The sequence below is a fragment of the Vicugna pacos genome, chromosome 10, assembly GCF_048564905.1.
Source record: "Vicugna pacos chromosome 10, VicPac4, whole genome shotgun sequence".
In the NCBI taxonomy this organism is placed as follows: domain Eukaryota; kingdom Metazoa; phylum Chordata; class Mammalia; order Artiodactyla; family Camelidae; genus Vicugna; species Vicugna pacos.
This window is the reverse complement of record NC_132996.1, coordinates 47506027-47578115: the sequence shown is the minus strand read 5'-3', so window position 1 is coordinate 47578115 and position 72089 is coordinate 47506027. Positions and strand designations below refer to the sequence as shown.

Here is a 72089-nt window from a genome sequence, read left to right as displayed (position 1 = left end):
CTGAGAAACAGCCAGGCTCTTTGTGACAGGACATTTTCTTTATTGCTTCTGCTGCATGAAAAAGTGCAGCAGGGTGTAGGCCGGGGTGTAGCAGGGTGCACAGCAGGGTGTGGAGCTGGTCAGACCTGGAATGGAGTCGTACTTTGACATGTACTTGTTGACTGAAATACAGCAAGAAGAGATGTCAGACCAACGTCCTTCAGAGTTTGTTTCTTTTGATGAATTCCCTCAACCTGTTGATGGTAATTTATCTTCAGCTGAGACATGAAGAATTTTGCACTCAAGCTCTCCAAATGTTTGGGTTGAGGGCTCAGGATTTTTGTTATTTAGTGACAGTTTTGCTTTGGGTTAAATTATTAAGCTTGTCTAAGACTCAGGGACTTGGATGTAAGATGGAATGCAGTAGTGAGGATTCCATTACAAATGCCAGAAAACCTGGTCTAACCTGGGTTAAACTGAAAAGACTTGTTTTTTTTTCATAACTGAACAGATCAAAGATGAGCACTGACTTCAGATAAGGCTTGATCTAGGATTCAAACATTATCACCTGGATCCAATTTCTATCTCTATTTTTTTTCATAGATTCACCTTACTTTTTTCTTTCTCTATCTTAAGTTAAAATTTATTCTTTTAAAGAAAACAAAACGAGCAACTCCCAAGAATGTATCCCAGTCTGGGCTACGGGGGATAAGAATGTTTCTTTCTGAAACGTTCCAGGGAAAATGACATTGTTTTTCACATTGTGTATGAACTGCTGGTTGGCTCAAATTTGTCACATCCTTTACTTCTACTCCAATCCACAGGGATTTAATTAACAAAGTGGAGAAAAGATGGCTCCTCAGAAGGAAATTAAGGTTTATTAAACAGGGTTAGAATGAATGGTTATTAGCATGGAAACACAGCAACAATATCTTAAGAGTTCTGTAGAGCTTATGCAAGATAATGTATGTAGAATGTTCAGCACAGTGTGCGACAGATGGGGGGAACTGAGCCATTTCCATCACATCTTACCATTTTACAGGTGCATAATGTTTAAGTGCACCCTCATCAAGATTAAAGTCCTAATCATTCATATCAAAGATAAGAAGGTGTGCTAAAAGTATGTCACAAGGCTAAACATTCAGCCTTTCATATACAATATGAGGTGGGAAAAGGGAAAAAATTCTTGTGTGACATGAAGAATGGTTTGCTCATTCTTCCTTTTGAGACTTCTTGGACTGTCTTCTCTCCTGCTGCTGGTACAGTAAGAGAGCCCCGGAATCTCCCAGGCAGGGGGTTCAGTCTCCTAACCTATCTCGGAGTTCTGTCTTGGAAACTAGGGGGAAAGAGGTCTGGGCAGCCTGTTTGACCTGCCTGTTTAGTGAAAAATATTTTTGTGGCTTCCATGTTGTCTTTCCCAGTGGACTAGGAGACCATGCTAAGGCCAGTTGCCTAATTTTAGCTATAAACATGGAATTTTCATAGGCCTGACATACTATTTTGGTCTCTCCTTCTTTTAGATCTTCAGCATGTGAGACTATGGTCATAATTCAGAAATTTCAGATGACTGATATATCTCTTCTGGAGATCCAACTGCCCGAAGAGATGGTTCTTCCCTTTCCATAGATGGATTAGGGTTCTCACGCCAACCATGGAGGCAGAGCATGGCTCTTTTTTGTGTGTCTCTCAGGCTTTACTCAACTCTCCAGTTACTCTGGGGCCCCAGTGTTGAGCTAAGCAAAAAAGGGGGTTCTGTCTGACACCAGTCTGGGAAATGAAGCCGGAAGAGGAGCCCGGTCACACTGAATCGTTCTGTCTGAGAAGATGAGCTGATCAAGCAGTTTGCTCACTAAACCTGAGTTTTTGCTACCACAAAGATCTACTTATTAGTCAGATGGGGCTGCCATTACAGAATACTGCAGATTGAAGGTTTAAAGCAACAAAAATTAATGTTTGTGGTTTTGAAGGTTTGAAGTCTAAGGGTTGATCTCTGATGAGACCTCTGTTCTTGGCTTGCAGACAGCTGCCTTCTTCCTCTGTCTTTACATGGTTTTCCTCTGTGTGCTTGTGGGGAGAGAGTGGTCTCTGGTGTCTCTTTCTCTTCTTTTAAGGCCACCAATCCTATTAGATAAAGCCCCATGCTTATGACGTCATTGAACCTTAGTTACTTCCTTAAGGGCCCTATTTCCAAATACAGTCTCACTGGGAGTTAGAACTCCACGTTGGGGCAACATAATTCAGTCCATTATGGTAACCAACAAGCAAAACCCTGAGGCCACTCAAACTAGAAACTCCCCCTCTTCTTGTCTTTGTTTGGTGAAGTGGGACCACTGATCAAAATTTTACAGAAGCAGAAAAAATGACTTAAAGAAAATTATGATATTTCTGTGACGATTTGTGGCATCTGAAAATTTCCCAGGAAAGGAATCTTACAAAACATACATTGATGTTCTCTTCACAGCATAACTCCTCATCAGCAGCCCCTCCAGTCTTTCTTCACCACGAATCCAGGACTTCTGGAGGCAATGTCAGTATGGCCATGAGATGCTTTCTGTCTGGTCCTTTCTAGACCCGAGGCTCTCATTAAATAAATACATCCTCCCCTTCCCTATCCTGCCTCCTTTTCTCTCAACACCTGTTCCATAATATTACATTTTTTTCCTTCCTCCTCATTAGAAGTGAGCGCATTTTAAATTAAGTCTTCTCTTTTTCATCTTAATTGGATAATGACTTTTACTTTTGGATTAACCAGAGTGTTTACAGACACAATCTGTGTGCTTATGTTTAATTTACGGATGGGTACTTACTAGAAGGCTGGAAGGCAGTCCTGTCAGAGTCTAAACAACCTTCTTAATGTGGCATTAAGTTCCGGGAAATAGCAAGAAACAAATCCAGTGGAAAGACTCTTATTCTGAAAAACATGACCAAAAAGTCAACAGGTCCTGAGACACCATTTGAATTTATTTCTCAGGACTCATTTGTTAATATTTAAATGACAAAGAAGAGAATTAACTCAGACTTTATTGAGATCCTATTATGTGCCAAACAATGTGCCAGGTGCTAAAAACACAATAAAAAAGATACAGTCCCTGATAGAAAGGTTATCACAGTCTAGTAAAAAAGATAAACAGCAAAACCCTTGCTCCTCAGTATCAGATGGGGTGAAAACGCGGTCTGAGTCCTGGGGACCTGAGTGTGGGTATCTATGGAGTAGAAGGAACTTCCTGGAGAACACAAACATCTTCGGCTAATAATGTTCATGTAAACAAAGAATATGGTATAAATTCAATACATTTTTGTTGAGTTAATAAATTATAGTATGTTTATAAATTTCAGCAACTGTAACAGGGGTTTTAAAAATCATGTGTCAGGGAAGGAGATAGCTCAGTGGTAGAACACATGCCCAGCATGCATGAGGTCCTGGGTTCAATCCCCAGCCCCACCATTAAAATAAATACAAATAAATAAATAAAAATCATGTGTCGTCCTAAAACCCTAAGAGGTTAACATTTTGAAGTATTTATTTACATTTTTCCCAAATAATTCTGTGGGCATGCTTATTTACTTTTAAAATATCTATACATAAGTAGGCTATATTTATATATATGTACACACTTGCAATACACTTGTAATTACATATATATATATCTGTAAATACCATTCATTTAACATTTCATCCTGGGTCTCATCATTTTATTAAGTATTCTTCAAAAATATTATTGATGTTTGTTAAATATACCATCATATAAAATAGCTTATAACTAACGAAACAAGGCTGGAACATAGATTTCTGAGTATAATTTGTGGATGGAATATTACAAGCTGGTGAGTTTAGATGCCTTCCTTCACCTGAGTCAGTAAATGATATAGACAGGATTACCTGATGGCAAATCTGTGTGTGTTCTGTTTTGGGGTTTTTTTGGTACATGCCAGTTACTTTCCACTACACCCTTTTAAGTCTTTGTTTTTTAAATGAGTTTAAATATACTGGAAGGCTTTCTGACAACTTACGGTGAGTTTGGTCCTATTGCTTGGTAACTTTTACCTATTTTGCTCTGAGTTTAGAATTGAACAAGCTTAGTGGATAAGAACATAGGGTTCATTTTCCCCAGTTTTGAATCTTGGCTTTTCCACTTAACTACCTGTGTCCTTTGGACAAGTTACCGTAACTTTCTGTATCTCAGGTTCCTTGTCTTAAAAATAACAAAAACTGGGCTCTTTTTTTTTTTTACACTGCACACAAAAATTAACTAGAAATGGGTTAAAAATTTAAATGTAAGCCATGAAACCATAAAACCCCCAGAAGAAAACAAGGGAAATCTCTTTGACACTGGTCTTAACAATGATTTTTTTTTTTGGGGGTGGGACACCAAAAGCACAAGCAACAAAGAAAAAATAAAAGTAAAACTACATTGAACTAAAAAGCTGCTGCACAGCAATGAAAATAGTCAACACAGTGAAAAGGCAACATACAGTAAATATTTGCAAAACATACACCTGATAAAGAATTAATATCTGAAACATAAAGAACGCAAACAACTCAGTATGAAAAAACACAAATGACCCAATTAAAAAAATGGGCAAATAACCCTGAATAGACATTTTCCCAAAGAAGATGTGCAGATGGCCAATAGGTACATGAAAAGGTGCTCAACACCAACAATCATCAGGGAAATGCAAATCAAGCTACAGTGAGATGTCACCTCACACTGCTGGTGGGAATGTAAATTGGGACAGCCATTAGGGAAAACAGTATGGAGGGTATCTATCATATTAAAAATTACCCTACCATGTGATTGAGCAATCACACTTCTGGGGGTGTGTATCCAGAAGAATTGACATCAGTATCTTGTAGACGTATCTGCACTCCCATGTTTATTGCAGCATTACTCACAAGAGCCGAGATACAGAGACCATCTAAGTGGCTGTCAGTGGAGGTATGGATAGAGAAAATATGGTATATACATACAACGGACAATTATGTAGCCATCAAAAAAGAAGGAGATGCTACTACTTGCAACAACATGGATGAGCCTCGGGGACATTACACTAAGTGAAGTAAGCTGTAGGGAGAAAGACGAATATTGTATCTCACATACACGTAGAGTCCAGAAAAGTCAAACCTACAGAACCAGAGAGCAGAATGTGGTTGCCAGGGACTAGGGGTGAGGGAAATGTGGAGATGTTGCTTAAAGGGTACAAATTTTCACCTACAAGACAAATAAGTTCTGGAGAGCTAATGTACGGTGGCTGTAGTTAACACTATTGGACTGTATTCCCGAAGTTTTCTAAAAGGGTAGATCTTAAATGTTCTCATCACACAGAAAAAAATGAAAACTGTGAGATAATGGATATGTTAATTAGCTTGCTTGTAGTAACGATTTTACCACATACAAATACAGCAAATCATCATGCTGTACGCTTTTAATATATTCAACTTTTGTCAATTATACCTCCAGAAAGCTGGAAAAAAACAGAAATAAGGATATGAGTTGTTATTTTATATAGTTGGTGTGAGAATTAGATGAATTCATTGATCTCAGTTTTCTATTGCTGCATAACAAGTTGCTAAAAATTTAACACCTGTAAACAACATTTATTAGCTCGCAGCCTTTGTAGGTCAGAGGCATGGCATGGCCCGAGCTGGTTCTCTGCTCTGTGTATCACTAGGCTGAAATCAAAGTGTAGGCCAACCTAAGTTATTATCTAGAGACTCTGGAGAAAATTCCCCTTCCAAGCTCATTTTTGCTACTGGCAGAATTCAGCTCCTTGTGGGTGTAGTACTGCAGTCCCTCCTGCCTTGCTGGCCGTCCGCTGGGGCCCGCATACAGCTGCTGGAGGCCGCCTTCTGTCTTGGTGCATGACCCCCTCCATCTTTAAAACTGTAATGACACACCCAATACTTTTCATGCTTCAAATCTTTGACGTCTTTTAGTTACCAGCCGGAGAAAACTTACTGCCATTAAAGGGGGCTCAATGGCATTTGGTCCGTTTACCCAGAAAATCTCCCTATCTTAAGGTCAACTGTGCCATCTAGCATAATCTAATCACAAGAGTAAAATCCACCAGTTTTTCCAATCCATGGGATTCTCCATGCAGACTCAGGGGTGAAAAATCTTGGAGACTGTCTCAGAATTCTGCTTACCAGCTTATGCTTGTAAAGCATGTAGAAAGTTCACCATTCACATAAGCACTTAATACATGTTCGATATTGTTATTTTATAAAATTCAGTATCATAGCATCCCTCAAGACAGAGTCATCAGAATTTAGAATCATGACTACATAGTAAGACTGAAACCCATCTATATATTTTCATTATTTTGTTAGGAGAAATTCTGAATGAAGATTAGAACAATTTAGGTTCAGCAACGTGTAAGCAAAACACTGTTTAAAAGGCTAATTTATGTAACAGAATTCAGAGCTGTTGGATATTCTCAACCATGTGCATCTTCTGCCTTCTCCTGGTGCTTTGGAGCATGGCAGGAGACTATTTTTCCTTCATAAGGGAGAATATCACAGAATCTTTGTTGGTCTTAATTTTGGGGGTTTTAGTTTGTAATTTGCAACGTTACTAGCCATGTCAATCTTAGTTAATGTTTTTAACTAAATATAAAGAGAATGTTTATTATGCACATGTCATTGTTTCAAATGTCCTGTAGCTACAGGGCCCACCTAATTACAGAACTAATTCACAGCCACTGCTACGGTGTTTATTATAAGGCACATGGGTCGGGTCAGCAAACCAGCAAGGAACGGTTCAGTCAACACGGTGGTTCTATAAGAATGTAGGAAATTTCCAAAGAAGGTATAGAAAGTCAAATCTTTCCAGGAAGGTTCAGAAACTTCCTGTGATGAAAGAAGGTTTTATTCTCTCTACTCGTAACTACCCTTGCAGTCAGCCTGATGACTTTGTTGGATTTCAGTGGATTTAGACAGCTATTTGCATAACTGTCTCAGAATCACCCTCTTCTGACACTTCATCGCAATATATTCCTTTGTATTGTGGTCACTGAGTTATGTGTCTCATTACCTTTCCTGTTTTCCAACCTGAGATTCTTTAGGGCCAGCTAAATAACTCCATTTCCCCTAGCATAGTGACTGCCCAGACAGACACCAGGTTAATCGTCCTTAGACACGTTAACGCAATGTTCTGAACAGAGACAGAGAATAAATGGGCAGTTGTTGAGGTATTATAATCACAGAATGAAAAAGGAGGAAAAGAACTTCAGACTCTCAAGTTCTCATCAGAAATGAGAAAAACAAGTATCAAAATTACTATGCTGTACACCAGAAACTGACACATTGTAACTGACTATATACGTCAATAAAAACAAAAACAGAACTAGCATGCTGTGTCTCAGAGCACACAGCCAACTCCAGGATATCCCGGAGTTTTCTACTTATTTACTTTCTTAGCCTCCCTTGATTCTAGTGGACATTGTTTGTATTCTTGGTTTGTAGGCAACTGAGTTTATATACACTCTGGTGCTGTCTCTTTACAGATTCCTGTTCATTTGTACAGTTCTATTCATGTTTTGGAGCATTTGCTCTGAGGAGTCAAAGAAATTCAAGGCAGGTAATGACTGCTTGCTTACGAACCAGTTTGGTAGAAGAGCATCCTAACTGAAAAATTAACTCCTTGTACCAGGAGACCAGTAAGTGATTTGAAATCTTCAGAGAAAACAGGCATGGTTTGGAGGGGGCACAGCTGGGGAGGAGTCCCAAGATTGTCCCTTTCCTGGGAGCTGAGTCTCCTCTAAGCAACTGCTACATTATGAGACTTTTTTTCCCCTGTATTCTTTTGAGAAACCGGGCACTCCTTAAACAAACACCACTTTGTAACAGGTCTTCCCTTCTCAGTCACCAGATTGTCCCCCACCAGTAATGGATGTGTTAAACGAAACGGCCAATGAAAATCAGAGTGTAAGCAGTGTGTGTATTTCAGCTCCAGTCCCACGTTTTAAATATCAAGTGAGATTGGAGTGGTTGGCAGAATTTTGTCCCCCATGATGGTTTGCCCCCTGATCTTAAACCTATGAATATATTTTATTACATGTCAAAAGGAATTTGAAAGTTGCCAATCAGCTAATCTTAACATAGGGAGGTTATATTTTGTTATCCAGCTGGACCCAGTGCAATCAAATAGGCTTTTAAAAAGGGAGGAGGGAGGAAGAAGAATCGGTGGGAGAAAGACGACGGCTGAAGGAGGACTAAAGATTTGAAGCGTGAGAGGGACTCGAGCTAACGTTGCTGGCTCTGAAGACAAAGAGGCCAGAAGCCAAGGAAGGCAGGCAGATTCCAGAAGATAAGAATGACCCCCCCACCCCCCCCAGGTGACGGCCAGCAAGGAAGTGGGGCTCGCAGTTAGACAACTCCATAGGGCTGAATTCTTTCAGCGACTTAAATAATCATGGAAGTAGACTGGCCCCTAAAGCCTCCAGCAAGGAACAGAGCCCTGCAGACAGCTCGACTTCGGCTTTGTAAGACCTGAAGCAGAAAAACGAGCTGAGCTCAGCAGACTCTGACCTATAAAACTGCAGTGTTGTTAAATGGGTGTAGTTTTAAGCTGCTACATTTGTGGTAATTGGTTACACAGCCATAGAAAGCTAATGCAATGGGCTTTTAATGGCTTCTCGTAGGAGGACTGGTGGGTTGCTTTTGTTGAGTATCCCAGTCCCTCAATGCTTAGCCTTTCTTGATAAGAATCAGTACAACACACAGCCGGTTGTATAAAAAGCAAGCTTGGTGATTTGATCTCTGGGAGATAGACTAAAGCCATCCGACACAAACCTGGTCTCTGAATTTTCCTCTGCCTTCTGAGATCAAAGTACAGTTTCTGCCCCAAGCAGATGGGGATGAACCCAGTTTCTTAGGTCAGTATAACAAACCGCCTATTGGATTTCATCACACCCTTCCTCTGTTAAGTATAAGCTTACCTTTTCCTGTGTTGATTCTAAAACACCTCATTCTCAACCTTGACTAGGGATCTCGTTTTTCTCATAGCAGATCTCAAGTGGATGAGAGGAAACATTTGAGCTTAACCGTGTTACACTCAATCCCATGAGATTATGTCTTCGGGGAAAAGCCCAACTAGGCAGAGATTGAAAATACTGATTATAAAGTGAATCCAGAAAGTAGAAAACAAATTGTAAATGAGATGGATAGATTCAATGGGGCTGCTATGAATATTAATTATTACAGTATATACATATATATATAATACACTTTAGTTTAATCATTTGAGTAGCCATATACATTAGGTATTCATATCTTCATCTTTGTTTTTTAAGTATTATTTATTTTTGTTGAAATAATTAATAGACTGTGTTTCAGTACGGTTTTAGATTTATAGAGAAATTAAGCAGATAGTAGAGTTCCATATATCTACCCTACCCCCATTTCCAACCCCCCTTCCACACTCACACCCAGCTTCCTTTATTATTAAATTATTATCTTCTTGCATTGGTTACAATTAATGAACCAGTATCAACACATTGTCATTAACCAAAACCTATAATTTACATTAAGCTTTACTCTTGTGTTGCACAGGTCTGTGGGTTTTGGCAAATGCATAATGTCATGTATAGACCATTACAGTTTCATACAGAATAGTTTCACCACCCCAGTCATCTCCTGTGCTTCCTCCAACTGAAACCCCTGAGAACCATGGATCTTTTTATTTTCTCTGGAGTTATTTTTTTTTTTTTCCAAAATGCCATATAGTTGGAAAGATAGAGGATGTAGCCTTTACGGACTGGCTGTTTTCACTTAGCAATGTGCATTTAAGGTTCCTCCGTGTCTTTTGTGGCTGATTATTTATTATCACTGAGTACTATTCCATTGTATGGATGTACCACAATTTGCTTATCTACTCACCTGTGGAAGGAAAGCTTGGTATACCTCTACTTGGGGGCTAGCATGAACAAAGCCAACATAAACATTCATGTTCGGGTTTTTGTGTGGACATTTATCAGAGGTGGGCTTGTACTATCGGGGGAGGAATGATTCCTTTAGTTAATGAGAATTTCACTGGTGTGGCATTTCTTTTCACCACTTCCATCCCCCTTCCAAGCTTTCTGAAGAACAGACAGACTTACCTGATTGGTACAAATGTGGACACGATGGGCTCAGCTTCCCCTTTCTTCCTCTTTAGCAAGGACACATTCTGGATCATCAAGTCCGTTGGGATTAACCAACCTTCACTGGGTCCTAAAACCTGACCTCTGTTAGTAATAAAGGCCATATTATGGCTTCCATATTTATATTTAATTTTTTTAAACTTCCTCAAAACCTGAGCAGGAATACTATTTACCAGAAGCTACCTCGGAGATGCCAACAGAGACTAAAGCTCAGAAAGGTTAAGTAATTCATACAGAGTCAAGCGGTTAGAGAGTAGCAGAGCCAAAAATTCGATCTAAGTTGGTCGGACTCCAAAGTCTGTGTTCATTCCCCCTTACCATCAGTTTCCAAAGTACTTTCCACACTTAGTTCCTCTGGACATTTATCACTATGGTGTGAGGGGGAGGGACAAGGAATTTTTAGATTCTAGTAAACCTATGGAAATTGGATTCAATAAAGTTAATCGAGCTTATTTCTAGAATCTGGTTCACATTCTAAAACAGTAGATACAGTGCACAGTGTTGCTGAAATTTATCTGGCTGTGGAATCCCTTTAAAAAGTATCTTGTGTTACTAGAGTTCCATGAAATGCTTCAGCCATCGCTTCATTCAGACAAGGAGCTTGGGGTTCCTAGGTACCTAAAATGTGGTTTAAGAGGTGAGGGAAGCAGGCTTTTTGGCGGACATGTCCCCCGGGCTCTGTGGACCCCTGACATGTGTGAGGGTACAGTAGTCAAAGGTGGGACAGAATGAGGTCTCTACGCTGAGTTCAGAGCAGGGATCCCGCTTGCCTGGCCAAAGGGTACGTTTAACCCTTGTGAGTACTCCCACTGTTCCAGGCACACATCTTTTCACATCTTTTAAAATTCTCACAACCCTCTGAAATCATATATTCTGTTACTATGCCCACTCTATAAATAAGGACATTATCGGCATGAGTACGTAGAGTGATTGATCTAAGGTCATATTGGCCATGACTGGTAGAACCAGAATTGGAACCCAAGGCGTCTGGTTCCAGAGATTATGCTTTTAATCTTTATAAACTATCATTTTAAGAGAGGGTATACACCTTTCTACTGAATAAGAGGACCATATATGGTCAATAGACAACTAGAGATCCCATGTTGGATGCAGTTTCAAATCACTGTAAAATGGCACATTTGAGGAGTTTTGGTGTAAATACTGAGTCTTTACACAGAATTGGGTATGTTTTTAGGAATTTAAAAAAAAATGGTGAAGACAGATGACTTTGCTCTCAAGGAGCATTTAATCCACTCATCAGAATCTTATCTGAGCTAGTTTTGCTCTGTTCTTAAGACTCTTCTAGTTTCTGAATTTTCAGATCGATATTCCTTAGTCCCGTCTATGTCAGAAAGCATCGTGTTGTTCTCACCACCATTCCTGTGATGCTTAAGTCTCCTCATCTACAAAAATACTTCAGAGCAGTGTTTCACAGAGTGTGTGCCACAGAGCATCCTTCTACAGGATGGGAAGAGGCAATAGGCAGATAGTGGAATCAGTGGCCAAAACTACTGGGTTAAACAAAATTGAGGATGTTTCCTCATTGCAGGATTTCTCAGAGCCTTTACTATCCTACTGTGCTATTTCAATCTGCAGAAGGAGAACATAGGACAAAGCATTTCTCAACAGTGCTTTGAAACAAAACTATTTTTTTCCTTACTAAACTATCTCACATTCTGCCAAAAACAATTCAAAAAATGCTGCTTTATAAGAAAATGATCTTTTCTCCTAGTGGTACCCTTTATTTTCATCTCTTTGCAAAAGAGAAATGAATTGAAACTCTCAGTTATAGTGGCTTTTAAAAATGGACTGTAAGAGACAAGTTGACCTTGACTGCAGATGGTCCTGTGCTAAACTATTCCTCTAAGAGAACCACTTTGGACTTAGAAAGTTGTTCTGCCTCCAGGAATATGATGAAGTGAAAGTTGCAATGAAAGCTCTGTGTTGCCACATGCTGAGAGCAGCAATTTGGGAATGATGCTCTACCACAAACCCTCTTTTGAGGAGCCTTTGTAATTGAGAGGTCAGGAGTAAATGAAAGTAAAGGCAGCATTTTACAGCCCTACTGATGTATTCAAGTCTTGCTCTGTACTGTTTACATCCTAAGTGAATCGCAAATTTATTTATAGACGCTATTGAGCACTTTCCTGGGTATTTTACTCCTTGCCAATATCACTGTTCATTTTTTAGCATCTGGGAGCTGGGTTTAATAAAACCCAGCCTCAATTCTCTTTCAAGCTATTTCATTTAGGTCATATCTGAACTAGGCAAGAGTTTTTGGGCCTTGTAAAAAGTATTGTCCTCTTTCAAATAAAAATCATTCATAGCAATGTCAAGGGGGTTATTAAGTAGGAAGCCCAAGCTAAAGCAGCTAAGAGGTAGAAAAGGCATGCATTAGGACTTAGTCTTAAATATCTGTATTTAAACCCTTGCAGGCTTAAATAATCCTAAGTACCTTGCAGGCATCTTTATGATCAATATATAGTAGACCATAAGCATTTTTAGCATCAATTACTTGTGGCTGATGCCAAAGGTCCATGATGTCTGTATTCTGTAGTTTTGCTGAAGCCTTAGACTGAATTGCAGATGGAGAGAGGCTGGTGTGTGGAGACAAGTCGCGCAGGTAGTGAATGAGGAGGCCTGGTGTCTCCTGCCCATCAGTAACTAGCAGGGGGAGTGTGGGAGGCTGAAAAGCAGCCGCCATAATCTATGCACAGCTGATCCCTGGAACCTGTGAAAGTGACTTTATATGACAAAAGAGATTTTGCAGATGTGATTAAGTTAGGGTCCTGTGATGATGGGGAGATTAAGCTGGAGCACCTGGGTGGGTAAACAGAGTCAGCAGGGTCTATTTTAGAGGGGACACAGAGGAATCAGAGTCAGAGGGGAAACTGACATGACGATGGGAGCAGAGATTGGAGCGGTGCACTCTGGCGTCACAGCCACAGAATGCCAGTGGCCACCAGAAGCTGAAAAGGGCAAGACAATAAAATCTTCCCTCAGAGCCTTCAGAAGGAGCCCACTCTGTCTGCACCTTGACTGTAACCCAGTGAAACTGACTTGAGACTTCCAGCTTCCAGAACTGTAAGAGAATAAATCTGTATTATTTTAAGCCACTAAGTTTGTTTTGTTACTGCAGCCATAGGAAACGAATACAGGGAGGAAGATAACAAAGGAATTAGGTGGGCAGCCTCTGGGGTCGCAGCACAAGGGCCGAGATCCTGGTTTGAGCACAAAATCTGAGCAGGTTTGGCAACCACCTTCACTCTCATTTAAGCCACTGACTACACCATTTAAGGAAATGACAAGATGTAGCCTAATCAAAGGGCTGTTCTAAATTACAGGGTTATGAATGTAGGGTTTCGCCCAGAGCCTAGCCCTGGGTACGTACTCAAGCATTAACCTGTTGTCATTGTTAGGAAACTATACACAACATGATTTTGTTGTTCAATGCTTATTGAGAGAGCAGCATTTACCCAATACTTGCTTTTGCTAAGAGGATTTTTCCAGGAAAACAAGTTATTGCCAATGGCTGCATTCCATGAAGACCAACGGTGACCTGTTTCTCAGTGCCATGTTGGTATTTCTTTTCAATCTTAAAGGTACGATCCTGTCTAATTCACTGACTTGGTTTAAATTACCTGTCAAGCACTTCTGATGCTCCAGTAGACATGAAGTAAACTCACTGTCGTAAATAATGACATATCCCTGGCCTATTTAAGTGGCAGAAGACAATAAGTAAGTAAACAAATGGATAAACAAGGCCATTCAGAGCATGGTAAGTGCAGAGACAGGAACAAACTAGGGTAAGGTGATAGAAAGGGGCCACTGTCACTGTAGATGGTCTGGCTGAGTAAGACCTGGAGGATCTGAGATCTGAATGACGACAAGTACCAGCCCGGGGTGGACCAGGGGACAGAGCATTCTGGGCAGAAGGAAGAACTAATCCAAAGGTCTAAGGTAGGAGTGACTGACGGGTGTGTGTGTGTGTGTGTGTGTGTGTGTGTGTGTGAATCCGTGGGAGAAGCGTGGTACTGCTGGAGCACGGTGAGTGAGTGTGTAAGCTGTAAAAGGAGCAGGCAACTACTGGGTTATGGAGAGGTGCATAACTCATGTTACAGAGTAAGAAGGGCACTGATCCGTTCTGGGAGGGTTTTATATCAGAGAGTGGCATGATAGGTGTTACATTTTAAACCATCACCCTGGCTAATTAACGGAGCACAGATTGTAGGGTGACAAAAAGAGAAGAGTCCAGGTAGGTGGTTTTCGAAGTCATCCCTGTGAGACATGATGGTGGTCTGGACTGAAATGGTAGCAGCTGAAGCTAGAATTAAATGGAAACTATTACCATGTGTTTTGCAGGTGCAGTCAAAGCATTTCTAACGGATCAGATGCAGAATGGGGGCAGGGGAGAAAAACAAATTATGGCACCTAGATGTTTGAATTGAGCACTGAGGGCAATTGTGCTGTCAATTTTATGAGACTGCAAAAGCCTGGGACGAATCAGCTTTGGGGGAGTGACATTGAGTCCTGTGAAGTTCTTAGTAGACATCCAAATGGAATTATTGAGCAGGCCGTTGTATCTGTGTGCCTGGAGTCCACAGAATTAAGACATTTAATTTATAAGTGATAAAAATGTAGACACTGTGATAACGTATTTCATTGGGAAGCAGGTTAAATAAATTCTTGCCATCATTGGGCATTTTCCTTAGGTAACAATATGCTGATTTTAATGAGTGAGACGTTGTTTGTTTTACTTGTTTAATTATCGTGCACCTTGAACATTGTTCTGTTTTAGATTGTGTGCTTGTAGCGGTGGTGATGACGGTAATATTACCCTCCAAAGTGATTCCTACTCTCACAAAACAAATCCTTCTGAAAAACCAGAATACTAAGGCAACGACATTATTTAATTCCTGCTGCCACCTAGTGGCATGATTAAAAATTAAAAGGAGAGGTTAAGTATGAGTAGAACTTCAGAGAGCAGCTGCTTCCTGGAGCCTACCTCATCTGACAGGTGAGGAATACAAGACTTCAGGGAACGGAAGTGGCTTGTTGGCTTGTCCAAGATGGCACAGCTGCGAGCTTGGACCTTGTCACTGAAATCTCAGTTCACGAGGTTTTGCGTTACAGGGCTTCTCTCACCTGAGTGTTACCATACATCCTCCTTGTCTAGCTTCGAATTTTTTTTTTTTTTTCTTGTTCTCTTGCTCTGAAAAGGGTCTTATTTCTAATCTCTTTGACTTCTTGTTAATAGACTTAGCTGCTGGTGAATAAAGACTCCAAGAGCTTATCACCAAGCAGATTTCAACCAATGTTGAATTTTTATCACTTATGAAACTGGTTTCTTAAGAGCTAATGAATCAAATTGCCTTTTTATTTTTGCTTTAATGATTTCTACCCTGATCTTGAATGAGCTTTACCCAAATGAATTTACATTCATTTCAAAATCCCTTTCAAAATATACTCCTTTTTAGCAGTCATTTATAAATATGCAAACCATTCTGTAATGGGTCTTTTAAAGTTTTTCTTGCTTCCCCAACCCTGAAGCCCCCAAAGAAGTATATTTTGTTGATATTTGAGGGAGAAACATTGAGAAAAATAGGTACATGAAATTAAGATACAGATACCTTGAATCAATGTGTTAGCACTCAGGCAATTTCCCTGACTGATGGGGAGGACTTCAAGGCCATACAGAGTAGAGAACTCAGGATTTGGAGACAATAGACTTGGATTTGAATTATGGCCGTGGTCTAACAGTCACATGACCTTGAACAAATAACTTAACCTGCCGCTGTTCAGTTTTCTCATCCCTGTTAAAAACAACCACACATGACTACAGTAAGAATATTTAAGTCACTTAAAAAATTCAGTAAAGGGTCTGTTTCTAAATATAGGTTTCATCGTTATTCAGGTATACCAGGTATACCAGGTCCAACAGATGAGGAAACAACTACCATTGAAAAAATAGCTCGTTATATTCCCAGTTCCCATAACGAAGGGGAGCGCCATGCCGCAGGGCCGCACGAAGGAGCAGGATCAGTCAGGAGGCAGAGGGAGTGAGCAGAAATTGTAGGCAAGAGGCCTTATTGTGGTCTCCCTGAGAAGGAGTCGGCAAGGCAGCATGAGCAGTTCTCTGATTGGCCAGTTTGAGTAACTTCGGCAGACGTGGGCAGAGGGGCTGTCCGCCGGTGTCTGCAACCTGGCCCCGGGGTGATTGGGGCAGGGGATAGTGGCCTGGAGGATAGGAGCTTGATAAAGTAGGTGGTTTGCATTTGAAGGACCTGCTCACAGGTGATTCATTTACTATCTCTAGGAACTGACTAGCCCTGGGAGGGGCAGTCTCCCCAGGGTCTGCAAAGCCCTAGATGTCAAAGTGTCAGAAGCACATGGCTAACTCAAGGCTTATCTCATGGAAACCCAGAAAAAATAGAGGGATCAGTCATGAAAATGATGATCACGCGAAGATGAAATGGGCATGATGCTTGCTTTCAAAGATGCCACAGTCTCTTCTGAGCACACAAAAATAAACATAACTTTAGTACATTATGAGAAGGACTAGAGTGGTAATGCGTACAAGGTCTTGTGGGGGTACAGCTGCGAGAGAGGGAGAGATGGCTTTGGCTGAAGATAATGCATGAATTGGTCCCTAGAGGAAGGGTAAGAGTTAAGCCAGTGAACACAAATGAGCTGAGGATGAAGAAGGACATTATGGAAAAAGGGGAGAATGTGCAATGGTGAGTGTGCATGACTGTAGATGACGTGGGGCATGGCCTGGAATTTGTTATGGCTCAAAGAGAGTTTTGCAATTAAAATAATGATATCACTGATAATAATGTGGAAAGTGTAAAGGAAAACAGATCACATTTACCAATTATTTACCCTGCTCCATCTTTGACCTGCACCATCTCATTTAAACCTTACACAGACCTTAGTGAGGCAGATACTTTTGGGATCTCATTTCACAGAAGAGGAAGCTGTGCTTTGGTGAGTTTGTTCTTTTTCCAAAGTCAGATAACTGGTGAGTACTGAAGTCAGGCTTTGAACCTAGGTCAATCTGATTTCCCAATGTAAAACTCTGTTAAAATGTGACCCAGGAACCACTAGCAGGAGTGCTTATTAAAAATGTGAATGTGTAGTCTTACCCCAAACGTACCGGTAAGAGAGCTCAGGAATTCAGATGTTCAGCAGCTGTTAAGAATGTTTAAATTTGAGATCCAGCAAACTAGAGTCTGTGAGAGTGGCAGGCAAGGTGAGTATTAGCAATTGGGGGAAAAAAAAAAAAGATTGGAGAAATTATGAAGGCCGTATACATTTTTCAAAGAATTAGGACATTTTCTTATAAGCAAAAATAGTCATTGGAAGTTTTAAAGAAGCAGGTTTAAATGCTTTTCAAGTCTTTATGTTTTGTTGTTCTTATAAGGTACATCACCCTTGCTGTTGTATAAAATATTATTTCATGCTGTTATGCAAAATATAAAGATACAGAAATTCATGAGTAGAGTTCCACCATCCACATGTAAACCTATTAAGAATTTGATGTCTATTTTTGCAGTTTTAAAAATCTATATCTATATGGCTTTTTAAATCAATAATGAAAGCATGCAAAAGGGTCTGTGCTTTGGAAAGATTTTTGTGATTGATTCTAGAACAGGTATCTGCAAACTTTCTCAGAGGGCCAGATAGTAAATATTTGAGAATTCATGGGCCATATCATCTTTGTCACAATGACTCAGTTCCTCCATTAAAATGTAAAAGCAGCCTTAGACAATACATAAATACATGGGCAAGGCTGTGTTCCAATAAAACTGTTTTTGTTTTGTTTTATGTTTTACAAAAACAGATGGTTGGCCAAATTTGGCCTGTGTGGCATAATTTAACAACCCCTTCCCTGGAGCATTGCTTAAAATAAATGTGAATTAGAGGCAGAAGGGAAAATTAGGGTAAAATTATGCTAAACTTGGTGACAAATGAAGAGGTTTTGAACGAGAGCTTTCGTGCTGGGATGTGGATAAGGGAATGCGTTCTTAAAGTATTTCTGAGAAGGGAACAATAAGATAAGCGATCGGAGTTAGGAGGGCAGATGTAGGAAGGGATCAAGCATGACTCCAAATGCCCTCATCTGAGTTACTAGATAGATTGACATATTGTGAAACAAGATGTGGGAGGCAGGAAGAAGAATAAATTTTATTAGAATGTATATGTGTCAGTCAGTCATTGGACAAGATGATGTGTATTTACAGTAGTATGATAATGAATAATCTTAGTGGCTAGATCTGTAACGCCTCTTTAGGGAGAAATTGCTTTTGGTTAGGGAAAATATTTTGACAGGTTATTGGGAATAAAACTGAGACCTCAGATGATAGAACGTAAGGAAATCAAGAAGTAAAAACCATACTATACAAGCGAGGGTGTCCAATACAGGTATTTGGAAAGGAAGAGAACAGAAGAGGCAAGAGAGAAGAGAAGGAAGAGAGAAACAGTGAGAAAGAAAACAAAAGAATTTTAAGAAAAATAAAATCAAATATTTTACTGTTGTTTTTGTTGATACGAACTTAGTTCCCTATTCTCCAAATCTTCAGAAAAGACTGTCATGCATAGAAAACAAACTTCTTATGGTTACCAAGGGCGAAAGGAGGTGGGAAGGGATAAGTTGGGAGTTTGAGATTTGCAGATACTAACTACTATACATAAAACAGATAAACGAGTTTATACTGTACAGCACAGGGAACTATACACGATATCTTGTAGTAACTTACAATGAAAAAGAATATGAAAAGGAATAGATGTATGCATACGTATGACTGAAACATTGTGCTGTACACCAGAAATTGATACAACATTGTAAACTGACTATACTTCGATAAAAAAAATTAAATAAAAAAAAAATCCTCCCCCAAAGACTGTCATGTACATATACATACTTTGTTGCAATGTTTGTAGATGTATATGAGGTTGTGTAATTCAAAGGAATAACGTGAGTTCTATATATGGGTTAAACAATTAGTAGCATAAGGATAATTAATTACTTATTATTCTTTATATACATACATATATATATGTATAATTATACATATATAGTATATATGTATAGTCAGTCTACAATGTTGTGTCGACTTCTGGTATACAGCACAATGCTTCAGTCATACATGAACATACATATATTCCTTTTCACATTCTTTTTCACCATAAGTTACCGCAAGATATTGACTATAGCTCCCTGTGCTATACAGTATAAACTTGTTGTTTATTTTTTTATATATTAGTTAGTATCTGCAAATCTTGAACTCCCAATTTATAATTAATTATTTATTGATCCTTAAAATAACCCTGATTTTAAAGTTTCTCAAAATTCTTGAGTTGACTGGTTTGGCTTGAACACATCCATCTGATGGCATTTGACGCATGGTCAGCTGATTGGCAATGGGCTTAGCTGGGGTATCGGGGACGCCTGTGCCTTTCTCCCCATGTGATCTCCATTCAGGGCTTCTTTTTTTTGTAACAGCTTTATTGAGATATATTTTAAAAATCATAAAGTTTATGTGTAAAATTCAGTGACATTCAGTAACTTCATTGTGTGGTACAACCATTGCCATAAGTCAGACTTAGAACATTTCCACTGACACCAGGGCTTCTCCACAGCAGGCGCTCTCCGTGCATGTTCTGCAGGAACAGAGGTGGGAGCTACAAGACCCTGTGAGGCTTCGGCTCAGAAATCACACAGTGTCACTCCCATCACATTCTGTTGGTCAAAGGTGAGTCGCAAATCCATCCCAGATTCAAAAGATGTTAAAGTCTATATATTTTTTTAAAATTTACTACAAAAGTGAATATATCATCTTCACTCATTCCCTGAAAGCAGAATCTTAAAAATAAATGTAACAAAAAAACAGGTAAGCAACTTTTCTAGAATCCCTGATGGCAGAGAGAAGTATCTGGAGCCACCCACACACATGGGATCAAGTGTAATCCATCTGAATGGACGCCCAATGGAGAGAATGCCTCCTTTCTTTCACAAGTTTATCATCATAGTTAATCCTCATGATGACACTATAAAGTAGGCATTACATAAGAACATGTAGACTTGAACCGGTTTGATGTTTTTCTTAAAGTCACACAGCAGTCAAGTGGCTGAGTCAAGATGGAAAGCTCACATTACATGAATCTGTTGTCCCCCCACTTATTTATTGTCCCCCACGTGACAGCATGACTCAGTCAGGAGTGAGGCTGTGGGGAAGGTGTCTGGAAGAGTGTATACCAGCCTGGAGCACCGTGGGGCTGTTCTCTGGCAGTAGGAAATACGAATCTGGAAGCCATGGGTGAGTTTTGTGATATCTTTTTTAACACTGTCAGTGCAACAGCAATATTTAAATTGAGGGTGTATATAGGATTTCATGGGAAGGAGTATGGAGAGGAGGGGTGGAGAAAAGAGAAGATGAGAAAGTTAGAAGAGTAGAGGAGATCAGAGTCCAGAAAAGAAAGGAAAAGAGACCAGCAGAAATGAGGGAAAGGGAGGGAAGGGGGTGGACAAAGGCAGATTCCTGGGAAGCGGTGTGGGACAAACTGGGAAATTAACATTTCAAGGGCAGGCAGAGTTGGAGGGTCCTCAGTCCGGGGCTGTCAGAGACAAAAGTAAGGACCCCACAAGAGTACTGCTATGGTAAACAATAGCCGAGTGAGGGGAAAATGCCTTCACTGATTACTGCAGACAGAGCAGAAGGAGGAACTCGGTGAAGCTATTGTATTTTAGAAGTTTCTTAGAAGAGCGTTAACAGGTCTCTATTGCACTTAAATTCTTGTCTCTGGATTTTAGGAAATACCGTGGAATTGATCACTATATTCTCACAAGAAGTTTACAAATGAAGGCTCAAAGATGTCCATTAAACATTTCAGGACTTAAGTTGAGAGGAATCAAAGAGGAAAGAAAAAAGTCTGCTATGAGGTGTAAATAAAGAGTTTTAAAGGCTGTTCCTCCACCAGAGCCAGGAAGAAGGTAACACTTTTTCTCTTGAAAGAACACTTGCCACATTAACCCTAAACTATGAAATTACCTAGCATTTTATAGTTTAAACCATGCTTTCAAATATTAAACTTTTCATCTATTTTTTTTTTCCTGGTCCTATAGATCCTCATCTGTATCCTTCCTGAGAGCAAGAACTGTGTCACGGTTATAGTGCTGGCTTGTGGACAGCCTGAGCTAGATCTTTAATAAATATATGCTGAATAAATTAATAGGAACAAATAAGATTCATCTGAACATTCCACGTTGGTTTACATATGGTATGCCTAGGAAGGTCAAGTTCCCTAAACTGAGTCCTGGTGCCACCCAACATGCATGCCTTGTGAGCAAAACTGACACAGATTTACGCGAGGTTTAACTGTATTAATCTAGGGGTCACTCATGCCCCAGTCTTGTTACTGTCCCATTCAGAGAAGCAGTCCAGAGAAACAGGTAGTTGAGGGTTATTCTGTTTTTACCGTCATCAGTGATAGGTCTGTTAAGGGGCTCAATTCCTAGTCCACAGTAACATGTCGTAAAATTCTCCTCTCCCTTATAGTTTATCACTCTGATCCTTAATGCACAGCTGCTGGAAAACCTCTTTTTCTCTCTATCTTCACTCCATATGCCTTCCTGCTCTGAGACTCTCTGACACCCGATTAGGTGTCCCCTTTCCTCCTTTCTCCATCCACGGAACACCACCCCCACATATCCTTGCAAGCGATCCCTGGCAGGCAGCTGTGTTATACTTCTGTCTTCTGCGTCCCACCTACTTTGAGCTTTAGTTCTTTCACTCTGATAACCTTTCCTACATTAAATCCTTGTGGGTGACGTCCAGTGAATAAAAATTTTACTTTAGGTAAACAAGTTTAATTCATAAAGATGATCAACCAGTTTTATAGTGAGATTAAGAAGCACATTTTGCCACCCTCATATTCTGCCCTATTCACCAAGTTCAGTAGACTTTATTTCTAAGATAGAAATAGTATGTTTGAACGCTGATGTAATAAATCAGGAGAGTGGGGAATAATGACGACTTAGAAGAGAGGGGGGTCCATTTTTGAGTCAAGCACTTGAATGGGTAAAAGGACACTACGTAGTTCAGATATGGTGGCACTGGCATGAAAAAAGGAGTATGAGTAATCCCCACGTAGGAACAGGACAGAAGGTCAGGTGCATGGACACAGATGCTAGATGGTGAGGAGCTGTAGCAGGAGAAATCTGTGGAAGTTCTTCTCCGTAGCTTCAACTTTCCTAATGAAGTAGAAAGTAGAGTGAGAGTGGAGTTTGATGAGAGAGAGAAATGGGTGAAATAACCCTCTGGGCAAGTAATAAAATGAATGAACTCTGTATGATAGCACTTATATGTGGAATCTAAAACATACAATAAACTAGTGAATAAAGCTAGAAAGAAGCCGACTCACAAAAATAGAAAACAAATTAGTGGTTACCAGTGGGGAGAGGCAATATAGGGATAGGGGAATAAGAGGTACAAACTATCATGCATAAAATAAGCCACAAGGATATATTGTACAATATGGGGAATACGGCCAATATTTTATAATAACTATGAATGGAGCATAACCTTTAAAAATTGTCAATCACTATATTGTACACCTATAACTTAAATAATATCATACAGCAACTATACTTCAATTAAAAAATAAATTTAAAAAGTGAATGGACTAGGGAAATGTAGTTTGATTGCTGAGCAGTAAAGGGTGTGCTTGACATTTGTGGTCAGATTTTAACCTGTGTGGTTAAACATATTAATATGTGTTAAAATGATTTTCTCCAGCCACGTGTAGCTACACTGATGCAGATCTGAGTAGGGGAGGAGTGGTATTTAAGCAGGACTGGGATTTTGACAAGAGAACAGAATGACTAGGGAGAGAGGGACAAGGAGGCTGAAATGCATGCAAAGCAGTAATTATATTAATTGATTATGAAATTTAATGTGGTGTGAAGAAAAATAATCTAGATACTAGGAGAGTGAGAAAGAGTAGCAGTTTAGGTGATCCTACAAATGAGATTGTGATTATTATTCTCCCCTTGAGGTCACCAAAACCTCTAAAACATCTCTTTTGTGGTCTTCTAAAAAATTCTTTTTCTGTCTGAATGCCTGGAAGAGGAATCTGTCACTTTCAAGAGACCAGACTGTGGTGAAATAAGAGTATCCTTCTAGTTTCTAGGAGTCATGCTATGACAGGTCAAGCCTTCCTAGGAGAAGCATGGAAGCGTTTTGCAATCATGAGTGTTGCAATCATGAGCGTTTTGCAACCAGGCAGAATCCGAGAAAGCATTTCATTATGGATTCTCAAATATCTATTAGGGACACGGTCTTTTCCCAATCAAATTCATACCATGAAATAGATAAAAAACCTACCTCTTATCTGCAAGGTGTTAAGTGTCTCTGGATTTTGGGACATACCATGGAATTGATCACTATATTCTCACAAAAGTGGGAGAATACACTTTGAAAACTGGGGATAAAGAATGTATTCTACTAACAGAAGGGTTAGAGGATATAACTGCATATATTTTATTGCCAAGTAATTATTACTAGAATCGAGACCTCTGGTTTCCTACTCCCATTATCACTTCAGACTGTGCGTACTCCAATGCCTTTCTTCCTTGAGTTCACCTCTCCCTTCCTTCTTTCTCCCCTTCTTATGCTTTTCTTCCCTCTCTGTACAACTAAGACTGCCACTTAGTGGCAGGAAAGGAACAGGTTCACTGATGTCAGATTCCACAGTATCCACTGGTGAGAAACAAGAATAGAGAATGGAAGTTTATGGGGTACCCAATGGCTTGAAATGAGAGCCCACCAACTACCAAACAACCTTCCTGACATATAATAGCCCACAAGATGGGATTTAGGAAAAGGAATCGTAACCCCCGTCTGCAAGAACCCTGGTCTTCACCCTCTCACTTTTGAGTGTTCTTAAAAAGCACTGCCTTTATTTGTTTGCTCAAGAGGGTAGACTATATTTAGCAATTTGATTCCCACTATTTCTCTTTGTCGCTATTTCTGTAAAGTCAAGGCCTCCATATTTAGCACTTCTTCCTGCTCAGCACAGTAAAATCAATAAATGTTGCTGACTGGCTAACAGGTTGATCAGTGACAGTTAAAAAACGAGAAGTAAGTAGCTGTAGGCAGACGTTTCAAACAAAATTACTTCAGTCTCCATTTCATAAGCTTTTCACGGGCAGACACCCAAAGAAAAGGGACTTGCTATGTATAGACCAGAACGGTCTCAGTTTGTTGTTTTATGAGTAAGTGTTTAAAGATACATATATATAATATATGTCACATACATTCACAGCTCGCACACTGACTCAAGACTCAAACTCAACATACTTATGTTCACAAAACCTGACAGACTGGTCCTTAATAAAACAGACCCTCTCCCCTTACACGATCACAGACACGCGTCTCATCTCTCGGTTGGGGAGGCGGTTTGAGCAGCCAGTTCATTTTTCTACACCTCCTCCTCCCCCAATCTCTTTTCCCCATTCCCAGAGTGTAGCACGAGATAAAGTCAGGGCAGAGATTTCCAAAGGAGAGAAAACAGAAATGCTGGGGGGCAGATCGGGCAGGTATACAAGACCTCTTTAAGTCGGGTGAAGGAATTCTATTTCTGCTTGTTTGTTTGTTTGATTGTTTTACCTCAGGCAGGGAGGCTTCCTTAGTCCCTGATCTGGAGTCAGAACTGATTCTCCTTGAAGAGATCCTACATATGCATTTGGAGCCTTCTAGGTGAGCCAAGTCACGTTAGTAAAACCCCTTTAACTCATTCCCTTATGTGAAATTTAACAGAAATGCTTTTCATTCTGAAAAAAAAATTTTTTTTAAGTATAAACAAGATCTTCATGTTTTCTTAGGAGAAGAATTGATGTATAAGGCATCAGAGGACTAATTATTATACGCAAATGTTGCTATGAAATACTGATGAGCCTCACCCCCCATTAAACATCTCTCTAGGATGCACTTGCAAGACGCACTAGGTGAAGATTTCCAATTTCTGCCAATGCTTAAAAATAATAAAGTCACATTCCTTTGGAACCTTCTGAATTAAGATACTGCACTTCGGTGGATCCTCTCCAGGTAGGTCAATGAGAGTAGGTTAATCATTCATGACTGAAGGAGTCAGAGTCACCGACTGTCAGCTGTGGGAAGGAGCAGAGAGAAACACACTGCTTAATGTGGATTACAAAGTCTAACACGCACTGGTGCTGTCTCTACTGCAAATCTTGCCTCAGCCATTTTAAACTTTACTCATTGCTTTTCAACCAACAAAGCTCTCTTTTTCTGCTTTTCCAAGGTATCATTCTCATTGCCACCTCAGGGTATTTGTGCAAATAATCTTTGCGTGAAAAGTATTTTCCCATTCTTCACTCAGCTGATAAGTTATCCTTCGGATGTTGGCTCAAACGTCTCTACCAAAGTGAAGACCCACATACTTCCCGAATTGGGCAGGCCCCACAGAGTAACCTGTGCCACTGTTGATGGTCCTTGGTACTCCCACAGTCCAACCCTTCCTAAGAAAAATAATCCAACATTTACCTGCTTAAGTTCAATACTATCCTGTCTCTTAAAGAGAGTTCTCATTTTTGTCAGCTGAGTTTTGGACTAGGTCCAGACACACAACACTAAAGAGATGAAAATAAAAAGGGGGGAAGGAACAAAAGGACCAGAGGCAGGTAGGCTAGGTCTTTATAGGAAGTTTTTGGTAAAGTGGAATGTGTAGGTGGAATGTAGGAAGCCCTAGGGGAGTATGACAATATAAAGTCCAGAAATTTCTAAACGTAAACTTACATTTTTTGTAATGTTCTGAAAGAAATGTAAGTAAAGACTGCTGCCAATGTTTAACTACTTTTGAACACCATCGTTTCTTCTGAGATAGCAGCTTTTGGATTTGCTTGTAAGTGACACATTCTTTTTCTCTCACTGCTTTGAAGATGTTTCATATTTCATATTTCAAGATATTTTTGACTTCCAGCATGTTTCCTTAATGTGTCATTTTGAAGAAGGATTAATAAAATGGCCACACTTAGGCTAAGAGATTGCTTATTCTTACGCTTGCCCTTAAAACGGTCAACTGACCTGACTGACCCAGTTGCTACTCACAGTTCCAGGCCCATTGTTAAAACTAAAGCTGTTGATTTTACTGATTCTACTTTATTCCAGTCATTGAAAGTAATAATCAAGCTTGGTTTCTGAGTCCTTCTCCAAGGAGAAGGTCACAGGGCTGTAACTTACAAAATAGCCTGAATTACCAAGAAGAACACCTCTTGAGTGCTTAAGAGATAAAGAGATCTAATCACTGGCCTCAATAGAACTGGTCGCCTGGAGGCATCACGACGCCATTCTAAGGCTTCTGATGAGAAAATGATCCTGTTGATTGTTATCGATGCTTTATTGTTTGAGCTATGGCTAGACAACCACCCCACCCCATCCCCAGGTGGGTTCACAGTTTTGAAGGCACTAGCCTGCTGGGAGTCCCCTTTGCCTGGCAAAGCAGTAAAATTGCCTCTTTTCTTCTAAACTCCAAGACCTTGTCTCTGGGCTATTTGGCTCATCAGGAACGGGGGCTGATCTTTTGGCAACAATTTTGAGTCTCTTTCCTTTACCCTACTTGGTGTTTATTGAATTTTCAGGAAGTACCGGTTATTTGTTTTAAATAATTTAAGAGCTTTTCAGTCATATTTCTTGAGTGTTTTTTCTTTTCCTTTCTCTCTCCTCGCCTTCTGTTCTTTCTAGCGCCTGCATGTTGGTATGATTAATGGTGTCCTACAATTCTCCGTGGCTCCATTTGTTTTTATTCTTTTTCCCTCTGTTCTTTGGGCTGCATAATCTCAATCCATCTTCAAGTTTACTAATTTTTTTCTTTTATCAGATCAGTTCTAATGTTGAGACCCTCTAGAGTATTTTTACTTGAGTTATTGTGCTTTCCGAGACCAAAATTTACATTCAGTTCTTTTTTATGATTTCCATCTGTTTCTATTCTCGAGTTGTTATGACATTGTCATCACACCTTCATTTATTCTTTAATAATGCTTTCCTTTAGTTCTGTGAACATATTTTTAGAATGGCTACTTTGCAATCTCCTTGCTGTTAAATTTAACATTTGATAGATATCTGGTAGCTCTATTCCCTAAAGGAGGAAGAATATAAAGATAAGGGAGGAAGTAAATTACATAAAGAATAGAAAAACAATAGAATTACTGAAACCAAGTGTTAATTTCTTTGAAAAGATCAACAGAATTGACAAAACTTTAGCTAGACTGACCAAGAAAAAAGAGAAAAGACACAAATAACTAAATTCAGAAATGAAAGTGTGGACATTGCATTATAGCTGACCTTACAGAAATTAAAAGAATTATAAGAGAGTACTAAAAACAACTGTATGTCAACAAATTGGGTAATATGGATAAAATGATCATATTCCTAGAAAGACAAAAATTATAAAAAAGGACTCAAGAAAAAATAGAACATCTGAACAGACTTAAAAAAATTCAAAAATTGAATTAATAAGCAAGTCTTCCAACATAGAAAAGTCCAGGACCAGATGGCTTCTCTGGTGAATTCTACCAAATATTTTAAAAAGAAGTAACACTAAGTCCTACTCAAATGCTTCTAAAAATTACAAAAGGAGAGACCAATTCTTAGCACATTCTATGAAGCCAAATTTGCCTGAAACGAAAGACAGATGTACCAAGCCAAAAAAACTCCAGACCAATATTGTTGCCGAAAAATTGGCCCCGTCTCAGACGAGCCGAATAACCCAGAGACAAGGTCTTGGAGTTTAGAAGAAAAGAGGCAATTTTACTGCTTTGCCAGGCAAAGGGGACTCCCAGCAGGCTAGTGCCTTCAAAACTGTGAACCCACCTGGGGATGGGGTGGGGTGGTTGTCTAGCCATAGCTCAAACAATAAAGCATCCATAACAATCAACAGGATCATTTTCTCATCAGAAGCCTTAGAATGGCGTCGTGATGCCTCCAGGCGACCAGTTCTATTGAGGCCAGTGATTAGATCTCTTTATCTCTTAAGCACTCAAGGGGTGTTCTTCTTGGTAATTCAGGCTATTTTGTAAGTTACAGCCCTGTGACCTTCTCCTTGGAGAAGGACTCAGAGACCAAGCTTGATTATTACTTTCAATGACTGGAATAAAGTAGAATCAGTAAAATCAACAGCTTTAGTTTTAACAATGGGCCTGGAACTGTGAGTAGCAACCAAGTGAGCCAGGTCAGTTGATCATTTTAAGGGCAAGCATAAGAATAACCAATCTGTTAGCCTAAGTGCGGCCACTTGATTAATCCTCCTTCACTGTCTCTTACCAATGTAACCACAAAAATCCTCAAGAAGTATTAGCAAGCCAAATCAACAGCACATTCAAAAGAGTATACATTATGGGCAAGTAAGATTTATCCTGGCAATACAAAGGTGAATCAACACAGAAATTTAATCAATTTAGTGTACCAGATTAATAAAATGAAAGAAAAAAAAACATGACCATCTCAGTAATGTAAGCATTTGACAAAATTCAACACCATTTCATAATAAATACATTCAGAAATCTAAGACTGGAAAGGAAATTCCTTAACATAATATGATACTGTGATATCTATTAAGGAATATATACATTTGGTCTTTGTCTCTGTTTCTGGCACAGAGCTCTTAAAACCTTAGGGATTTCTTAAGTGGTATGAGCCACAAAGTTGTCTTTTGTTATGTTAATAAGGTGACTTTTAGAAAGCAGCTAAGGTTGGGGTGGAGCCAGCCAAGTGATTAGAGGCTTTGATCCAGCCATCCCACACCCTAGCCTGTGGGCAGGGGAGAGGGGCTGGAGCTTAATCAGTCACCAAAGGCCAGTGAGTTACTGAGTGAAGCCTCTATAAAAACCCAAAAGGATGGGGTTCGGAGAGCTTCCAGGTTGGTGAACGTGTGGAGACCTGGGGAGAATGGCACACTCCAAGATTGTATAGGACCTCTCTGCCCCGTTCCACATGTCATGCCCTATGCATCTCTTCCACCTGGCTGTCCCTGAATTATATCCTCTTATAATAAACTGGTGGTCTAGTAAGTAAAATGTTTCTCTGAGTTCTGTGAACCACTCTAGCAAATTAATTGAACCCCAAAAGGGGGTCAAGGGAACCTCTGATTTATAGCCAGTTGGTCAGAAGTACAGGTCAAGAGCCTGGACTTGTGACTGGTGTCAGAAGTGTGTGGGTGGGGGCAGCCTTGTAAGACTGAGCCCTTAACCTGTGGAATCTGATGTCATCTTCAGATAGTGTTAGAGTTGAGTTGAATTCTGGGTACCCTGCTGGTTTCCAAGGCATGGGGAAACCACTGCTCCCACCCTACCCCCCCAAGACCAACACACACATTGGAACTGAGTATAGGGACCCAAAAGACATGATAAAGGACATTTACCAAAACCTACAACTCATACTCAGTGTTGCAAGACTGAAAGTTTTCCCCCTAAAATCTGTGAACAAAAAATACTGCAACCACATCAGTAAACAAAGAATGCTGAAGCCATCAAGTCATCAGCGGCTGCCGCCACCCCCCAGTGAGGACAGGCCTGCAGCCCGGCCTCGGCAGCCACTCACAAAGGTGCACCCTGAGGGGACTCAGAATAAGAAAGGACAAGATACTGGCCCTAGATAGCTAGGTGCTTGTCAAAGGAATGAATTCAATCAGCCCAAATGTTTGCTTCCTCCCATGCATAGAAAAGCACTGAATTCTTTAACTTGAGATGCCTGGTTTTCTTCAGATAACAAATAATTTTTAGTGTTCCAACTCCCTGGTCTTTGTTGTAAAGCTCCTATCTATCCTAGCTCCTCTCCTACCTCTTCAGAGCAGTCCCTCAGAGCGATCTGAGAGGTTGTCATCCCGGCTCGAGTCCTCCCGCCAAATAAAACATAATTCTTAACTTTTAGGCTGCGTGTTTATTTCAGTCTACAGATCACAAACAAGACAAGGATGCCCACATTTACCACTGCTATTCAACATTGTACTGTAAGTCCTAGCCAGGGTAATTAGGCAAGGGAAAAAAAAATAAGGACATCCAAATTATAAAGGAAGAAGTAATGACACAGGAAAACGGATGTGGGGCATGAGGTCTCAGTTGAGCCCCTGGGACATGTCCCGCCAGGTGTGGGTCCTTGGCTTCATGCAGGAAAGAGTTCAAGTATGAGCCACATTCAAGTAAAGGTAGTTTATTTAGAGAGATGCACACTGCGTAGAGTGTAAGACAAGAGAAAGGCAAGGAAAGAGGTGTGGGATTTGGGTGCTCAGGTTACAGTAAAGCAGGTACACACTCCATAGACAGAGCACGGGCCGTCTCCAAGGAGGAGGGGGCAAGAAAGGGCGGTTAGGCGCGGTGTTGCCAGTTTGTATGGGCTCAGTAGTTTCACGTGCATACAGGTAGGACCATTTCCACTGCCCTGGGAAGGGGCTGGGATTCCCAGGAACTGGGCCATCACCCATTCTTTGGCCTTTTGCGGTTAGCCTTGAGGCTGTCATGGCGCCTGCAGGCATGTTATTTATCACACTATTACAATGAGCATATAATGAAGCTCAGGGTCTACTAAAAAGTCAAACCTCCTGCCAACTTAATCCTCCAGGCCAACTGGGAGGTGAATCTTCCACCATTTTGGGTTAAATTGCTGTCATTCCTTGTCTGGCTGTGCCCTGCCCCCTTCCCTCCTGTCTCGGTAAAACCATCTCTATTTAGACAAAATGATCTTACATATAGAAAACACTAAAGAACCCACCGAAAACTACTTGAGCTCATTATTTATTCACCAAATTCATCAAATTTGCAAATATCAGCATGCAAAAATCAGTTGTGTTTCTATATACCAGAAATAAACGACACATAAAGGAAGCTAAGAACACAATTCCATTTACAGTAGCATCCACATGAATAAAATACCTATGAATACGTTTAACCAAAAAGGTGAAAGACATGTACACCAACAGTCTGGAAAATCACTTCTTAATGTCTTACAAAGTTGAATAAATACCTACTCCATTACTAACGTCAGTATTTATTGAAGATAAGTAAAAATGTATTTCCAAAAAAGACATACAAAGGAATTTCATAAGAACTATACTCATAATAGAAGAAAAAGAGATGTTGGCAGGAATGGAAGAGTAAGGGCCTCTGAAAATCTTCTTCACTATAAAAGCAATAAGTTATTGTAGACATCCTTTTTATTGTTAATTTCTAGTAAGTTTATTGTGGTCAGAGAACACACCATCTATGATTTCTAGTCTCTTAAATTTGTTTTATGGGCAAGAATACAGATTATCCTGGTAAACACACACTTGAAAAGAATGTGTATTGTGCTCTTGGTGGTGAAATGTTCTCTAAATGTCAGTGATATCCCTTTAGTTCATGGGGTTCAGCTCTTTTGTGCCTTGATTTTCTGTTCACTTGTTCGGTCGATTACTGAGTGAGGAGTGGTGGAGTCTCCAAAGAAAACTCTGGATTTCTCTACTTTTCTGTATAGTTCTATCGGTTTTTGCTTCTTAGGTGCACATATATTTATTTTGTTTTTGTCCTTAGGTGCACATACAAGTAGGATTAACTTATCCTCTTGCTGAATTGATCCTTTATCATTATGTAATATTCCTGTTTATTCCAAGTGATTTTCTTCTGAAATCTACTTTGATATTACTATGGACATTCCTTCTGTGGTAGGAAGAGTTCTAAGATGACCCCGCATGACTCATACCCTCGAGTCATGGCCTCCCCTGGAGTTGACCAGCAAATATGCTGGAATTAGGTTATGTTGTATGGAAAAGGTGAAGAGATTTTGCATCTGGTATGAAGATCTGGTAGCTGATTTGGGTTAATCAAGGTGTGGGTGAATCATGTAAACCCTTAACAAAGGAGAAGGGCAGCAGCAGCAGATGCTCTGCTATTGGACTTGAAGGAAGTAAGCCGCCATGTTGTCCCGAAGGCCATATGGCAGGATTGGTGATTCGTTATGGTCTTGTAGAATCTGATGCACTAGTTTTCCTTGGTTCTGTGTTTTCATGGTATGTCTTTTTCTAGCTTTTTTGAGGCATACCTCATGTTACTGTGCTTGGTCTTTAGTGTGCTTTACAGATAACTGTGTTTTTCTACCAATTGAAGGTTGGTTTGTGGCAATCCTGTGTTGCCGGATAATGATATACTTACCAACATATTTACCTTTCCAGTGATTTTTATTTCTTCCAATAAATAAGAATTCCCACTCAGCCTTTTCTTTATTCTAAGACCTTCCACTTGTCATTATCTGTGTTTGGTCAGCTTCCAAAAAATGTCTGTTTTCTTTTTTAATCAAGAAATATCTTTATTTTGCTTTTATTTTTGAAAGTGATTTATTTTTACTGCATATAGAATTCTAGGTTGGTAATTTCCTTCTTTCAGTACGTTAGAGATGTTCTTTAAACAGTTTTGGTTACTTTGTTTTCCCCTCCTTATAAGATTTTAGTTGTCTTTCTAGTATGGCTTTCAGCTGTAGACCTAGGCGTGGTTTTCTTTGCGTTGACCCAGTTTGAGGCAATTGTTCTTCTAAGCTCTGAGATCTGGTTGCCGTAAGCCCCGCTCCCGTCTCCAAGGTGACGTTGGCCTGGCACATCCTGACTGGGAAGAGGTAGCCCAGAACATCACGGATAAGACTCAGTAGGAGTCCCTGAGCTTGCAGAAACTACCCTGTGAAGCAGGAATCACAAAGACTTTGAATCATCCCAACAATAAATTATTTGATGTGATCAAGACTGATTAATCCCTCTACCTCATAATGGAGTGTACTAGTGCAGGAGAAGTTTGATTACCTAGTAACTCATGGATTTATGATAGAAAAAGAAACCCAAACCAAAATCTGAAAGGCGGTGTCTCCTGTGGAATACCATCACCAGCAAGTTTATTGTTCATAGGGACTTGAAGGTGGAAAACCTGCACTTGGATGCTGGTGTGACCATCAAGATTGCCATCTTCAACTTAAGCAACAAATTCACCTTTAGCAGCAAGCTGGATACTTTGTGAGGCAGTCCCCCTGATGCTGCCTGGAACTCTTCAAGGGTCAAAGGTATGAAGGTCTCCCAGTGCATTCATGGGGCCTGGGAGTCATCCTGGATACCCTGGTCAGCAGCTCCCTGCCTTAGGATGCACAGAAATTCAAGAAGCTGTGGAAACAGTACTGAGACAATAGTACCATATCCTCTTCTCCGTGTCGACAGAGTGTGACCTGCTCAAGGAATTTGTCATTCACAGTCTGAGCAAGAGAAGCCCTTTAGAGTAAATCATGAGAGATTGATGGATGAAAGCTGGTCATGACGATAATGAACTGAAGACTTCCGTGTGGCCACCCCTGACTCCACAGACCCTCAGATGCTGTTGGTGGGCTCCATGTGGGAAGAGATCCATATCTCTGGATGGGCCAGAAATACCACAAAGTGATGGCCACCAATTTTCTCCAGGGCTACAAGGCATCCAAGCTGGAGGGTTACACCACCAGGCTGAAGGCCCAGCCTTCGACAGACCTGACCACTAGCAGCACCCCTTTTCCACCCCACAAGGTACACCATAGCCCCTCTGCTAACCTCAAGCAGCAAGGTTTCAGCAAGCCTGCCATTCCCAGCTTCAGTCCCACTCAGAGCAGCAGTGCAGAGAATCGGCAGCCTGAGGAAGACCAGGGGTGAGGACGGAAGGCCGGCAGCACCACCCGTGCCTGCCAGCCTCCCTCCTGCCTGGGGAGGGAAAAGAATTCCCTCTCCCCTCAGCAAACTTCAGCCTCACCACCAGCATCAACAAAGCAAGAAATCCCTGCTTTTGGAGAGGGAGGCGTCCACCTAGAATGGCAGTCATCCTAACTGTGCCGGGGAAGGTAGCGCCTCCTTGTCTTCTGTGTCCCCACCCACCTGTGCCAAGAATCTCAGACAAGCCTCAGTGCAGCCCCTCCAAGCTTGGCGGCTGTACCCTTAGCAGCTCAGCACCGCCCCCCAGCGCGTCCCCAGGACCTCGCCCTCTGCTCACAACATCAGCAGCAGTGGTGGTGCCCCAGACTCAACCAAGCCCTCAGGCCCGTCCAAAGGACACTGTCCATGTTGGGTGGCTCGACAGTTGTGACCAGCAGAATCTGCCCTGTGGTGGGACCCCAGCCTCTCCCTCTGGCAACAACCAGGACTGGCAGGGGGCCATTGGGAACTGCAGTGAATTCTCTTTCAGATTTATACACAGACATCTCTGTTGCAGGCTTGCCTGAAGCTTTCTGATTGAACCTGAAAGCAAAGACTGAGTGGAGATGCTCAAACTTGTGGTGGGCAGTGGAGGCAGTGATAAAGAAAAAGAATTTTGAGAGGCTAGCCTTGCACACCACACTTACTTGGGCTGTGAAGATCACCAGCTTGATGGAGTCTAAGATGCCGATGCAGGAGAAGGAAAGGGACAAGGGATGCAAGCAGCAGTGTGCGAGCCGCACCGGGAGTGCATGCTGCTCAGCACACAGAGCTCACTGGGCCAAGGGAACCCTGCGCAGTGGAAGACGGAGCTGTGCAAACGGCCCCAGTGATCTTTCAACAGGTTCAATGAAAGCAGCTGTCCAACACCATCCACCGCCCTGAAAAACACTGACTACACATTAACCAAGGGGCTTAAGCTTTAAAAGGCTACCAGGAGCCTCATGGGAGACCAGAGCAGAGGCCAGCTGGCCTCAGCTTCCAGATCAACCACGGTCCGCAACTGGGAGAAACTATGGAGGTGGACCCAGTGTGTTCTCTCCCAGGACGCTTCTCCCCTTGCTGCCCCTCTCCATCTTTCCCTTCATGCTTGTGGGGGGAAAGGAGACGGTTCGGTATAAATAAACACAGTGCACATGAAAACAGGCTAACTATTCGAAGCTTCCATTGACAAGGGATTCAGCCACCATCTCTTGCCCTTGGCAAAGACTCCAAAGCAGGCACGGGAGTGGGAAAGCTTTACAATGGGAGAGAGAGAGAGAGAGAGAAGGCTTCAGGAATGCCTGCCTGATTGAAGTTTGCTGGCATGAGGAAGGCAGAACCAGGCTAAGCTGATGCCAGGGTTCTCATGTGATTGTGCCAAAGCACATGTGGCTCTCTGTGGTTGGTCCTGAGTTTGAAGGGGGGGGTGAGGTGAGGGTCAAAAGAACAGAATAACCTTGACAGTGGCAACGGGATAGGAGGTGCCTGTGTAGGGTCAAGGACTGGAGTTCCTGTGTAACTTTTCTCACTGTCAGGGAAGCTACCTTGGAGATTATCTTCTTCACTCAACACCTGGGAAGAGAAACAGAATCTGTGGATGGCGATGGGGAAAATGGCATCCTTTCTATGAAGAATACTCTAGTGCTTTTCTCACAGAGAGCTCTGTTGGTTAAAAGTTATACACCCTACCCAGCCCCCTGGTTGAAGAGCTAGTCAGTCCGAATTGATTTTCTTTTTCTATTAATATACACATAACAGAAAACATGAACCCAGATAATCTGAAGGGACTTTTAATCAAATGCTTTAGCAACCAGGTCAGATTTAAATGTAAGTTAATCTACTGCACTCCTTTGTACTCCTGAAACAAGTTCCAGTTTCTCTCCGAGTAAAAGTCAAGGATTTTACGACGGCCACAAGGCTCTGCAGATGCCGCTGGGTCAGCTCACTGACCGCAGGTCTCACAGCTCTCCCACCTTCTCAGCCTCTTCCAGCTGTGCTGCCTCCGGCTGTTCCTTAACAGACCCCAGATCTTCCTGCCTCACAGCTCTTGCTCTGACTGTCCCCCCACCACCACCCTGTAGATACCCGCTCAGCCAGCTCCTTCAGTCTGGTTCCTGTGGCACATTCTCCATAAGCACTGTTTTAACTATTCTACTGGAAAATCCATTTACCCAAGACAATCCCCTCTTTTATAATCTCCCACATCACCTTTTCATACACTACATAATTTACTTATTCAATTTATTACTTATTTTCTGTCTCCCTAACTCCAACCAGTAATAAAAGCACCGCAAGGGCAGAAATCTAAGTTTATTTTATTCACAGACATATCCCAAGGGCTCAGCAGGGTGCCCAGCCAGAGCAGGCATTCAATAAACAGGCGTGGGAATGAACTGAGATTCCAGATCCGGGGTCTTTTCTATGACACCACGACTGCCTACAATAATGAAGATGATAGTAATATGAATCATTATAATACATGCATAATAACCTTAGTTTGCATCGCATCTTCACATAAATAGTCTAAGTAGGTCATAGAATGAAAAAGAATATGAAAAGGAATATATATACACACACACACACACATATATATATATATATATACCAGTGAATCACTATGCTGTACACCAGAAATTAACACAACATTGTAAATCAACTATACTTCAACTAAAAAAAATTTTTTAAATAGTCTAAGTAGGTCAGAAATTGGGCGGCTTTGCTCCGCCAGGTGTATTTTTAAAATGCAAGTTATCTAACTGGAACATCAAGTGTTAATGGCGCAGAAGCTGTTATAAACAGCAACAAGCTATAAACTGTGAAGCTACAAAATTAGTAGCAACACTTCTCTGGGAATTTTAGATACATTAGGAACCTGTAATTACTGGCTCCATCTGCCTACTCTGTCTTGAGCTTAATTATGTATTTCAGAAGGAACGTTTCTCATATTTTCATTTTTCATATATATAAATATTTAGCTACATCTCTTATCATTTTCTGCCTCCCTTTCCCTCTGCTTTTGCCATTTACAATCTCCTGGGCTATTTTTACTTCCAAATTGCAATGTCTTTCCCCAGAATCAACATGAGATTAGAGCCAAGAAATTTAGTTCTGCCTGTGTCTCCAGAGCATCTCTGAAGAAGGGTTATCAGGCCCCAAACGTGCATTTACAAATGGTGGGGAGGGGGCAAGGGCAGGCCTTGTATCTTTTCCAAGTCGAAATATTCAAAATATGAACACGATCTCTAAAATTAATAATGAATAGACTCTTCCTGAGGGGGGGTGGGGACATAAATGAAATTGGCAAACAATATTTAATAGGACTCTTTATCTTGAGATTTAGAATGGTCTTTAAAATATGAATGTGGCTCTCTAAGAGACACTGTTTCCTAGAAATATTTTCTATTGGGTTATAATTAACATACAATATTATATTCGTTTCAGATATACAACCTAGTGATTCCATATTTTTATACATTATGAAATGATCATGGCAAGAAGACCAGTACCATCTGTCACCACACAAAGTTGCTACAATATTATTGACTATATTTCCTATGTGTACATTATATTTCTGTAACTTACTTATTTCATAGCTGGAAGCTTGTACATCTTAATTCCCTTCACCCATTCCGTCCATCCTCTCACCCCCCTGTTCTCTGAACACTAAAACCAAACACTTTGGGGGGACGAGACACCTCCCATACTCTCCCCAAAAGTATTTTGAAAACTGGTGATCTAGAGAAAATATTTTTCCCTGATGACCTACGTATATGAGAGTATTGGTAGGTGATAGCTGGATCTTCAGTCAATTCAATATTCCTTCCACCTTGATGAAACACTGGTGAGAACTACAAATATAAGATCACGTGTGGCAAGAAAATATACAGTGCAATGAACGTCTATCTCATTCTCCTCTCTAGAAGAGACAGAAAAGACATGAAAAGGTGATGTTATTTTTCATTCCCTCCCACTTTTGCCCTCCAGGTCAGCTAAGCCTTTGTGCCCTACAGCTTTCAGTTCTTCTTTGCACACCCCTCGCCAGCCTCCGTGCATGTTCTGAAGAAAACCCCACCCACGTCTGTGTTTAGAAATTTAGCACCAAAAGACAGAGTTATCTCTAAAGGCAGAAGACTGGGTCAGAGCTTGGACCTGAAAAGGAACGGTTTAACCCAGGAGGAGAGAGTGACTGCTGGAGCCTGGAGAAGGCTGGACTGTTGATTGTTTAGTTCTGTGCTGGGAGGGAAGTGTGTTCAGCTGGTGATGGAGATGGGCACCTGCTTACAGTCCCTGCCCCTGGGTGAAGGCACAGCTGTGTCACGTCCAGGTGAGGACAGAGGGGACAGGGAGTTGTCTCTATCTTATGTAGCATGAAGGAAATAAGCCTTACCTTCCCCTGTGGGTCAGGGTTATCAAGAAGCAGCATTATACCTGGCTCAGGCAAAGAAACAGCTCTAGGTCTACCTTCAGGACTAGAAAATTGATATTTGACCTGACTAATACACCATTCATTTCTTTTTAACTTTTAATGTGAATAAGTTATGTCACTACCAGCAATGACCCTTCAAATCCTATGTCTTATTAGTAATATCACTTGTAAGAAGAGACTAATTTCGAATCCCAGGACGGGGTGATAAAGGTTCTACCAGCAACAGGGATGGGATTCCTCAGGGCTCCCACTGTGGACACATTAGCTACAGGCCTTGGGATTCCAGTGGAGTTAAGTCAGTATGTTCTCAGCCTCCAGGCGGTGGACTATGAAAGGAGCTTGTGGACAATCTCACATTCCCATATTTCTTCACATTCTGAGAAATTGTATTTCTCCTTATCCATCCTGGCTCTGATTTCTGGCTTCTGCCTCCTGTATCTGTTCCTCTGTTTCTGCTTTGTCATTAACTAAATAGTCTAAAACAGCATCAAATTCTTGAGAACTTTCCCCAGAAATTCATCTCATATGAGGCAGGCATGTGCAGGCTTTTCTTTGGAGATTTGAGGGTCCAACCTAGGAGTTTACACAACTGGGACCCACAGTAAATAATTTAAGTTATCAGGTTCAGGAGAGCTGAAGAATCACTTTGGCCATTTTTGCCGATTTGGTCTCCAAATTCTCATCCATTCGTACTCCCACTTCCTCTTCTCCTTCCTACAATTTCCCTTACATCTAAATTCTTATTTCTTGGGACTTAACTATTTATTCTCCACTCACTTCCTTCTGTGTAATATCCTTTATCAGAATATTGAGGAGACACTTCTAGGTACAGGTAAAGGCAAAGTTTGAAGCCAGGGATCCTGGACATCTAGGGGGTCCTCTCCCAGATTTTGTTTACAACATCAGCCTTAGAAAACTGTATGCAAGTAGTTGCATGTGTGTATGTGTTTCTTCCTGGGAAAAGAATTATAGCTTATACAGGTGTCTCAAATAAGTCTGGTCCAAAGAATTTAAGTGCTGTGGTTGTACAGCTTTGTTTTTCTTTAACTGTGTTCCTTAACTGCAAGAAATCCAAGCACACAATCCTGTAACATGCATGAGAATTAAGTTCCAGTCAATAAATGGAAAGCTGAGATACAATAATTTGTGTTCATGAAAAAAAGATAAAATGGAGCACAAAGTCAATAAACTAGAAATAAATGTCGCTTCACCAAATGATTCAATTTAGGATTTATTTAAATAATAATTTTTTGTGTGTGCAAATCATCTCCATGTGGATTGTCTCAGTCTGTTTGGGCTGCTTTAACCAGCTACCATAGATTAAGTGGCTTACAAACAACAAACATTATTTCTCCCAGTTCTGAAGATGGGGAAGTCCACAGTGAAGGTGCTGGTAAGTTTAGTGCCTGGTGAGGTCCTGCTTCCAGGTGCTTAGGTGGTCATCTGTGTCTTCACATGACAGAAGGGGCAAGTGGCCCTCTTGGGTCTCTTTTATAAGGGTACTAATTCCATTCATGAAGGCTCTGCCTCTCAGACCTTAATTACCTCCCAAAGACCCCACATGGGCGATTAGGTTTCAACGTGTGAACTGGGGCAGTGGGGGAGAAACATGCAGCCTATAGCATTCATCAGTAGGTAATTAAATAGTTAAACAGCTTGAAAAGAAGACAGAGGCGTAGAATCAGACATGTATTTAAAGTAATGTACCAGTTTTCATCCTATTTAAAATCTACCCGAAGGCAGTGTGTTACCTGGCACAGAACTGAACATTTGGAGATGTGGGTGACTGGGACCCTGGGTAAGTTGCCCTAACTCTCTGGGTCTGGGATCACTCATCCCAATATTGATAAAGTACAAGAAAAGTGATGGTGCTGATGACGGAGCTCTGACATGAGAATGAAAGTCAACAGGAGCATAGTTTTATGTTTATGCAAGACTTTAAAGCCACTAACAGAGAAGATGGTACAGCTAAGCTCACCTGGCAAAGAAACTGGGCTCTGGGGCATAGAGCTGGGCCCCCGGGGGCTCTCTGTGGACACCTGCTGCTGCTTCGTTAACTCACTATGGCCTTTCACAGTTCTCCTGGGCCGAGGCTTCCCCACGCAGATCATGAGCCCTTCTGAGCTTGAAATTCATCTCAGGTCAACCTCTTATCCAGCATCTTAAGAACACCCATTACTCAGAACAATGAACGACTCACAGTACTTTTGGAGAGTGTAGCATGCTACTTTAAGAAGAGATAGTAATAAATGCTGACTGTCATGTCATCAACTGAGAAATAATTCTCTGCTGCTATACTTTCAACAACACTCACTCGCAATATTATGACACACAGAATGTGAACAACAGTCTCCACTTTCTCTTACTGAACAGTTTTAGAAAACTATTGTTCGTTGGGTACTGTATCCGACAGGAAAACCGTAATTTGTTTCTTCTGGGCTGGCACATGCTAAGTGTTTCAGGGACTGCATCTGCAGCACGGTACCCTGGCCAACTGCTGGTGAGCACGCAGGAGATGCATTGGGGGGAGTGCGAGGCAACGGGTGAGCTGCCTCAGGGTTAAGCAGAGAGGCTCAACGTGACTTAGGGGTTTTATGTGGATATAGACCGTGACAGAGAGAGGCCTGAACCCCTCTGAAGTTGACTTCCTCCCTAAATACACCCAGTGAGACATCTGTAGGAACATAATATACAGATGGAGGTGTATACGGTAGACACAAACATGATTCCGAAGGATTTGAAAGACGTAACCTGTCAGTCTCTTTTGACTCCACCTGTGACACTTGGAGAGGAAACTACTGTAGGAGTGCCATTATGAATGACCCGATACGGAAAACTTCATTGAAGTGAAGAGAAAATAAAAGTCCACCTGAATCTTTGGCAAAATGAAAATGATTAAATCTGGGCATTTGGGCTCCTTTGAGTTGGGTGGCGAGATAGCCTGAAACAAGGGCTCAGAAGTCAGAAAGAGTTGGAATTTGAATCTTCACCCTCATCCCCCATTAGTCACGGACCATCTTAGTTGATTTCCTTCTCCGTATCTTCTTCATCTGTACAACTGGCCCAGCCACTGCGACCTCTGCCGTGCTGTTGCGAGGACTAACTGAAATAATGCATGCAAAGTGCTGAGAAGAGAATTATCTGGAGGCAGAACCTCAGATTGCTTATTCAGGACTCTGCACCTCTGAATTACTACCCGAATGGTTTCCTATTATCATGAACATCAAAAGCCCTGTTCTCCCCCGGCCTCTCTTTCTGTTTCCTGTCTCTAAGGACAGCAATAAACCATATATGGCAGCCCAATTAAGCATGCACAACTCCTGTCTGTCTTATCTTAATCTTGCCAGTAATAGAACAGTAATTGTTCAGAGAACTACAAGGGAGATTGCGAGTGCAGAGAGCAGACAGTGCTCCAATTGATCTCAGTTACTGTCACGAAATTGAGTCTTCTGTCGACATCTAAATTTAATGCCTCTCTTTCCCTGAGGATCTGTCCCTCACTGCTGCATCCTGCTGTATCTGTGGTCGGCCTGTCACCATCTGCACTGCACTCTCCATCATCATGATGGAATTGTTTCCATGTACCTAGCATCTCGTCTCTGTGCTGTTTGCTTCCGACATCCATGCCCTAATCTGCTGACATTCCTGGCTGAATCTTCTCATTTTCTCTAGCTCAACACCCAGGGAAGAGCTGTGTTGTGTTTTGGCATGCAAAGAATTGATTTCCACTTATGAGCAGGAAGACAATTTTTCAAAACCTAAACAAGATGAGTGTAGGCTTTGCCCAAAGGATGAAAACATATTCTAAAGTGAATTATTTCCCTCTTTATTTGGGTGCAATTAGGGAAGTTAATGATGGGTAATTTTCAGCATGCATGTGCTTTCACTTTGCTGATTTATCAGTAAGCATAAACATAATTAGGTGTGCACACGCATGCTCACAGTTTAATGGGCCCTGCATTCCTGGTAATTAGGAGGCTCAGCGTGTTGTTGATGTGCCATTTTTCAGGCTAAGGTAGAGAAGCTTTTCAGATTGACTGTCCCCAGGAAATTACATGGAAATGCAAGGAATGTAGTTACATGAGAAATAACTGCATCTTAAGATACATTCACCATCTGTTTTTCTTCTTAAATAGATTCAATAGATATAGGTAGAGTTAGACAGTGTGTTTCCCTAAAGTAGAGGGTTCCTTTTTTTTTTTTTAAAGTTAAAATACGTCCTCGGTATTTAGAAATTAACAGATGTGTGGTATTTGAGAACTGGAAGTACCTAAGAGAGCATCCAGTTTAGATGAGGTTTTATAGATGAGGTTGTTCAGGCGCAGAGAACTGAAGTGATTTTTCCCAAGGTTATATAGTTATTGAGAAATCTATCATTGGTCTGTCAGAAAATGAAAGGAAGATTTTTTTTTTTTTGACTGTCGATGCAGCATCCTCGTCTCCCAGGAATCCCAGCTTTCATGCCAGCAAGATCAGCTACGTAATTTGCGGAGCCCAGTACAAAGTAAAATTCAGGGTCTCTTGTTCAAAAATTAAGAACAAGGGAAAGATGATGATATGTATTAAATTGAGCACACAGCAAGCGTGGGGCTCTGTGCGACCGTGTGGGCCACACATCTGTGAAGTTGGTCCTGAGTGCCAGGACAGTGCTGGACGACATCGAATGGGCCGCAGAGAAGCCATGGGTAAGGTGACATGGTGATCAGGTGTGTGGAGAAATAACTGAACAGCAATTCCAGAAGCACTGGCCACAGGGCGAGAAGAAACAGCGATACCACATTCTGGGAAGTTTATATAATCATTTTTGAACAACTACTCAAATGCTAGTAATTGGGCTTTTCTGATCAATCAGTAGCCAATGATATGTGAGTTATGCTTGAAACGGAGCAAAATCATTCCAACATTTTAAAAAATTGAAGTATAGTTGACTCACAATATGGTATTAGTTTCGGGTATGCAGCATCATGATTTTGCTGATTATACTCTAAGTTATTGATAACAGCTAAAAAAATTATTCCAACTTTTTACTTACTGAAATTTCCATGTTTTGCAAAAAGTAAGCAAGTAGGTAAGACAATAAAGGCACACCCGATTTTGGAAGGACCCAGTTACAATACAGAGAATACAATCCCTATTTCCTGTGGGAGAATCTATCCTATTCCAGGCGCTGTGTTAGGTGAGCGATGTAGAAAATCATATGCTTTCTCATGAGGAGCTTCTGTTAAGTAGAGAAGATAATCCTATAAAATTACTTTAGTAAAATTTAGAAAGTTCTGAGAGGTTTAGATAATAATTTCAGAACTCAGAGAAATGAAGACAGACCGAAATGAAAGAGAATTTACATTGATCGCTTCTGTATTATGCCGAACTACACTGGCGAGTCCTCTTCAGAGCAGCCTGTGAAGTAAGTGGTGTTGTCCTGTGTGGAGGCGCGGGATCAGAAACTAAGAGAGATTAAGTTTCTTGTTCATGACTGCAGATGTCCTAAAGAACGGCTTGGGAATGAGAGCACCTGATTTCTTAAGTCAACGGTTTTCAGATGTGGTTCCTGGACCAACAGCGTCAGCATCACCTGGCAACTGCGAGACATGCAAATTCTTGAGCACAACCCCAGACCTACCGAGTCTGAATTTCCGGCGGTGGGACCCAACAGTCTGTGTAACAAGCCCTTCGGGGGATACTGATGTACTAACAGTCTGAGACCCCCTCCATTAGGTGATGCTCTTTCACCCACCTTGTGCTGCTTTCAACACTTACGAGTGCCTGTCATGAGTCAGATACTATGCTAGGTCTTTCATGGATTTTAATTGTTCAATCTTTATGATAATCTAGCAAAACATACTATGCTTAATTTTTGTAGATAATGAAACTGTGGGTCAGATGGACTAAATCACGGGAGTAACTACATCCTTGTTTTTATCTGTCTTCCCTGCTAGAACATGAGTTTCCTGAGAAGAGAATTCTTTGCTGCTGATTCACCATTGCATACTTGGTGCCCACACAAGTCTCAAAGGGACTGTGTACTCAGCAAGTGCCTAGTAAATGAATGAATAAGTGCGTGGCTTACTTTATTCAGTGTGAGACCCTCCAGGTTCATCCATGTTGTCCCAGACGGCAAGATTTAAAGACACAGAAAAATAAATACCATATGGCATCACTTATATGTAAAATCTTAAAAAAAATGTGGAATTCATAGAAACAGAGAGTAGAATGGTGGTTGCCAAAGGCTGGAGGGTGGGGAAAATGGGGAAAGTTTGGTTAAATGTACAAACTTTCAGTTATAAGATAAGTAAGTTCTGAGGATCTAATGTACAGCATGGGAACTACAGTTAATACCTGTACCGTATCCTTGAAATTTGCTAAGAGAATAGATCTTAAGCATTCTTATGGGGGAAAAAATAAATAACTATTTGAGATGATGCATATGTTAATTAACTTGTTTCAGGGAGTCATTTCATAATATATACTAAATTATATTACCTTTTACACTTTAAGTGTTTTACAACTTTGTCAATTATACCACAATAAAGCTGGAAAAAAAAGAAGTGCATGAACTTGTCTGAGGGTAGACACACAGGAAAAGCCAGGATTTGAATCTAAATCTGTCTCTGAAGCCCAAGCTCTCTATAACAGAACGTGAGAGATGCTTTCTGAAAATGTTAGCATTTCAGTTCCCCATTAGCTTTCTCTCATCCACATACAGAGATGGATTTTCCCAGAATTTATGGAGACATCCGCATCTGAGCCCAGGCTGTGCCCATGACTGGCACCCGGACACCCCTGGGCATGGCTGCTGCCTTGATGGGGTTGGATTCACTTTTTTCTTCAAATCTGACTTGGAGCACTCATCAGGTACCTTAGCACTGAGCTACATTCTAGAAATAAAGTTTTGAGCAAAATGTGAGTAGCACGAGTCTAGCAGGTTTCTAGGGTTGCACAAGTGTGCTGTAGAGTCTGAGGGAAGAGTCTGACCTCCTGAGTTACGCTTTAGTCCTAAAGAGAAAAGGTGTCGTTTCCCTGGGGTGGGGACTGTGTGAATTAAAGCAATGCTTCTTCGATGCCTCTAGTGATGGATTTCAGTACAGACTGTGACAGGGGAGCTTTTCACCCTCTGGCATGGAATACAGGTAGCCCCTATTTAGTGATATTTTAGAGGGAACTTTTGAAATTAGCATATAGCCTCGAGTGTATTAATAATTGTCTCCTTGACATGACCTTTCCTCAGTCTGCACATGACCACCCGGGAGACCGAAGGAAGGGCCCACAAGCTCCACGCGGCCTCACTGGTCCCACGATAGTGGACGATCCACCTGGCTTGCTCCTGAACTTCCAACAAATCTCTGCACAGAAAGCTCTTCCCTGACTCGCTTATCTAAAAGGCTGTCCTCATCTCCATCACACTGCACTTCCTTTCTCTGCTTTGTCCTTACTGCATTTGTCACCATCTAGCCTATTTTATATCGATTTGCCTTCCTGTTTATCACCTACCTCCTGCCATGTGAGCTCCATAAGAGAAAGCACGTTCCTTGTTTTATTCACGGCTGTACAGTGATTGGAACAGAAAATGTCACAGAAGAGGTGTTTAACAAGTATCTGACAGAGGAATTAACGATGCTGTTGTCGTGTGGGAACAGATACCGGCAGAAGCGTTATAATCAAGGCACCGTAAAAGCATGGGATAGAGGCTAACGGCTTGTGAGTGACTCTTCCGAAAACCTTTAGAAATGATTGTGGGAGGACTGAAAACAGTGTTGAGGGCCCTCCACTGTGCAGGCGAGGGATGGGCTGACGATGTCAGTTATTGCGGCGAATGTGATTTCACTGGTATTCACAGATTGGTGAAGCCTGGCAAAGCTACACAGTTACTTAAAGTCCTCGCACTGATTCTTGTGCATCGGGGACTAATGCTACCCTTTGAATGAGGGTGTGTCAATGCGTGTTTGGGAACAGGGCAGCACCATGCGACCTGGGGCTGCATCTGAGTTCTCCAGGTACCACTGACTATATGAAGATCTTGAATATTCTAACTACAATGATTTTAACTCACCTTTCTATTTTCTGTCTGAGGGACACTGTTCACTCTGCCTCAGGTCTACTGTATATCCTGATATTGTGCATAAATCTCTTAATGCCCCAATGGCACAGCTCAAGCAAAAGTATAGTTTAGTAAGATGTTATTGAAGGTTCTGTGATAATAGAAGGGAAATTCGATAGGGAAAGTAACTTACACTTGCTGCAAGATGTGGTTATTCTCGGGAGCTACAGACCAAGACTTTCCCATAATGCAAAATTAGCTATCTGCTTTGAACAGCCCTGAAAATGCTCCATTAATGTGCAGAGATACTGTCAATCACCATTTCATGCCCACTGGTGATACTTCTTCTCAGAATGATTTACATTGAAAAAGTCAAATTCCTTCTAGACAAATTCTGCCCTTGTGATGACCTTGTATAATAGCCACTAATTATACAGCTTATAATACTGTGGTCCAAATCAGCCTGGTTCTCAAGATGCACACTAATTAGCCTTAAATACACTATGTATTAGACATCAGCCAAGGTCAAATTTAGCAAACCTGAGTTTTAGAGTTTCTCTTCCTCTGCTGTCTTCTCCTCCACATTTTTAGCCCATACATAGATCCTAAAGAACAACTTCCCTTTAGTATTGAATATTTCTTTATTTGCTTCTATGTTTTTATTTTTTATTTCTGTTTTATATCTCATTAAACAAGGGATATTTGTTCATTGCTTGCAGAAAATTTGGCAAACACAAATGTAAAAACTAAAAGCACAAACCAGCTCATATGACTTAATAAGAAAAAACAAATAACGCAATCCAAAATAGGGCAGAAGACCTAAACAAGCAATTCTCCAATGAAGACATACGAATGATCAATAGGCACACGAAAAAATGCTCAATATCACTAATTATCAGAGAAATGCAAATCAAAACTACAGTGAGGTATCACCTCACACCAGTCAAAATGGCCATCATTCAAAAATCCACAAATGACAAATGCTGGAGAGGCTGTGGAGAAAGGGGAACCCTCCTACACTGCTGGTGGGAATGCAGTTTGGTGCAGCCACTGTGGAAAATAGTATGGAGATTCCTCAAAAGACTAGGAATAGACTTACCATATGACCTAGTAATCCCACTCCTGGGCATATATCCAGAAGGAACCCTACTTCAGGATGACACCTGTGCCCCAATGTTCATAGCAGCACTATTTACAATAGCCAAGACATGGAAACAGCCTAAATGTCCATCAACAGTTGACTGGATAAAGAAGATGTGGTATATTTATACAATGGAATACTATTCAGCCATTAAAATGACAACATAATGCCATTTGCAGCAACATGGATGTCCCGGGAGAATGACATTCTAAGTGAAGTAAGGCAGAAAGAGAAAGAAAAATACCATGTGATATCACTCATATGTGGAGTCTAAAAAAAAAAAAAAGAAGAAGAAGAAGACAAATGAACTTAAATATAAAACAGAAATAGACATAGACATAGAATACAAGCTTGTGGTTGCCGGGGGAGGAGGGGTAGGAAGGGACAGACTGGGATTTCAAAACATAGAATAGATAAACAAGATTATACTGTATAGCACAGGGAAATATATACAAGATCTTGTGGTAGCTCATGGTGAAAAAGAATGTGACAATGAATATATGTAATATGTTCATGTATGACTGAAATGTTGTGCTCTACACTGGAATTTGACACAACATTGTAAACTGAATATAACTCAATAAAATAAAATTTTAAACAAAAAAAAATAAAAAAGATTGTAAAAAAACAAATAAATAAAAACTAAAAGCACAAACCAGATCACCAAGCAAAGACCACTGTCAAAATAACAATTGCTCTTTCTGTTTGTATACATGTACATACATATTTTAAACAGCTAACATTGAAATATTGTTTTACATTCCATACTGTGGCATTACTTTTACATGTATAACGTAATGTTTAATAACTTCATAGAGTCTCCTTGAACAGATATGACAAATTATATAAATAGCCATTCATCATAAGGTGTGCAAATTAGCTACAATGAATCACTGTTATCTGAGGGGCTGTCACAAACATTCTTGCAGCTGCTACATATTTATATGTGTCCATGGCTGTTCTTTTAAGATGAATTTCTTAAGAATTGTTGGACTGAAATTATTTGGAAAATTCAAACACGTATAGTAAGTAATATCAAATCGACTTCAAGAAGAGATTGTGCCAGTTCATGCCAACCAGCAATGTATGTGAGTAGCTGCTGTCTCACACTTACACTGACACTCGCTATTTTTTCTCCTCCTCTTCCTCCTCCTATTTTTCTGTGATATCTAAGAGCTGAAAGGTTAAATATGATTTTTCACTTTTCAGTTTGTACTTGTTTTCTATTAAGATTTAACATGTGAAAAACACACATTAGTCGTTCACACTTCTGTTGTTTGTCTGGCTGGCTACATCCTTCACCTAGTTCTCAGCTGAGGTGTTTCTCTTTTTCTCTCTTATCACCGAACTCTCCTTTCCATCAGGCCTAAGGTGAAAAACATTCTGGTTCAGTTGTGGAACATGAATAGAGTCAAATATCAATTTGATGAGAAAGGGGTCTTCCCTCATCTAATACTCTGAAGTGTTTTTTTCTGCCTTCATATTTGCTGACACTCTCTGAGCAGCTGGTGAGCTCTCTCCTGATGCTTCACTCCTAGTTGAATCTTACCAATCGTTTTTTAACACCTAGATCAATGTGTATCAAGGGTGACCTCAGTCCTGGAACATTTATTGTTTATACGATTCAGTGAACCTCACTGAGAGGCATCTCATTAATTTTTCTTGAATGAACCTTATGAAAAATTGCTTAGTCTGTTTTTTTATCAGGTTTTTTCAGTGCAATTACAATCTCTTTGAGAATAGGGACCACATCCCTGTTTTCAAAGAATTTGCATCCAATTTGAAGCTATAGTAAAATAAAGGTGTTGGGTGAGGCAAGATAACTCTGTGATAGACACTGATTTTTGCTTTTTAAAAACCTCATAGCAATCATATCAGATGCTTTATGATTACTGTCCCCATTTTTCTAAAAGGGAAATTATGCTTCAGAGAGGTCAAATCACTTGCCCAACATCACACAGCTAGTCAGTGATGCGGAAAGTTATCACACACATAACCACCTGACTCCAGCATGTGTATCCTTGTACCACTGACTTCCCACCCTTAGCTTCAACGAGGCAGCTGAGAACATGCTTGACAATTTGATTTGTTACTTATCCAGAAGCAGCAAAGTATTGTGAGAGCAAGTGTTTTGTCCATTTCTGGCTCATTCTCATGCTGAGATAACACTCTAGCTTTTATTTCAATGAATGTTGCTGGGGAGTATACAGATAACTTCAAAGCTGTAATTCATATCAGCCTTATCTCTTCTTCAGAGGCCACTAAAAATTGCGGGCCATGTCAGCTCACTTCCAAGACTAGAAATTATATTACCATTTTCTATAAAAACATTGAGACATAAGCAGACACCAAACCCAAAGAGGCTGTTACATCCCATTTTCTAAAATTGCAGCTAAGAAAGCAAACTTTCTCCCTTTGGATACCAGACTGTCTTTTTTTTTTTTTTTTTTTTTTATAGTGTCATTTCAACTCAGAGAAACTGGTTATCTTTCACAATAGATTTTCTCTGGTGGTAGAATGCTCTGCTCACCAGGTGTTGATGAGTTGGTTGTTATCATTATTATAGAAATAAAAAAAAAAAGGAACCATGCAATGAAATAGCGCATAACAGGCTGAGTGATTTGGAAGCAGAATTCTGAATGTGGCATCAGTATGAGGACATGAGTTCTGAGAGGGGAGATGATATCAGCTTTTCACTACATCACAGGATTTACCTTATTTCCTTACAAAATTTGAGTATCTCATTGTCCCTACACACTGATCTAATACACACACACACACACACACGTAATAGAGCTTCTCACATAGCAGTTGAACATCTTATTTATGTATAGCCATGTAGTATAACATTACTTCTATGTATGCATTTTATGCATAATTATTTTTATTTTTATGTATTTGTGTATTAAGTATATATTTTACGCATCATTTATGTATTTTTGAATATTTCATTTATATATACATCTAAATGGCAGAGTGAAATAGCCTAATGAGAACAGAGTCAAATAAGGGATTCTTCTTGAAATATTGCCACTGGCAGCAATGTGGTTAGAACTAGAGAATATCACACTAAGTGAAGTAAGTCAGATGGAGAAAGACAGATATATGATATTATTTATATGTGAAATCTAAAAAATAATGCAAATGAATCTATATGTAAAACAGAAACAGACTCACAGACATAGAAAACAAACTTATGATTACCAAAGGGGAGAGGGAGGGCGTAAATTAATGGTGTTAACAGATACATACTACTGTATATGAAGTAGATAAGCAGCAAGGACTTACTGTATGGCACAGGGAACTGTATTTAATATCTTGTGATGACATATAATGGAAAATAATCTGAAAAAATATAGATAACTGAATCACTTTGCTGTACACCTGAAATGAACACAATACTGTTACTCAGCTCTATGCCTATTAAAAAAAAATAGAGGAGTCTTCCTTTGGAGTCAGAATAGAGAAACGTGGTGCTTATTTTAAAGCAGAGCAAAGGGGCCTAGAATGATGGAGAGGCTGACAATTCTAGAAATAAGGATCTAACAGTGGGTGAAATAATCCACAAGAGTCAGAAGAACAGGCTCCAAAGCAAAGGAGTTAATGAATCTGAAAATCTCACACAGGGCAGGAGCCAATGAAAACTGACACAATCTCTCTGGAAATAACTTTGCTAGTAAGTATTGACTTGAATGTGATCAGCTCCTCTGACCCAGCAATTCCGTGTATAGGACTTTCCTGCAGAAAGAAGTAGAGGTGTGCTCAGATTTATAGCCAAAGTTGTGCATTACCACAAAATTTAGAGCAGTGAAACCCTGGAACCCATCCAGACTGATTCTAAAAGGTGTGTATAATTAGCTATGTCATGCATTTCATGGAATATTGTGCTTTTGACATAACTTAATGGCCCGGGAAAATTCTTGAGTATTAAGTGAAGTAAATGCTATTTTAAAACTATTTAAACATGTGACTGGAACTATGAGAAATACATACACATACACACGGAGAGACGTAGAAGAGAAAGTTAATAGTTGTTATCTCTGAATTGTGTCATTAAAGATAATAATTGCATTCTTTGGGTCAATATCCTTTATGTTAAATTTCTTCATGGGAAAGAAACATTCATTTTCCACTCAGAAAAAAATACTATTAGAAACATAGGCTTTTAGTTTCAACTCCATCACTTTTTACATCTGAAGTTATTTAATCTTCCTTATACACACGGAGTGTATTCAGTTCAGTCCTTCACAGAGTCTGATAGTGCCCTCCCAGAGTTCAAACTCCAGTGTCCTGGCTTTGTACTTGTGGGATGTTAAACTCACCTACCCTCTTTAAACCTCTGCCCCCTCATCTGTAAAAGAGGGTTTATAATAGTACCCATGCTGTTGGGGTATTAAGGGAGTTAAGTAAGTAAATGAATACAGAATACAGTGGTCGGCAGAGAGTAAATCTTCAATACTCAATATAAATATGAATAACTTTAAAACAGGGATATCTACCTCAATCAGTTGTGGAAAGTAAATGAACTAAGGTATTTTATTTCAATTAATTAATTAATTAATTAGATTGAAGTACAGCCAGTTACAGTGTGTCGGTTTCTGGTGTACAGAACAATGTCCCATTCATGCATATACATACATATATTCGTTTTCATATTGTTTTTCATTAAAGGTTATTGCAAGATACTGAACATATAGTTCCCTGTGCTATACAGAAGAAACTTTTAAAAAATCTATTTTTATATATAGTAACTAACATTTGTAAATCTCAAACTCCCAAATTTACCCCTTCCTACTCCTTTCCCCAGTAACCATAAGACTGTTTACTGTGTCTTAACTAATGTATTTTAAAATGTCTATATCAGGATCTAACACACTGGACATCCTCAGGAAATACTCATTTCCCTCCATAACCCTCTCTGCCTTGCGTTTCCCTTCTCCCCTTCCTTTGGAGAGGGGCAGGCTCTCCAGAACAGCAGGGAGGGAGCCGGGCATAGAGTGTGCTGCCACCTAGTGGACCACTATTTGTTCACCGAAGCAGCGCGATGTACTTTTTTTTTTTTTTTTTTTTTTAAGGCCTCAGGAAATCACATAAACCCATTTGTCACAGACACAGGATTTCTGCTGTCCTTGCCCTCTTCGGGATTGACTTGCTTTTTCTTCCTAATGCTGTTTTGTAGAAGGTTTTCATCTGTGAGGCAGCTGAACCAGAACCAAATGCACATCGTTGTGAAGGACGAGAAATGGAGGGTCGCCGCAGCATCCCTTAGCCCAGTTGTGGCAGAGAGCTCTGGTCGGCGCCGGGTGGGCAATGAACAGGACTCAGAACGAGGCACCTAGGGTCCGCGTGGGGCACATGGACTCCGGACAGCGGAGCTGCCGCTCGCCTAGTTTTTGCATCTTTTTTCTGGACCTCCCAGGAATAGGAAAAGACCCAGGGTGGAGGACAGAGAGAAAGGATCAGAGCAGATCACTGTGTAGCATGGATCTACCATGCCCCCTTCTTTTGGGATCTAAGGACAGGCTCAGGGTGGGCTAGAACTTGTGTAAAACTTGCTTAAGGTGATGAAAACCTCTCACATCAGAGGAACCCCATTCTCAATGTCCCACAGCGGGGAACAGCATAAACCTTCAGTCCTGGTTTGTCACTCCTTTGCAGTGTGATACTCAGAAAGGTATTCCATCTCTCTGGGCCTCGGTTTCTCCAATTTCAAATTGAGAATAATAGTGATCATGACATAAATGGGTGACAGGAGATCGAAGTGCATTAAACACGGCAGATAATGTGCAAACGTCAAGAAGCAACATCTAGACGTCATTCTCAAGACCGATGCTCTTGCCCTCTTGGGGAATTGTTAACAGTCTTGGGGTCATAGATAATTCACAAGTGTTTGGTTTTAGTAAAGCTGAATCTTCTGGATTTGCCTGCTGTATTGTGGGTCCCTTGGGAAGCACGTACACTATGCAGTGTATCATTGGAGAGCTATATTGTCTCTTGAATGCTACATCGTGTAATGATGCCTTATTGTTGACCTAAGTTCATTCAGACTAAATTAAAGTGGTTGTTGGGGGTGAGAAAAGCAAACCACAATGGACTGGGATTTTCTTTTTCATTGATTACAGCTTAAAAATAATTTGAAGGGGCTAAAAAGAGGAAAGCAGTTGTGATGTAGAAACACAGAGATGCAACCACATTAACATGCACACACATACACATACACACACAAGTAGGAAGATATTAAAGTGCTCATAAAAATGAATAGGATTTTAATTTTATATCATTGTTAGGTTATAAGGAAAGCATACACAATAAAAAAAAGTAATAAATGAAAAAAAGAAAAAATTTCAGGGATATGTCATCTATAATCCTACAACCCAAAGACAGCTTCTGTTTACATTTTGGAGCATTTCTTCAAATAATAGAGGGTTTTTATAAACACACAAGCATAATTTGAACTCAGCATTTAAACACACAGAACGGGCGTTTTGCAGTAAGTCATTGAAGAATGTTTCGCTCTCAACGTCTTTTAAAAAGAATGTCCCACACAGCGCACTTGGTCTCAGGATAAAATGGACGTATGAAGGGAAGAAGGTATCTGAGAGGCTTTGGGGTGCCTGACTCAGAGAGGAGGAAAGGCTGCCTGACTGTGACGCAGTGAAGACCAGCCCCACTGGAAAGGGCTTTAAGGCTTATTTCTGCTTCCACGGCGCCCTTGTCTTTCGAAGCAGCAACTCAAAGACTCCTCCAGTGAGAAAAGCCTGAGAAATCAAGATGAGCATTCTCATCATGTTCAAGCAGGCTGCCTGGCTACTGCCAGACAGAGGGCAGCTGTGGACCACCAGGAACTCTTGCCTGCGGCCATAGAATCCATTCACATGAATTTGCTGCCTTCATTCAAACTGACTCATCTCAGGTGGCTGGAGAATGGGGTGAGAGGAGGGTGAAGGCAAAGGGCTAGAGAGTCTACAACTTGCTTGGGTAACCTCCAACCTTCTGAAGTTGAGTAGTGGAGAAGAATTACTGCCTAGTTTCCTGCTGGAACATCAGAACAAATTCAATAAGAGGCAGAAACCGTTTAGCTTTGACTTCTAAGAAGTATTTGATTGCCCCTATAACATTAGCATCTGAAAAGTTTTCCCCTCCAAATCTAATTCTAAAAGAGAGGCATTTATAATGAGTTTTAAACCTCTTCAAACTCAATAAAGTCTTATGTCTCTTCTCCCCAGTTCAAATTCACTTCGACAGGCACAGGGATTACCCATATTCACAGGACAGCAGAGCTGGAGGAAAGATCATCAAGACAGACTACTGTGGTCACCATTGCCCTTAACGAGAAAGGTCTAATCTCATGCTTTGATTTTCCAAAGACTCCCTGCCAGACTACTTGGCATCCCATGCTAACTCTTAAAAAAATATTGAACGTAATAAATTTCACATCTGCGAAACTTACCATCTTATTCTTCCTTTGATATAGATTGACATACGGCTGTCCCCAGTGTGGTGGAGTGTTTGTTTAGCAGACTTATTCTCAACCGCGGGTAAAGTGAAGGGGAGCCTCTGTGCATGTGACTGATCGATAAATCCATTTTACCATCAAGAGTGCTGGCAGAGATGGGGAAAGTTAATTTCCAAGTCCATTTCAATAATTAGACCCCTGTGTAGTTATCATTCTACTTCAACAAGTTTAAGGAAAGGATCCAAGGATGGTTCTAAGAAAACAGTATCAAGCGTCAAGTCCGCAGTGTGCGATGTAGAAAAATTAAAATTGAAGGCACTAATAACAAGGTCACTGCTCAGAGATTAATAAACAGTTTGAGATTATATTGTGAGTAAAGTGAATTGAGCCAGCATTTCAGGATTTCATTTGTAAATGAGAGAGGGGTATTGGATTCCTGCCTTACAGTGTTTCACCAGGGGGTGTTTCATGGATAAAAAGACCTGGACAAGGGTAGATAAGGACCGGGACATCTCCCCTTCCCCAGGTGTGGAAGGAGAGGTTTCAGGAAGACGCACTGCGCGGAAGCCCTGCTGGGACGAGTCTGATCATTATGAGAGTCTCCTAAGGTCTGGAAGGCAGTGTTGAGCGTGGGTCAGAGCCGTCCCCCACCTGGATGCTCTGGTTAGCAGCTCTAGTGCCTCAGATCCAGTCATACCGCCTCCTAGCCCTCCTGTGCCTTGTGTTCTAGTTCTAGTGGCCAGGGAGGGGTTAGTGGTGAGGGATCAAGACGGGAAAGATACAGCCCCCTTCTTATCAACCGATCAAATATCATCAACATCCTTTGGGGGCTCAAAATGTACAGATAAAAGTAGGGGACTTTTGCCTGGCTCCTGGGAACATCACTTTGTACCCCCCGTCTAAACTCAACCTAATTTTAATCCTTAGCTCCAAAGATGCTGTGACAAGACTACAGCCTGGCGTTGCCAGTCCCGCCCCTCTCCGAGGATTCCAAGGGGGTTCTTTCTCCCGCTCCCACTGCCCACTCAGTTGGAACGCCTGTGATTCGCTCTGTTACCTTCCGGAATCTTCACAGCGTTGCTCCTGCGATTCCCCCCTGCCATGCTCAGTCTCCTTGCAGGGAAGGCAAGTTTCTGGTTTTCAGTACTGGCCTCCAAAGATTGTTCTCGCTGTGCTTCCTGACCGCTGGCTCCTCTGTGCCGTCAGCGGCGCCTGTGATGTCGGAACCTGTCTGCTTTCTCCAGAGCACAGGTGCGGGAGGGGACTCCCCAGGGCAGTCGGCCTCACACCTGAAGCCCGGATGGCTCTGAGCACTGTATTAGGATTTACAACCAGAAGCACGACACTCTCTGTATGAGGTTAGGTTCTCCAGAGAAACAGAGTCAATGAGGTGTCCGTGAAGAGATTTATTATAGAATTGGCTCATCTGGCTATGGAGACCGAGAGGTCCCGACATCTGCAACAAGCCAGGAGGGCTGACGCTGTCGCCCAAGTCCCGGGGCAGGAGGAAACCAAGGTGTCAGCAAGAAGCCCACCAGGAGGAGAGAGCAGATTCTCCCTTGGCCTTTTCCCTTCCCTCCAAGCCTTCAGTGGATTGGGTGAGGCCCATCCACACTGGGAAGCGTGGTCTGCTTAACTCTCCCCATTCTTTTTTTTTTTTTAAATTGAAGTACAATCAGTTACAATGTGTCAGTTTCTGGTGTACAGCACACTGTCCCAGTCATGCATACACATGCATATATTTGCTTTCATATTCTTTTTCATTAAAGGCTATTACAAGATATTGAATATAGTTCCCTGTGCTGTATAGAAGAAACTTATTTTTTCAGACTCTCTGTTCTAATGTTAATCCATCCAGAAACACTCTCCCAGCAAACACACCCTAATAATATTGTGTCAGATACCTGAGCGCCCCATGGCTCAGTCAAATAGGCACATAAAATTCATCATCACACCTTTGCCTCTTATTCCAGTACTGGTAAGCACTAAATTTGGGTCATCGACATGAATATGATACTCCAGGGGCAAACCTTCAATGTTCAGCCTTGGATAGAAAGTAGCTTAAAGGGAAGGGGTCCTTTGGCTACTGTTTTACTGTTCCTGATCGCCACGTCCTCCAGATGCCTTCCCTACACACCCTCCTACCTGTCTTACCATACTCTTTTGTCACCCATCCCATGGCCTCCACCCCTGCCCTACCCACAACTCAGGTTTGCCATCCTGTCTTCAGGCTCTACCCCTGTAGGAGCTGACTGCTGGGTTCCTACCTTATCCCTTTGCTGAAAACAAACTCCACAGTGCATTATAACAGTTCCAAGTACAGCTGTCTTCTCCTGTGCACTTACAAAGGATGCTTGCCATCTTTCACATAGATTAGCTCGCTCAGTCCTCACAACCACCTGGTGAGTGGTGATGACACCCGTTTTGCAGAGGGAGTTGCTGAAATGCACTTATGAACTTGCTCAAGGCTACACAGCTGTTAAGGGATAATGACACAGTTCCAGGGCACACGCATCGGACACCAAAATCCATGCAACCCCATCACGAGGCCCTGTGTTTCCTGCTGCCCGCCTCTCCAAACTGCTTCAAGAAAGGCTGAGTAGCTGGCTCAAATGGAAATTTTTATCTCTGATTCAGTCTGGTAGTTCCACATAGAGCCAGGCTCAGTGATCTTTTCCAAGCATTGGCACAAACAGGAGGACTGAAAATCCTATGTGACTTCTCTGTGAGCAATTAAGGGGCTGCGTTCTGTAGTATGCTATTCACCATTCACTATTCATCATCGCACACTCTCAGACGCACTGAAGGTCACGATTGAAAACAGTTATTTTAAGAGATGGCATTGTTCTCAAAAGCCACAGTAGGACCATTGCAGAATGATTTTTAACTCAGATCTATATTCAGAGATGAATTCTTCTTTCAGCTCAAATGACTCAGGTTTGTTAGTTGGGGTGTGAGTAGGAGGTGAGGAGATTAAAAAAGTGGGGGGGGGGACAAGTACCCATCTTTATCCATCTTTTGCTCACCTTTGGATAGTTGCTTATTTCCCCTGTACGTGGCAAGCTCTTTCAAATCCCTGGCTCCAGCCTGGCACCTCCATTTCATTTAATTTGTCACAAGGATATTTTTCAATAAGGGCAAACCTTTAAGGAAAATTGAAAAATGTAAGACACCGGCATAATGAAATGTTTTTGCAAAAAGATGCAAGATTTTGTTTGGGTCCTGTTTTCCTCTGAATTTGTGGTGGGGAATATTTTAAATGCACTCCCATCCTTCTCCTGAGATTCTGCTGTATGCTCAAGTACTTTCTCTACTCCCACAACTAATCACCATGGAAGATCTAGAGATTTAGGATGGGAAGGTATAGAGAGGGGGGAAGCTACAAATATATACAAAAAGACGGATGATGTATTGCGATAGATGGAGTGACTGGTCTTAATCCTCGCCTCCTCTGTAGTAATATCATGTATCCCCGCCGTCCCGCCCTTCTGGGCAGTGTACTGACCTACCTCTGGCCTCTGGGTTTGCCCGTGCGCCCTGTTTAGCCAGTTTTCAGCAGGTGCGTCACGAGGAAGGGCTTGTCTTCTTGCACTTGTGCGATCACCGTAAGAAGAAGAACATACCGTAATAGTTCACATGAGACGTGAGGGCGATCTGACTCCGCCATCTGTCACCCCATTGGTCTCCAGAGTTAATTCTGCTGCGCCTCCTGCCTCCCTCCCCACGCCAGGTGCATCGCTCCTGGGGCTGCGCGCTCAGGCGAAGAGGACCGCCACCCCCGTAGAGAAGGACCGGTCTTCCGTCAAGGCTATGCGGACGGCTGCCCTCCCCTCCTAGAACTTAAGAACACGCAGGGAATGACTGCCAGGGCGTAAATTCAGAGCGGCTTGGGTTCAGATCTAATGTTTTCTTCTACCGTTTCCCTTCCACTCATACCCATTTACGCCTCTTGCCTTTTCTTCTTTTCGCTAGTCTAACCCTTAGAAGGTTTTGCTGGTGGGCTTCTCATTCTTTTTCCTTGGTGTGTGAGACGGGGCGAAGGAGCCCAGGTTCCGAGCCTCAGCCTTTCATTTGTGTAAGAGAGGTTTGGCCTCAGCCTTTGGTTAGTAATCTCAAAGGATGACTTTGTTTAATACTCTAGAAAATGCTCCAAAACCTATCATCTGAAGCATAATGTGGACTCCAAGATAGTTTTAGTTAAAAGTGTATTGTTTGAAACCAACCTTTGGCCTCCTTTTCATCATGAAGTTTCCTGCAGTTCCTGCCACTGTCACTAGGAGAAGAATTTCTCCCTCTGTCCACAGGATGGCAGTAGAGGCCAATGTTAAACCTCACCATCGCCAGCCTTTCAAAACCCCACAGTGGGGTTTTGTTCAGAATTGGCACTCAACTCTTTTCTCCATATGCCCACAGGATCCTGCAACCCCAGCTCTAAACATTTCTTACTTCTCTCTTGCGAATCAAACAAAGGCAGCCCCTTCGGTTCAAAAAGGACATTTATGAATGAAGAGCCATACAATACACCAGCTTCATGATAAAAGCCCCCCAGACGCAGGAGGCGGGGGTCCAGCTGCCCACAAAACCACATGCAACCCAGCCTTCGTTTGGGGCTGCTGACTAGTCGTTTATAAATAGCAGCGGTCAGTTACACATTGTCAGCAACCTGAGCTAATCACTGTTCGTCAATAAAGTCACTGAAGTGTGATGGCCTCATTGACAGTAGACGGGCTCAGGTCCAGGCTAACGGGGAAACAGCCTTGGCGAGCAGTCAGATGGTAATTACTTAATCAGCGCAGCGCGGCCCCTAACAGATCCAGCATCGAGAAACGGCTACAAAACCATGTTTGAGACATCTTTCGTATGCCCCACACATGTGAAGTGAGGCAAGTTAAAATCTTTTCGATTTGGGGAATAGTGGGTGCTGCTTCCAGACTTTAAATAAGAAAAGAACAAAGATATCCCCTAAACAAATCATTAAACGAGCACTCATTTTATTCTACATAAGGGGGTACTTTAAAAAAAAAAGCTACCTTTTCTTTTTATCCCCTTAAATGGTAAGACGATCTTCGAAGGCACACATGGGTCAGGTAATGCATTTGTTTGGGGAAAGCTATCCTACACCTTAAGCTGCTTCAATTCTCGAGCGACAAGGCTTTCAGAACTGAGAATTAACCAAGAAAAAGACAGAATCTAACTAAAAATTTGTCCTTTAAAAGGCTTTTTTGTACTGTGTCCTGTGGTAGAGACATCTTCTTTGCTCATATTCCCTTTCCTTTAGTCCTTTTTTAAAAAAATAGTATTATGCATTATTGAGAAGTCACCAATGACATTCCTGGTTCGTTTTTTAACTTCCACGGTGCTGAGCTCAGGTTTAGGATGGGACTTCCGCTCTAAATATGCATTGTTTACCTCTTTGCTTAATGAACATCGCCTGGAAGTAAATTCCTGGAGACCTTCACCTCACTAAGAAGTGGAGGCCGAACATTTTCAAATCTAAAACTTTATCAAGGTCAAAGTAAATACCAACGCTCTGCGAAAATCACTGCCCAGACTTCTTCAACAAAATCCTTAAAAAAAAGAGAAAAATTCTTGGAAAGAATTTCCTAAGATGACATGGAAAGACCTAGAAATGGATATAAAGCAGGGTCATGTTCAACTAAAATGTTAGCCCTTTTTTCATAAGTAGCGGGAAATAATTATGATATTATATGAAAGATACAATTTTCCTCATATGACTTCCCAAATCTCAAATGCATGTGTGTGGAGGTTTGAGGAAAACGATGTATTTTTTAATGCAACTGGAGAGGTTTAACAAAGAAAGCCTTTTCTGGTCCCTGTGGGGGGAAGGCAGCTTTAGACTGCTAACAAACACATCTAAAAGTTCAATGAACTTCAGTTAGTTGCTATGCCAACCAGCAGAAGACCTGTCCAGATATGAATTGATCACACAAATAAAATCTCCCCAAAGATGATGCTTGCTTGGCTTAAGGGCACAGTCTTTGTAACAACCCTTGAAAAATTATAGGTCTGTCAGTTTGGAGGATTTATTTGGACCACTGTCCAAATTTCCTTGGTGTATTATAAAATACCTTAATTTTTTTCAAAGGAAACTGAGCAGTGGCTTCCAGGGGGGAAGTGCTTTTTTTTTTTTTCCTTTCCCCAAGTGTAAAAGTCACAAATACAGAGAAAGATACATATACTGCACCCCGATTATGAGAAAGAAAGAGCAGCCAGGGCTAAAGCCAGGAAATCTGGGGAGATGTTTCTGATTCCACTATCACCTTGTGATACAAAGTTGGGCACCTGATCGCCATTTCTCAACATCACTCGTCCCACACCCTGCCATGGACAGGGCTCCTAAATACTCTATGTGGAAAATCCCTGATGAATGTCCTTTGAAGAGTTTCTTTGTAGGGTTTGCTTTGAGGTTTTATGAGCGCACATCCGCAGAGTGACCCAATTTGAGGCTAAATAAATAGGCACCTTGGGTAACATGGCAGTTGATGCCAATTTCTAAGAGGTTGGAGGGAAACATAATAAGATGATATATATTTTTTCATATATATCCCACAATTATCCCCTTGGAAGCTTAATTTGGAAGACTTAATTTTTTTTATTTTTTTCTTTTGCTGGACCTCTCCTCAGGCATCTGAGATGTGTCTAAGCTAAGGAATAGCAAAGAGTGGACAAAACATTTGGGAGTTGCTATGATATGTTGTATGTGTACTCTGAATACAACATTAATACATATGCCTAGCAACACAAATCCATGAAATAGAGCCAGACATTTATTATTATGTTTTGTATAATATGACCTTGAGCCACTCATATTATTCTTACTTTAATGCTTCATCCCAGCATTTTTTCAGAAATTGACTTTTGAGCTTTTGTCTCCTGGCGCCGACCCCACACTCACCTCTAAAAGTCACACACAGATTTGGGTTTTCCAGTGTAACTCCCTGATGCTACCTGCAATACTCACTTTTGCAAGAAGTGTTAGTTTTTAACCTTCCTGATTATCCCTTTTATTCTTAAATTCTGGATTTCTCCTTCGTGTTAGCTAAGTTTGCCTTTGGCCTCTCCAAGAGAGCCTTGGATTCCCCCCAAAAGGGACCCAACAAGGTGTGGAGTAGATATTATAAATGTTAATGATTTTAGATCAGAGTCTCTCTATAGGTCAAATTAAGGAACAGATCCTTGACAATGGGTAAAACAGAGATTATAATGTAAATTCCTGGAGAAAGAATGTTGACTATCCGAATTATGCTGAATGAAATTCACATTCAGTATGTGAAAATAAGACAAGAGCCAGCCAAAAAGTGAACAGGTACTTCCAGTGGGGAAAGTTTGGTCTGTTTGCCCATGGCTGCCAAAGTGGGTCATATCTCCAATACTAAAATCATGGTGTTAGAGCAGGCAGGTAGAAGATAGATATGAGCAGAGAAAGGAGGGGCACAAGCCAAATGCAGGAAAACATACATCTTGTAAGCATCAGGGGCTCCTGGGCAGAGAAAGAAAAGCAGGAATCTTTGGGCTGATAAGGGCCCACACCTTTTGGCCTGGAGACCAACAAAGAATGGTCAGAAAAGACAGGAATTTCCAGTGTCCAAATGTAACCTTCTGCTCATGCCCTCATTTCAATAAAATTAGTCTTTCAGGTCAGAAGTACCCATCATGCACTGACACCACAACACTTCTGGTCCAGACTAAATAAGGACAAAAATCCCTCCTCCCTTTGGGAAGGTGGAGTTGGGATGATAATCAGGAAATACAACCCCAAGCCCTTCCCTCCTCAGTGAATATGCCACCCATTCATTTTTACGCCCTCTGTAACTAACTTGCCAAAAAAACTCAGGGCAGCCGCTCACGTGAGCCTGCCCGCTCTCCCCTTGAGAGTGCACTGTCCATCCTTTAATAAATCCTCATTTTGCTTTTTTTAACCTCTAAGTCTTGTCTCTGAATTCTTTCTGGGACAGGACAAGAACCTGGAACACCAGGTGGATCCACCGGCAACAATGGGACTGTTCATGTTGGGTTCCTACCCCCCAAGAATTAATACAGCAGTGAATTGATTCTAGATTTCTGTCCCAAAGCAATTCCACTACTCAGAAACACAGAACCTTCCACCTTTCTGCTTTTGAGTAATGGTTTAGATTCAAGAACTCATTTGGAAAGAAAAAAAGAGAAATTATCTACCTTTGATAAATATTCACATGGTGGCATATTCCCATGGGCAGCTTCTGATAAAGGCTGTAACTTGGAAAATCTGCAAGTCAGTTGCAATTCTTAGTCTGTTTTCTCTCTCTGCTCTGTAATAAACCAACCTTGGGCTACTGAGGGAAAGAAATAATGAGTTAAAAGGTGTGGTTTAAAAGTGTTCCTAAATAAATATTTGTAATTGTTTGGGATAAGTTACTTATTACGTGTCAACAAAAATTAACTTCTTCATAGTTATGGCGGGCTTGGTGGGAAGCATGGTGGTGATCTGGTGACAGTGACAGAACCCAGGGCAATGGTGATCTTGGTGCACTACTCTTGGATGTGCTAGAGGACCAAATTGTGCAGAAGATACTCCTGAAGAAGAAATGATACTTTACACCATTCATTCCCAATAATCTCAAAGTCAAGCTACCGTGAAACAGAATTTGTAAGCAATGGTTACCCTTACAAGAAAAATGCACATCTTTCTATTCATGATTCTCCCCTGCCCCCACCCAACGGAAAATAGTGGGGGGGTGCAAAAGGGAAATTGTAGGAAATGGTATTTGAGTCTGGGAAGGAACAAATAAGAGAGAAGTCTGGGTGATGAAGAGAACTTTCTAAGAGCCGTGTGGCTGGCAAACATCAAGGGGGAGTTCAGGGGACAGCAGCCCTATCCACTGCTCTGTGATGGCTTAGCGGGTCTGGCCAGGTGGTTCCTGTATCTGCTGTGGAAATTTGTGGGGGGGGGGGGGGGAAGAAGAGGTGAGCTGTGTTTCCTCAAGCTTCATTTTAATCAAAGCTTTATTTTTATCTGTTCTATATATTGGAATTCTGAGAAGGATCTCATTGAAAGAATCATGTCTTTAAAAAAAAAAAAGAATTACCAATAACAAATGCCTGTGGCACAGTGGGGAGCTCTGAAAGACTATCTGGGTCTTGTCTTTAAGTCAGTGCAGCAATAAAGGATAAATCTCCATGCCTTGATTCCCCACATTGATAGCTCATAAAGTACAGCCCCTCAGTCAAAAGTATCAGCCTCTCTTGGGAACTTGATATAAATGCACATTCTTGGACTCTATACAGACCTACCCGATACAGAAATTCTGGAAATCTGCATTTTTAACAAGCCTTCAACGGATTCTGATGCATGCTCAAGTTTGAGACCAATTGCCATAGAGCTTAATCGAGTTTACTAAGTAAAAGAAATGAGGTAAAATTAATAGAAAGAAACTTTCAGTGCAGCTTCTAAGGAAAATCTCTTCTAGGTATTTCAAATCAGTCCTAGTCAGTCCAAATAGTTAGAGAGAGAATTGGTTTTTAATTTTCAGGGACAGGAAGATTCCTCCAGTCCTTCTAGTCCTCAAGCTCCATAAATATCCATCAAAATAAAGCACCACCCTTACAAATCAGAGCCCTTGACTAACCCCTTGACAACCCAACCTCAGCCTGAGTGATTATTTGAAAATAGGTCTAATTATGTAGGAGTTGACAGCAAAGTAACCAAAGATTCTAATTTCTACTGGAGAGGGGAGGTGCAAACTTGTACTTTATCGAATCATTTAAAAAAAAATAACTATTGTTTATAAATTCCACCCCTCCTAGGTTACTAGATGACGCACGCGTTGGAACAGTGCTGGAGGAAGCTGTGGTCACAGGGAATCAGGCAGAGTGACGGGGGTCCGTTGCCTTCCCAGAACCAGGACACCTGCAGCAGGAGCTGCCCTCCTGAAATGATGGAACGTCTACGTGAGATTGTTCCGAAAGATGGAGTCCACTGGAGATTGCAGACGGACTTTTCCTCAGTTCTAAACCCAGCTCTTCTCAATGTTTTGGTTCAACGATGCTACACCACTAGATGGCTCCAGAGTGTCTATCCTGCATGTGAGAGGCCAGAGATGTGAAAATGGGAGTGAACTTCGTCCCAGCCATCTTCCTCTGCTGTTGACTCACACTCAGCCAAAAGTGATCTCATTTTCTCTCCTTCATCTTCCAAGAGTAGCCCAATGATGGTGTCTCTAAGGGGAAAAAAATGTCTCAGACCACCTGGTCTTCTCCGAACTAAAACTCAGCTCAAGCAGATGGTGTGTGTATAACTGAAAGTGTAAAGTAACATTCTGTCCTTAAATATTATAGCATTTCACAACTTAGGTGGTTGGGTTATTAGGGAATGTAACAGCACAAAAACAGATCAGAGCTCCCCAGTGCTTAAAGTCTTGCTTAATCAGGGGAGGCTTAAAGATAAATCGGTCAGCATTATTTTTACCTGAGTTGCTCTTTCTAGTCTTTCTAGAGGTGTTTGTTAGAGTGGAAATGAAACTTTCTTTTCTTCTGCGTCTTTAAAATCATTGTAGTTGTTATCATTTTCTTTCTAATCTGTGATATGAACTCAGTTTCTTCTAGGCTCAGTTTTCTCTTCCAAATTGAGCTAACATGATGACAAACTCAAAATATGGGCAGTCATGTGTCCCAAACCCTCTTGGTGTGATCATGAATTGTTCCCTGGGAAGACATCTGAACCAAAAGAAAAGCATCCACGAACTGCAATTACCTATCTAGATGCCTAAAAGAGAATGCGAACCAAGAGACACAGAGCTGAGTTCATCAGCAAGAGGACTCAAGGGTTGAAAAGTCTCTCTGTGTCAGAGTAGGAGGTCCCCAGGCAAACCAAAGCCGTAAGTCATTTGAAGCCACGGGGACAACGATGCTATGAATAAGAGAGGAAACCAGTCCTCAGAGAATAGGACATGTATGGAGAAAATACCAGACAGGAGAGAAAATGCAGACTCAGAAAGACATACAGTGTTGCACCCTGAAACATTTCCAGTTCCTGTGAGTACTGCTTATATCTGCTTCTTGCAAATTCCACATGTGATTGAGTCTTCAACCACTCCTGCCCCTGCCTTTTACATTTGTCTTTAAGCTAATTGACAAAGATCCCTGAACAGGTCCTTTGTTCTCCACAAACAAAAATCTAAAAGTCGATGACTTTTAGATGATCCCACAAGCTGAATTTTGATAATCAAGTTTATGAAGGAGAGGGAATTTCTAACTTTAAAAAACACCAAGACTTGATGAGAAAAAAAATTTTTTTAATTGTTCTTGCATCAAAACGGTAGACTGGTACAACTAATTTGGTAAGCAGAAGTAGGAGACCATGCAACGTCAGTCCCTAGGCTGGTGGCTGGAATAGGCACCCCCTCCTTCCGTCCCCAGCCACCCTCTTTTACGATGACTTTTAGATGATCCCACAAGCTGAATTTTGATAATCAAGTTTATGAAGGAGAGGGAATTTCTAACTTTAAAAAACACCAAGACTTGATGAGAAAAAAAATTTTTTTAATTGTTCTTGCATCAAAACGGTAGACTGGTACAACTAATTTGGTAAGCAGAAGTAGGAGACCATGCAACGTCAGTCCCTAGGCTGGTGGCTGGAATAGGCACCCCCTCCTTCCGTCCCCAGCCACCCTCCTCAGGTTTGCTACCTGCAGAGACAGAAGAACTGACTGAAAAGAAGATCTTGTCTCTGAGCCCTTGGACCCAGTAGACTTTGGGTCCTATATCATCACCATCTCTTGAAGGAATGACAGTATTGGTCTCTGACCTGGATTCTCTTTGTTATTCTTTGCTCTCCCATAAGTAGAATTTTCACAGAATAATTTGATTTTTTTCACCTCTTGATTTAAGCCATTTTGCCTATAAGAAAAAATAAAATAAAGTAAAGTAAAATAAAATAAAATAAAATAAAATAAAATAAAATGCCTTAATATGGTTTTCATGGTCCTTGGTCTGGACCCTGCTCACCTCTCCAGACTCACCTTGGAGTCCCACTCCCTTCACTGTCTGTGCTCCAGCCTCTGGCCTTTCAGATTCTAGTATAAACCATCATCCTTCCAGCCTCGGGGACTTTGATTATCCTTTCTCTTCTTCCTGAAACTCCATTTTCTCTTCAACTTTCCCAGTTTAACTCTTTCATCCTTTATCTTTCACCTCCAGTGCTAATTTCCTCAGGGAAGGGATTCATAATCCCATCCAAGAAAAAGTTCTCCGTTCTAGTGCAGTTTGTTTCCTTCATAACACTTACTCCCAGTTTGAAGCATTTATTTAATTGAGGGCTGTCACCTATTTCCCACTCCAGGCGGAAAACTTGATGAAAACAGCAACTTTTAAATGTGTTTTGTTCACAATTGTATGCCCAGGTGTAGGAAGTTCAGGACATCTTGAAGGATGGACAGAATGAATGAATTTTTGAAAACAAGTCCTGAATCCCGGAACCTAGTCCATGGACATTTTTTGTTGTTGTTCTATTTGATACTTCAGTTTCCTTTATCTCTGATGCATATTTATTCTTTTTTTATGAATGTAATGCTGGTACAGTGTGTCTATTTAGCATTGCGTGGTTTTTGGAAAACCTTATGTTTTGGAAGCAAATCTGAAAAAAAAAACACATTCAACTTGCAGAATGTTTTATTAGAATCAACAATCTCAGGGACACATCCATTTTTGTGAATTGACATGCAGCTCTACTTGAAGGATAGAATGAGCATAAATGTGACAAGAATAGAATTGGAGGCTGTAGGCAAAGGAGAGGGGAATTCTAGGCTATTCCAAGGTTTTAGAGGACACTGGGTCCTTATCAAGGTGAATTTAAATGCACATTTCTTTTATTTTCTGGATATCCTTGGTATATTCTCAGTAACTACCACAATAAAAATCTGACCACTAGAAAGGCTTCCAAGCACACGAAGACTAAGATGAGCATTGTCCACCAGTTATAAAAATTTTAGAAATATCTTTACTATTTCTCTTTCTGGGTGTGAAAAAAATTCAAACAAGCATATTCCGGGAGAGCTTTGAAAAACATTTTGGAAAAAGAATATGAGCAGGGAGAAGGAATCTTCTTTCTTTGTCGTCATTGAACTGTTTATTTACCCTGAGCTGAATTCATAGGAAATTTACTCCATCAAGAAAGTATCCTGAATTTACTGTTTTCCATGTTGTTTTCCCTTCAATCCATTTTGATCTAAAGAGACTTTTAAAAAAATCATCAATAAAAATATAGACTTATGCATAATTACTTCCCCGCTATCTTCAATATTCAGATTTTGTCAGAAAGAACTCTCTCTCTATCTCATCCTTGAACGTAAAATTTGGCATTTCCTCTTCTAAAAACTCAGCACCATTTCTCAGCTTATGGGTGATACTGTGTATTTATTGGTATTGCTGGACATCTTCTTGCCTTTTGGAAAATTCTTCACCTTTGATCCAGTTGGACAAGTTAAGCCTGGACTTTTCCCTCTCTCCGATAAGACTTTTGGAATTTATAATGCTAGAACTATATGAAATCACATGAAGCTCCCAATGTTTGACCATCTGACAGGCAGAAATGGCAATTTCATGTGATTTAACTTAAAATAATAATAGCTAACATTTATTGAGTAACTACTATATTTCAAGTATTATATGAACACTGTACATTATTTTAAACCTCCCATTTTGCAAACTAGGAAATTAAATATCTGAGAAGTTAAAATAAATTACTTATAATTGAATCACTATTAAACAGTGAAACTGGGATTTAAACCTTGGTCTATCCCATTAAAAAGCCCAAGCTATTCAGCATTCGCTGTCTCTTGAGTTTTTCTTTTCTTTATTTTTGCCGACAATTTGTAGAATATCATTATTGAGTACACATTTTCAACAGGGGGAGCTATCATTAACTCAGATAAAGGGATGACTTCAGACAAACCCCTCCGTGATTCATACGCACAAAACCTAATATAATGTTATTGCAAGAAGCTATACAAATATCTAGGTATTTCCAACTAGCCGAACAATAAATTGCATTTTCACTTTTCATTAGAATAGTTGGCCATTTTGTAGATAAAAAATTTTATGTGTCTCTAAATCTATTTCATTTTCTTAGAAACACAGTGACCTGCAGCCTCTAGAAACAGGGTTTGATCCCTGATTATTGAAACCATTTTGACTTCCCTTAGTTAGTACAAAAGGAGAATATAAATTGACTTGCCTTCACAAATCGTCCTAGAAATAAATCTGTGCTGTCTGCTAGAAGTTTTTTCAGAAGTCTTTAAAAGTCATTTTTAATAATGGAGAATGGGGCCTATATGTGACTTTAATAATTTTTTTTTTAATGTGGAAACTGTAAGTTCAAAACCCAAATCAAATGTGCTTTGTGAGCTTTAGAATATGGGATTGTGGAGCCATCTGGCCTCCAGGCCATCTCTGCATATAAGACATTAATAACATTTTTAATTTAAGTAATAGATAAATCTATTTCTAGTGCCTCAGCATCCATTCTCAACATCGCCTGCAGATCTGTTGATCCTAAATAATATTTTCAAGCTGTTTTAAGGTTATTGGTGTTCTGAAGCAATCTGGAAATACCAAGTTCTTATGCCAGGAAGTGGGTCAAACTGTAATCTCTTCATGTTACTGTTTTGATTTCAGAAATAGCTCCGTCCTTCACACAGTGGGAGCCTGGATACCTTACCCTTCTCATGGATTTGATTACAGCTGCCGTTCTGGATTTCAATGAAAACTTTATTAAATATCTACTTCTAATTAACCTCTCTGGCACTGGAACCTCTCCCCAGCCTCAATCTATTTTTAGGTTCTCAGCACAGTTTCACTTTTCTCCTTAAATAGTCATTCTATAATATGCCGTTCTCTAGTAATTATTACAAAATAGCATTATCCTTGCTCAGCCAAGGGAAACCAGACTGCATGCGCTTTTAGAGGCAGAGATTTACATCTGGATCTTAGCTCTGCCACCCGAGGCCACGTGACCCTGGGCGAGTTACACTCTCTGTCCTGATGCTCTCACTGGTGAAAAGGAGACTCCCAGGTTGTTAGAAGGATCTCACGGCACAAGTAACTGCCCTCAGTGCCCAGAACACAGTTACTCACCCTTGATGCTAATTCCTTCCCCCTCAGTGTGCACATACATCTCATAAAGAGATAGATGGAATGGTTATTTTCTTCCATCCCTTATTCTTTTGATTTTATCTTTCCTTTTGGAAGAAGCTTATATTTCTTATGTGACTGATTCACTGTTCTATTTGAGAATTATGCAAAGTCCAGTTTGCCCTATTTCACTTTTTTTTTAAAGATGCATAGATGCTTCTTTCTCAGATCATTCTTCTAGCAGTGGACCAAGCTGATGCACTAACTCCATAAGCATCTGTGTCCTTTGGGTACCTGATAGCATTTGTGGCTTTCTCATTGGCTTCCCTCCTCATGATGCTGGCAAGGACTAAGGGTCACAATCCAGAGATGAGCACGGACCACAGATATCTGAAAAAAAATAAATTCTCCTGTCCAAGCAACAAAATAAGTCAATAACTTTAATCACCTATTTTGTTCTTCTACTAAATGGCACAATAAAGCCTCTGGCCAGTACCTGGCTTGATATACTCAAGTCCACGATAATGGATGTGACTGGATTATTTCATTCATTCATTCATTCATTCATTCAAAGAATATCATGCTAAGCAAATGGGAAACCATAAAAATGAATCTAACCTGAATCTTTGTTCTCAAGGAGCTTCCAGTCTGGTAAAGAAAATGACACACACTCTCCAGTGGTTTTTGTGGAGAAGAGACTGGGAGAACCCAAGAGAGCAATCCAAGGAGTCTGTGATGGTTTGGAGGGAAAGGTTACTCTCAGTTGCAGAAAGACCATGACTATGTCTAGAGGATGTCCCACATCATTGGTATTTCAGCTCAACCTTGAAACATTATCTTGAGACAGCTTAGAAGTAGTTTAGAAGTAGCGAACAGGTTGAAGGATTAGCTAAGAAGGTACCGCATTTAGGTGGGTTGTCTTGAGGTTACTGCAGAGCAAGTACTTGTTATTTTATTCACGTGGTGGACAACTGCCCAACTAGTGATGGGCCCAATGGTGTAGTCAGACATAGAATGCAAGGGTGTGTCACAGTAAAAAATTCATATACGCTAACAAGTGCACCCTTGACTTAACATGAACTGTCCTCCAGCCACATATGGCAAACATCATGCTTCCATGGCTCTGAGCTACTCTGATCAAGTAGACTTGATATTCTAATGGGCCAATCAATGACTTAATTTCAGCGAACATTCCTGCAGAACAGGAAGGATATTAGAGAATCTCACCTCCTTACTTGCATCCTTGATCTTGTGTTCCATGCTGCTTTCTTGCACTTGAGTAGTCAATGCTAACAAACAACCTCATAATGGGTAATGTTTATTATCAGTCTCCCAACCTGCACCAGCATTTGCAGTTTATTTCAATTTAGGAGGGGTGTTTATCTCGGCGTGCTGATGGGAACCAATGGATGTTATGGGTAATTGTGCTTAGGTTCATTGGAACTGTCAACTGAAACTGTCACTGCCTTTCAGGATGAGTAGGTTTTGAAGAGAATCTTGTGTGGAGAGAGCAGCGTAAGCAAATAACAATATATCAAAACAGAGGCCACCTCTGAAGGGGAGAGTGGAAGATCATGCCAGAATGGGGAGTTTAATGAGCTACTAGAACGTCTTGAATGCCTACCCAGAAAAAACCCAGACGTGATTACCTTGTCAGAAAGGAGTCGCTGAAAGCAAATGTATATGGAGTAATACGGTCTTAATGAAGAGATCAGTCCTGTGCTGTAGAAAAGTAAATCTAGAACCAGGCAGGTGAAGAGCAACAGCAACAGCAACAAGAACAGGAAGCATCTCAGACAGAGCAGAAGCAAATCCATAATCAAATGAGAGAGTCTTGTGTTCTCTGGACTCGTTTTATATTTATAGCACATAATTAAATAAAATTGAAGTCTTTGTAAATTTTTTTTGGTTTTACTAAATGCTATCAGATATCAGCATTTATTTACAAAGTCAAACTATTTATACACATACTTTACCAGAGGCAGTAATTAAGTCTACACACTTAGGCTTATTTTGATAGTTGTTTCCATGGTGTCGTGATATGATTTTTTTTTTCATCTTAGAG

The 72089-nt window shown here is 40.9% G+C and overlaps 1 pseudogene; it reads left to right on the top strand.

Moving 5' to 3' along the window:
- Window positions 1–13015: 13015 nt before the first annotated feature.
- LOC116282021 (serine/threonine-protein kinase MARK2-like) lies at window positions 13016–33976 on the top strand (annotated as a pseudogene).
- The last annotated feature ends 38113 nt before the right edge of the window (window positions 33977–72089 follow it).